General features: G+C 34.5%; 3 protein-coding genes across 5 annotated transcripts in view; 1 reads left to right on the top strand and 2 right to left on the bottom strand.

The window, feature by feature from the left end:
* Positions 1-7202, bottom strand: part of LOC144438413 (tripartite motif-containing protein 2-like) — a 64272-nt gene extending 57070 nt beyond the window's left edge. For 2 of the 3 annotated variants that reach the window (XR_013481059.1, XM_078127429.1), the window contains exon 1: positions 6838-7202. The gene's annotated coding sequence lies outside the window, so the exon portion shown is untranslated. The remainder of the gene's footprint in view (positions 1-6837) is intronic. The other variant, XM_078127430.1, reaches the window with a different exon arrangement.
* Positions 7203-13848: 6646 nt separating this feature from the next.
* Positions 13849-54778, top strand: LOC144439291 (inverted formin-2-like). Its single transcript, XM_078128570.1, has 15 exons — positions 13849-14306; positions 30254-30369; positions 31963-32156; positions 35250-35394; positions 36248-37659; positions 37920-38064; positions 41450-41614; positions 44979-45064; positions 46117-46217; positions 47056-47126; positions 48096-48277; positions 48970-49090; positions 49712-49876; positions 52647-52820; positions 53255-54778. The coding sequence occupies exons 1-15, from the start codon at positions 13913-13915 to the stop codon at positions 53540-53542; spliced, it is 3759 nt and encodes a 1252-aa protein (XP_077984696.1). The 5' UTR covers positions 13849-13912; the 3' UTR covers positions 53543-54778.
* An 8998-nt stretch (positions 54779-63776) lies between these two features.
* Positions 63777-71321, bottom strand: part of LOC144439290 (sialin-like) — a 7577-nt gene continuing 32 nt past the window's right edge. Inside the window, exons 2-10 of the mRNA XM_078128569.1 lie at positions 69670-69861; positions 69126-69359; positions 68277-68364; positions 67648-67734; positions 67298-67428; positions 66644-66793; positions 65096-65228; positions 64642-64886; positions 63777-64016 (exon numbers count right to left, since the gene is read on the bottom strand). Coding sequence (XP_077984695.1) covers positions 63777-64016; positions 64642-64886; positions 65096-65228; positions 66644-66793; positions 67298-67428; positions 67648-67734; positions 68277-68364; positions 69126-69359; positions 69670-69861 — 1500 coding nt within the window. The remainder of the gene's footprint in view (positions 64017-64641; positions 64887-65095; positions 65229-66643; positions 66794-67297; positions 67429-67647; positions 67735-68276; positions 68365-69125; positions 69360-69669; positions 69862-71321) is intronic.

The raw sequence follows: 71321 nt of genomic DNA, 5'->3' as shown, positions 1-71321 counted from the left end.
TCTGTTGTATTAGGGACAAGCCCACAATGTCGCACAACCTCCACAAATGAATATCGTTCATTGAGGTCAATACCCCCTATCCCCTCCCCTACATGAATTTTCACAAGTGCGATACTAAACGTTCATATATGCAAAGTATGATGAAAACTGTAGTGGTCACACCACTAGGATTGATGTAATGTAAAAACATGATTGTAAACACATTAAAATACTACCAGAAACCCAGCACCGTATCTCACATTTGAAATAAATTGTTATCAACTTATCAACATCTCAGTAGTAAATACAAAAACTGTAATTATTGAAGGAATGAAAATTTTCTATCAAATTTTGGTTAGAAGTGCGAAAATGAAGTTCAGCAATCGCATTGATGCCAGGACCCCCCCCCCCCCCCCCACACACACACACACTAAATGTATGGTCGTCCCTTAAGTTACTTCAGGAATTGAACTTTAATAAGTATTTTTTGAGTGTAGCCAGAAGCACTCCAATGATATATTTCATATCACTTTGTGAACTGAGTATAATTTGCCTTCCCTGGCAGGTGTAGACATGCAGCCAATTTTAATATAAGGATATGCCACGTATCAAAATTAATACTGACATTTAATAGTTAGAAAGATGCTGGTACTTTCCATATCATACTATTTTTATGCTTTAATTATTCTATGTTGTGGAGGTAATAAATTCATTTTGACCTGAGTTGGTTCATTTCATGACAAGATTATATGTGCTGTTGTTATCAATTTGGCTGCTTTTTAATACCATGGGAATTTTATTTTTTGTCTATTTTTGCCTCAATCGGACTGGGAATTCAATACTAGAGAATTGGATAGGAGGGAAGCCATATTATATTGACAGTCTAATACCACTCAGTGACAAGTGAGAAAAAAAAAGAAACCTGCTAAAAAATGTACCGTCACAAATATTTTGTGAATGGAATATGTTTGCAAAATCTACATGTCTAAGTCTAGACTGTTTGTATTAGTAGTTGGTATACTTGCACAATAGTCACCTTTCCTAGATAGTTGGGGAAAAGGAGACTTGGCCAAACATATGACAACTTGGTCTAGACTAGATGGTGCACTGCTACCAAGCCTGTCAACAGTGCTGTAGACAACAAACAAAGCCAAGTACATGCACTTTGTACAATTGAGTACAACAGACAAATAAAGAAATCTCAACAGAGCAAATAATAGTCCAACCTGTAAACAACTTATCCCTGTATATAGTCATCCAAATCTCAACTGTTTATAAAAACACGTCAACATGACCAAGTCTGAGTTTTACATGTTGACATTGCAGATTCACAAGTTGATTTGTTGATGGGAAAACATGAAATGTTTTTTTTTTTGTGACGGATTTATTTTTAATCATATAATAATACTAAATAACAGGCATTTTAATATCTCAAGTCTACTTGTTTATTTCCTGGTTTCTAAACTTTATCACTGAAATCAAATTGAATTTTTCATAGTTACTGTAGTCGTGTATTTAAGTCTAAGTTTTAAAAAGTGCTCTCCAGCAGTTGTATACTAATGGCAAGGATGTGTTTAGATTTCAGATATTTTGTGTTCAAAAAGTTTGTTCAAGTACATTTAGTACAATTTAAGAAACTTTGTTTTTAAAAAAAAGTTTTGAGAGTGTTGTAAATAATAGGTAAAATCTACTTTAATAGCGCAGAGATTTGGCTACCTGACTCCACATAACGACATTGTCAAGCCAGATATAGCCAAGCCCCTTTAACTAAATCTACTTGAGTTCACAAGATTAAGCTTTTTAGTTACCGGGATTTTGCTGAAACCGGTGAAATAATCAATATATAGAAATGAAGTGTAATACTGAATTTCTTCTGTGTTCATTAGTGTTATCTTTCCTCTATGGACAGTACCACATCTGTAAATTCCTTGGGCCAGAGAAATAATTGTCGTCGGTTTTCAAATCTATCCTGCATTAAGTTGGAATTTATGATCATTAGATTTGAAAACCAATGATGAATTCATACAAAATCTCAGAATATATTATCATGAAATCTCAGAATATATTATCATGAAATCTCAGAATATATTATCATTTAGTTGTTTGTTGTCAGCTACAAACCCTATGTCAATATTCAAGATATGACAAGTACAGGGACAAATAAAATGTATTCTCTAATCTGTACATTTTTGAATAATCTAAATGAGCTTACAACCGAAATCCATGCTGTCCCATCTTACAGTATGGGTTCCTGGCTTTCTATCTGAACTTATGGGTTTTGACAAAACATACCCTATATTACCTGAACTTTACAGACATCTATATTTGCTTCACACACCAAATGCACTTGTACGGAGAATGAAGAAATGTAGTTTTCTTAGTGTATACAATAAAAGATTCTATTCTATTCTATTCTATTCCTAGTGTGGGTTCTAGGCTAACTAGCTGAACTTTACAGATACTGGGCTTGTACATGTATGCATTCAAAGTAGCTTGGAGAGGGGGACTTATAATTACAACAAAAGACTGCAATAAATTGACAATAGACAGTGGAGGGGACCCCTCCAATATCTATGCCTTGACTCTCTTTTCAAAATTACAGTTTACAATACAAATCTATACAAGAAAAGGCACAGTCAAGTAATAGTCAACAGTCTTGTGTTGTCCATGCAGTCTCAGCAAATCAGCTCAACTCATTAGTTAGCCAAGAGACTTGCATGTCCAATTACACTTCAAGACAATATTAGACAATACATAGAATGGCATATAGCATGTATGATAGACTAGTGAAAACAGCAAGTCTCGACGACACTCATTAGATAGTCTGGGACCACACTATTTTAAGACAGTCCTTTCAAAGGAAAGGCTGACCACAAAACATGGTCCCCCATTAGTTTGGGGATGAGAGAATGCATGATTCATTACCTTCAGACAAACAAGCAAGGTTTTACAAATAGATAGATAGATGTCTTGACATAAAACTTACTTGTCACAGAGTAAAATAGTTGAATGATGGACTATACAGAGTCACCAATTTTATATACAGTGGAGTGAAGTCTTATAGTTATAATAGTCTGCCTTTCAGTGTTTCACAAAGGATGGTAATTGGTACCTGTATGGTTGGTGGATTCCATTTCCTGAATACATCGGATTCGTATGACTTCACAGCAAATGAAACACTGGTATGATTACAGAGTATAGATTCAATGAAGCATACAGGAAATGAGGCTGGATATCATCAACTGTCTGACAACTACCTGTTGCATATGATACTATCAGTTGAATGTCAACAATGAGTCAGATATCACCAATGTTAAAAACAAATTTAATGTGGATTGTTAGATAATACACAGTTTGTAGCAGATAGACTCTAAGCTATTAAAGTATTTGCTGTTGTTTACACCCCTTTTACCACTCTAATAGATTCCAATTAAAAGAGACAACATTTTATGAACTTTTAAGCTATAATGATATCAAACCTGTAGAACTGTGAAAAGTGTCATGATATAATGTATATCATGACATAGGAATTATGAATTCATATTGTATAAGCCATTATACTGATAAGACTTCAGCAGCAAGGAGTTGGTTTTCAATATCAACTCTTGTAGAGGGTTGAATCCCGTACATGTCAAACACTGTGTCAACATTTTGATAGTCTACAGAATCGTTACGATTTTCACCTCCACTCACCATGTTGGCATCCAGAATAGCATTTTGAAAGCTAAAGGATATAACTAAATAACCTAAGAGTCCCTGCTTTTATATGTGGTAGAAATTATGATTTGATTTGTTTTTCGTCGAACATATCATGTGTTGTTTGTAAAGAGAATGTTTGTACAGTGTACCCATACCAATGTTTAATAGACTAGAGTCTATATAGTAAGGCATTGGTTTTTTTGAATCGGATCATTTTCAATGACTAGGCTGATCTCATTTTTAGCAAAATTTTCTGTGCTGAATTTTAAATTACCATCAAAAACTGGATTTAATTCCATTCGTGCAATTAGAGCATTAATATAAACTGATGATGTAATCCTGTCTGCAAAATAATTGGTGAGAACATATAGTACTGCTCCTATAAAGAGATATGGTAATTTTATGGCAATGATACCTATCAGCTATGCATTCAAATGAAATATGAATATTTCATACTGATGAAAATCAAATAATTTATTTTCAATTTTTTTGCATATTATGAACATAACTTGTTTTGATATTTTAATTTTCATATATGAGAATATATTCCACAACATTTTTTTATCGACTTGTAGTAACAAAGGCTTCTTAGGTCACTCATATTTTCCTTGCCAGAACGAAGAAAAATATCTGGGAATGACATCAAATTATGACCTACAGTGACCGCAAAATAAACTCTATATTTTCAAAAGCATGCAACTTAATAATTTAACTTGATCATGGTATAATATTATGCAACACCCAATTTACCTAATATATAATTCATGTATAATTAATATTAATGTGTCTATATTTTCATAAATATTAAATTGTATGATTCATTCTAACATGATCTGTATGTATTCCATGCCATGATCTGTTTACAAAAAGTCTCAGTGTACATCCATGGTTATTTTTAGTCTCTGGATATCCAATATTTCATTGACTTGATATCCCTTACATTTATTATATACTTACATTGCATCCTTAAGTATGATAATAACTGAATTGAATAATTTTCAAAAATTTTATCATTTTATTTCAGAATTTTCAATCCTCCCTTATACCTTTTGCATACTTTACTATGATAACTGAATATTAATAATTTTCAAAATTTGATTTTAAACTTTGTAATTGTAGTCAATTATATTCAGTACTTCTAAACTTTCACATAATGCCTCACAGTACTAGTAATACCTGAATTACATGCTTAATGTGTACCTTAATTTATAATATTTTTTTATTTTATCATATAACTTGTGATTCTAGAACAAAACGTAAACAATATTGTTCAGGATGTATTGTTCAACAATAGCCCAGAATCCATGCTTTAATTCCGAGATATTTCAATTTCTCACATCTACACTGTAGAACGGAAATTTCAGAAAAAGCATGAATTCCAAACTTAGCCACCAGTAAATACTGTTTTTAACAGTACCACAATCCTAACGGTATACTCTCTATTTGTTTGTTACGTCCACTCAGGATTATTTACATCTATTTTTAGTCACTGGTGAATGGTTTTGTTTGCCAGTTGACTTCATAATGAATTCCCAACGGCTGGATTACTGTCATGAATAAATCGTCAATATTTTATTCACTTTGTCAACATTAATGGGTTTATCTGCACCTGTGCTTTCAAACACACTAAATGACAAGTAAGTCGTTTTATGCAATATTTCAAAAGTTCCGAATACTGTCTTAATTTGAATCACAGCTAATTTTAATTCTCTTAATTTTACTGTTGATAATTGCCTGCATCAACTGTTGTGCTGGTGTAACCTTCAGAGATATACAGAATTTTATGGAAATGTCAAAAGTCTATAAATAGATATAAATAATACATGTCAGATATTACCAATTATATTTTCATAAAAGTATTTGGAAATAACGTATTCTACTGTAATTTCACTGAGGAAAGACAATATGTAAAATTTTAATTGATGTCTTAGTAATTCTCAGAATATTTTTTATTATAATTTGAGGTATAGCATCCTTAAATTGTACAAGATTTTAAATTTGCTTATACCTGTTCTGTGTTCTCCTATTTTTTGCATCACTTATTGCAGACTTTTTAAATTTGCTTTTAAAAAAAAAAAATTTTTTTTATCCAACACTACTAAATTCTGACCAATATTTCAGTGATGTGAGATCTATAGTGTTATGATCCAAAAATATCATAATTCAAAATTTTGATTTATTTCTACAAAAGTATAGCCACAGAGTTTAATATTTGGTTTTTAGTAAGCTATAAAATGAACTATAGTCAGACACAATGTTGTTTGGATTGTAATTATGATAACTGATACTTGGTATTTTTAATTTCAGTTCAGTTTGATACTATAATTGTCATGTAATGTCCTCTGTCCTGTTTTGATATGATCAACCTTTTGTCACCTTTCATCATATGATGTCCTCAAATGTTCATCAGCTAGGTAGATGATATGACTTTAATACACAGGTTACAAAAAATTAACTTTAAACCCACAAGCAGTTTAAAATTTTTTAGCATTGTGTTTTCAGTCTGTCTTGGTCGATGGTCCTCATCAGAATGACAAATTCCATAATATTCTATATGAATCCATGATGATGTCCTAATATCGGAGCACTAAGAGGATACATTACGTTAATTTCACTGATCCAACATATTTTTATTACATAATTTGTAAATACTGCCTTTTTAAATCTGAAAAGAACTCTATGCTGTGTTAAGTATGAATGACATTAAATCTATATTTGTGACTTCAACCATTAAACCTGACATGACATGATGCTTGAAACGCGTTAAAAACACCTACAACAGAATTTCTAGTTCAGAAACCATAAAGTGGCAACGTTTATTATATGCATGCATAACAGTAATGCAGGAAATTAGAAATCTAATTTCCAACAAATTAGTCAATTATTTCAATAACTGCTATCCATACAGTAAACATGGCATGAATACCTTATTAGACTGTGTAAATGTAAGGTTTAAGAATGATAATAAATTGGAATGATCTTTTTTAAATACCCTGGTAGTATTCTTTACAGTGAGAGAATAACACATTGCATCATTCTCAATGTATAAAAGCACACCCAATATCATGATATCAAGAACTGTCTTTTCATCACTCTTCAGAATGACATATACAGGTACACAACAAGTATAAGTCATAAATAAAAAAACAACTTATTTACCTGTAAAGGCCTGAGGTTGCCCTTAATAGGGCCATCTTTTTGGGCTGCTTTACCAGGAAAAGGAGGATGCTTTAGACGTTTTCCTTATATGGCTGTGTGCGGGAACTATACTGGAAACAAACTTGGAGAGAAATATAAAAGAAGAGAGGATGTGTTTGTAAGTAGGAAGGAGGAGGAGGTAAATCAAGTACAAAGCTTAGTGTAACAGCAAATAAGATTAATTGAGATATTGTATACTTAACACGGTAGATTATCCCATTAGTCATGGACAGGTCCATTGGATAATGCTGCACTGTGTGTGCGATACCTTGTCATGTACTATATTAGCCGTTATAGGGCTGACAACCAGTACAACAACCACTCTCACTGTGTTGACAGGATAAATGGTACAAACTGCCACCTGGTCAGCAATCAGGGAGAACTACATTTGCATAACAATAAGACACGGAACACATCAGACTGGCTGCGTAATATGCTGACATATACAACAACCACTTACCTATATCAATATTTCACTGACAGATCCCAGGAAGTTGCACACTTAACCTTGTTAATATATATTATATAGAAAATGCAATCTAGGACACTGTATTAATTATATATAGAAGCAAAAGTTATTTTCCATTAGTAGCAGCTATAGGCAGACAGACAGGCAGACTGCGTGGATGTAAAGTCTAATCTTAGACTATGACATTTACTCCTTGACTATTGCACCAACAAAGATTGGCTATAGAGATGAGATAATAGTCACATGTACATCTGGACTTTGGTTCTTAGTGCCAAAATTAGCATTGATGTTGATTAATGTTAAACCATGTCAAAAGTCAAGGCTTGAATAGGGCTCTCCGTATCTTAGCAACCGTAGTTTCCTCCTTCAGCAGTTTCACTAAATGCAAAGAATTGAAATATTGAATTTAAAAGGCAGCGATAGGGGTGGGGCAAAAGATATGTAGTGAGACATTATAAATTAAAATGCTTTAATTTGATTCATGAAAATTAGAGAATCATTTAATCGATGCACATAGCATAAATTGATAAGTTGAGAGTTTCCAACTGTCACCCATCAGTATTGTTCATTCTATGATAGACTACGATAGATAGAGCTGTTTATTTTGATCACACTAGTTTGTTATTATATTTCATATGATTTTGCAGTCAATCTTCACTTTGCTGTAGAGTATGCCTTGGAAAGACGGTCTTTAAATGTTTTCAGTTACTTTTTTGTTCAAGAAAATGCCAACCTATTCTCAGTTAAAATCAGTGAAAAACTTAAGAGTCACTACTGTACAAAGTTTTGAAACGGAACAAAGTCAAAGTGATATCAACATTTAGTCATTGTATAATCCATCATGGTCACTGAATACTGTGTCAACTTTATTAGCAATAAGAGATTGACACATGACAACCCCCCCCCCCAAAAAAAAAAAAAAAAAAAAAAAAAAATATTTAAAAAAATTTAAAAAAAAAAAATTAAAATTAAAAAAAAATTAAATTTTAAAAAATTCTCCAAAAGGACCAGAGACAATTATCCCCAAGGCACATTCTACCTTAACAAAGTTTAGGACAACATTTGCTCAGATATCAGATATCATAGCGAAGGTGTCACTCCCACTACATTACAGCGAACATGTTATTGTTTGATTGAACAATGGAAGGTATTGTATTGTTGATGTGCTTAGCATGGTGTTTTATTACCAGCCATTGAAACTATGTACAAATAATATTTCACTTATTAAGAGAATACTATAAATTAGTTTATCATGATGTTTTTTTTAAGTATTGAAACTGTAAAATTTAGTTAAGTTGACCCAGATTTTAGATTAAATATTAAAATGTCAGTTATAGTTCAAATGGGTTATCTAAATGTGGTTGCACAAACTTAATCATTGCAACTTATTTATTTACATCAAAATCATACCTGAAATAAAAGGTCATATCAAAAATTTATCAGTTACTCATAACCTTCATTGATGCAAGTTTTTGATAATTGCAAAAAAACCAGACTTGATACAATATGAAATGAGTTCATGCCATGAGTTTTAATTTGATATAAGCAAAGGCAATGTGTCTTTATCTAATAGTAATGTGCTTTTAATTGATCTGTCCAAGATAAAGTTCTTTTTATAAACTGCTATTTCCATCAGGAAGTCTGTTTGGTATTTTACGACATTGTGGAGTTTACCATTGATCAGAGCTGTATGTATCCAGTCCTTTGACACACACATCCAGATAAGTTAGAAAACAAGTCCTTTAATGGAAAGAAAATAATACTAAGCAATAATAAAAAACACAAATAACAAAGGCAAAGGTAACTACATGTCAAATGACATTGTGGAGTTTACCATTGATTGGAGCTGTATGTATCCAGTCCTTATATTACAATGTGTTTTAATGTAATGTAATGTAATGTAATATGGCTGTTCTTCTGAAAGCTCCAAGCACTAACAGTTATCATGACTTTCAGCGAACTTCAGCCCTCGATATCATTATGCGATTATAGTAGTATTGCGCCGGATCGGAGTACGGCAACGACTTAACTTAAGTTTAGATAAAACGTAGGGAAAAAAGGCGTGAGCGACTGTCGACAGTCTAACTCAGTTACAGCTAGTTCAGTTTTCAGCACAGATCAGTGATCAGAGGGACTGTGCATTGTCTGACAAAACATATACAACTCCTGAGTTTCACATTGCATATTAGCTAGTTGTCCCCCTCCCCCCACCACCTGGTGACCACCCACCCCTCAATTTGTAACCTTGTGCTGTTTATATCCAACAACCTGTTTGAATGAAAAGAGTCATTCAGTGTATGAGGGCGCTGTTTATAGATGTACAGTTTGCATCCAATGTGACTATATCATTAAAAGCAAGTATGGATAAAAACTGAATTACTTTAGTCTGGTGGTAAGGATGGAGTGTTTCAAGAGATAAAAAACATGTTAAATCCACAAATCCAAATTGTTCATGAATATACTTGTTTTCATATATATATTATATGAGGTACCGGGCAACATAAAAAAAAAGTAAAATAGGGGGGGGGGGAATCTAACACCATGACAATGTCAGTAATCATTGTTGAAGTAGGTATACATTTGTAGCCTGTTTATGGTACTTAAGGTATATTCCGTTTTATGAGCATGATGAGAGATTGAACGGACTATACCATAAGTGCTGTAATACATTAGTTAAGAAATTCAGTCTCACAGAAAGTGTCCTGAATGTAAATGATATCAAATTGAATTAACTTAAGAAGCAGCAAACCAAACTGTAATCATTGTGTATTGAGGTTAACACATGCAGTATTACCTGAGATCAACCAGATGACATAATTATGATATAAGGGTGTACATAACAAGTTGTTCCTTTCTGGTGATTTTTCAAAATTTAACACCTACCTATAAGTACCTTTTCTTTATGATCCCACTGATATTCACAATACGAACAGGAACTCTACTCAGTGGTCAACATATAGCTTGTAAAAGCAGCTAAAAGATAAACTGTCCTGTATGTAGCTAGCCAACTTTTAGAGCCTTGAGATTCCATGGACTATGTTAAACTTGATGCAAGTAAACATTCAACACATTAAAAAACAAAAGGAGTATGCAATCACTATCATCTGAGACTGCAGTGGCACAAATTAGAAATGAAAAGTTCCTTTATAAACAATATCCTTCTGTCAAGTTCAACTTTTGTCTGCTACATCATTCCAAAAATTTTCTTCAACAAGTTTAAGCTCCAAAGTCAACTGACCTTGCATTGAAATGGGAATCTCAATGCTAAATAATTTGTTTATTTGAAGAGACTGAAGACAGTCACAGGAATGTGGCTATAAAGTACATTTCATTTCTTGTTGACTTTGTAAATGTCAGTGACATTGGTGTAAGATAAGTCACTTGAACCCCCAGGGCAAGGAAAGATATTCTATGACTAGAAAGCACAGGAAGTTCAGATTTTTGTGTTTTTATTAGCATTTATTTCAGTACAAGGACACTGACTTGATTGATATAATCTTGTAAGGTAGACATATGGATAAAGAACTCATCATTGCTGTCCTTGATGTCGCCGCCGACATTGTTGTCGTCATCATCATTGTCATCATCACTACCACCAACACCATCATCATCATCATTATCTTTGTCAGCACTGCTGCTTGTATATATTGTTGGTTGTCTATGGCAGTTAGTTGTCATGTGAAATGTGTGTATATATATATAATATATATATATGTGTTTGTTAGACTTCAGTTTGTGGGTACAGACTTCAATTTGTGTTTGTAAAATTTCAATTTATGTTTGTAAAACTATAATTTTTGTGCGTAAACATTAATAAGTCATGTTCGATATACATGTACAACTTGCAATTTCTCGATGTAAATCACATGGTGACCGTGATCATAGTCAGATTGTCGTCACTGGATTGTAAGTATAGTCCTGCTTGCAGACGGAATAAGTTGAAACTTGATCGTGAATGAGATAGTGTCATGCATAATCTATTCCTGACTTCCTCCGTCCACAACTTGAACAGGACTAGATTGTAAGCTAACACAAAATTACGCACACTCTGAGTGGTTTTTAGAAAATTATGTTATCATTAATTTTTTAACTTTATGTTTTTCATAGTATATCTGTATCTGTATAAATACTGGAAACTAGCTCACTACTGAGCAAAATTTTTAAAGGGTATATAACTCTCGACCAAAAATGTTCATCAGCTTGGTAGATCAAATGACTTACATGGGTTGTAACACACATGCAATTCAAATTCATTTAACGTGAGATTTCCATATGTCTTGGTTGACAATTCTCATCAGAATGACAAATTCCATAATTACATCTGACCACTGGGTGGCAGTATGACATAACTCTTTGAAAATGATGGGAGACATAAAGAAAAGTGTTTGTGTGTAAATGTTGGTGATTTTCTTAATTATAATCATGCATAAAGGCAGAAGAATACTTATAAACAATTTGATTATGGTTGTTAAATTTCAGTGGTCATTTTCAATCGGAGACATGCTTAGATGATGTCACCAGCAGTGATGTTGTATGTGTTTTTCTGTCATAGAGAGCATTATTATTTTATTTTATTGGTTCAGGTTCAAGGAAAATAGGAACAGTCAAGTCCTGAGAAACAGAAATTTATTCAAGGGCCTCGCCCAAAACAGAGGATGGTAAATGTAGAGCGCCCTCAGTAGTGTAGCTTAAAGTACTTTTGTTTTCAGAGATTGATGCATATATTTGTGTAAAACTTCAGTTAAAAGCTGTTTGCTTCAAGAGAATGCAACATTGTTCCTAGCTGATGTTACCACAACAGCTTTAACAGATTAAAAAAAATTAAATTTGTACCAGTGTTTTCATTTTTAACTATTAATATTGAATAAAAAGATATCTATATTACACAAATTCAAGTCTTATAAAACCTTATTGAGAGAGATAATTCTGTCAAAAGGAGAGAGCCTGATAGATGTCTGACCAAACTGGAAAGTCTGTTATTCACACAATTTGAATCATGTAACTAGGCTTTATGGCTAAGTTTTAGAAAGGTTTGAAGTTCAGCCGTCAATAAAAGTCAGAGATTTTAGTCAACATTCATTATGCCATGTATTTGTTTTGATAGTAGCTTTATTGTGTATGTTGCTGTTTTGGGAATGAAAAACTCTTCATTCATATTTACATCCTACATAATACATGTTAATTTGTGCAGTATCAGTTATATGTATAAATGTGTGTGTATGTATATGTGTGTGTATGTGTATGTATATGTGTGTGTGTGTGCTTATATATCTATGTGCATGTATCTGTATATGTGCATGTATATATATGTGTGTGTGTGTGTGTGTGTGTGTGTGTGTGTGTGCAAGTGTGTGTGTGTGTGTTTACATGTGTTTATGTCTGTGTGTTCATTTCAAATATCTGACAGATATAGCAAGCTGTCCTATGAAGCGTCATTACATTAATATTCTGATATCAACTGTACCTATTTTAATACTTTTATACACAACAAAAGTTACTGGCTATTAATTCCAATGTATGAAATTTTATAGAATTTAAAACATTACATTTACAAGTGATTTTTAAACCCACTACATTCAACAAATTTATTCAGGAAATGATTCAAAATACTTCATAACACAGAATTTGACTTTGGTCCAATATTCCACCCACTGTCAACATATTTCACGGGGTGACTTTATTCCACCCACTGTCAACATATTTCATGGGGTGACTCTTCACTAATACATTCACATTCTCATCAGGGAAAGCTATGCCATACTATGCATATAATCTATTTTAGGCTATTGAATACCAGTATATTGAACACAGAATGACTAATTGTAATACGGTAATATGTTGAACCATAGTATCTTTTAATACTGTATGCAGGCTAGAAGCAGGACACTCTTAAAATATATACTCATCATTTGGTATAGCTTCCTGGGGAAACATTCAAATCACTTTGTTTGTTATTCATGACATTCACACTTTATTACCCAGATCAATTATCGTTTCTTTAAACAATACCCGTTTTGTCTTTTTTTTCAGACCTAAATTCCATGACTACATAACATCAATGAATTGCAAATGAAGCATCCTTTGTAATGCATACACCCCTGTCTCAGTGAATGGTACAACCTTCAGGCATCTAAATATAAACGTGTGTGCTAGAGAGTACAGGTAGCGTGTGTGGTACTATAACAATGTTTGATATTTGGTCAGTTTAAAGTGGAGAATTCAATATTGATTTCTCTTGGAGCAGATATTTTTGCGTTCTGCTGAAGTGGATGACTATAACTCTGATGCAGTGATCCATAGACACTTATTTGTTGACATCCAATTACAATGTATAGGTGAATGAATGTAAAGTCAATTGACTTTTACAACCACTCCTGTTTAACTATGTATGGGCATGTGAGATTTGAATTGCAAATGAGATAGATCACATTACCAGTGTACATCTCTTTAAAGTTTGGTGGGCTCACTTTTCATGAGTCAGTAACCTGAGTGCGTTGACAGTGCATCGTGTGTACAGTGTATCAATGTTTTAGCTTGTAGATATATACAAACCACTCTTTCTTCCCAATGGCTGCAGCCAAGCTTTGGACCAAAGCAAAACAGAAAACAGTCGGAACGACTGAAAAGGATGATGGGTCCGGGAATAACTTGGAAAACTGTGAACCGGAGCTATGTATCCAGCTTCTCCGCATACCCTCAGTCCATAATTATGCCGGGCTTAAGAAGAGAATTTCCAAGAGTGACAAGGAATGGATGACAGAATTCTTAGAGTTAGATGGACTGGAAGTACTGGTAGAATGTCTGGAAAGACTATCAGATAAGGGATTCTCCAGCTTTGCCGATGCCTACCTACAGATTGAATGTGTTTCCTGTATCAAGGCTGTGCTCAACTCTAAAACTGGTCTCAACCATATTATAGAGACGAGTGAAAGCAAACAATACACCAGAAAACTGTCCTCAGGTAAGGCAAAATTATATACCTGTCCTGAAATCGCATACAAAGAAACTCCCTAAAGCAAATTCTCTAAATCTTTGTTCAGTACTTTCGCTAAGATTTGGAAACCTCGGTAACCATAAGTGAGAAATTAGGTAAACCTGGCATAGTTACGTATTGCACTATAATATTGTTTATGAACCCTGGGGAAGTCAATTAAAGACGGGATATAGTTTTTACCTGTTTACTGCTACAAAAACACTGACTAAAAACACGGCTAAGGTGTTCCAAATCTACGACATTCATCTCTGGTAAACTCTCAGATGCGATATTAAATTTAAACATACCAGAAAACTGTCCCTACTTACGTCAAAATTGTATTCTTCAGTAGAAATACTCCATAACATGCATAACACAAATATTGTAATCAGCACACATTCATTTACATTTGTATGGAGTGTTTGATCATTACATACATTACCTACATAAAGTAAGTTAAGCGTTATCTTCTAATCTCCACTGTATATTGATATAATCTAATCTTTTGTTTTCTAAGGTACTTCATAACCAGCTAAATAGGCTATCGATGACAGTTATCAGTTGTTACCTAGCCCACTCTCAGATTAACAAGAATTCCTCTCATACTTTGAAAAGTCCTCATGTTCTAAATTTCAGCAGGTTGGAATCTAAAGGTTGTAAAGGAATTCTAAAATTTAGTGAAAATTTGATTTTGAGTTAGTGTCTGATCACACAGGTGATAATGAACTGACACAGTGACAATGTAATGATACAGAGTTAGGTTATTTAACTTGTAATTGAAGCTGATACCCTATGGTGTGTGGTATTTAGTAAATGACTATTTGCCCAAGGTAGAGGAAGTCAGTTAAACTGCCCACTTCCTAATACGAAGCTCAGATACCCCTATTGTAAATGCTATTTCATGTATTTTATATCAAATTGGGCCAAATAAAAAAAATTGTGTGTTTCCGGATTTTCCGATAACCCGACCACCCCTAGTTTAAGCCTTCGACCCATAACATTTAAAACAAAAAGATAAGAAATTCTTTGTCTTCTTGACCTTCATGCAAGTCTGTTTTCTTTCCCCAGTGATGACAGTACAGATTTCATCAAACTATCACAGAAGGGGTATTCCAACCCAAATTTTGTTTGTTTTTAGTTTGAAACAATATTTAAAAAAAAAAAAAAAAAAAAAAAAAACAGTTGAAAAGATCAAACAAAATCAAATAAATCCTGACCTACTAACCCTATTTTCTGAGGCCATGTTTAACACACAATTTGTTGTGTTTTTTTGCCTCATTTGTCAAGATAAGTTAATCGTCTGTTTCGAAATTGACACTTTTCACCCCTATGGTGTAATGATATTTAGCAAATAATTATATTAAGAGGTAGTTAAACTAACAGCTTCCCATGAATTCAAGCTAATATATATCATATACCCTATTGTGTCTGTTATTTTAGTGATTTAGTAAAGAATTATTTGAAGAGTTTGGGTAAGACAGTTTATCTTAGTTTGTGTCCACTCAGCATGACACTAGACAGGAAAACACTCCTTAGGCAGATATAGGAGTGTCTATTTACTTAATAAACAGTAACATTTTATTTTTTATATACGACTTTCCTGTCTAGAGCTCATCCATGCTCTCCTGTGTCAAGTTCAAATTGGGCGACATTTCAGACTGAATAAAAGAATAAATGTGAGTCTTTGTGAGGGTACTAATAAAAGTGTGGAGTGTCATAAGTTGTAACACTTAAATAGTTTTGGATTTCAAGAACCTTTTGAACTTTACTAGTGGGTGATCGACATCTACAAATATTCACACCCTGATGGTGTACACACAGCATGGTACAACTGATCATTTTAGTGTGGGAAACTGAAGCAGTGAAGGCTTATCAAACCCTGATTTGAACTATACATATTAACATATGTTGGTACATACTTGGAGTAGAATATTATACATACGTTAATGCAAAACTTTGTGATATAATCATGGTAACATTCAAAAATAGACATGTTAGCATTTAGACGTAATGGAAACCACAATCTTGTTGGTAACAGCTGTATTACTGTCTACATAATTAAAAGCTGATGTCCTTCAGTTTTGAACAATCAAATGAACATATTGTTGATAATAAACAGACAGACTGAACTGCATTAAAATGTTGTTTAAGTTTAAAGTCCAGTTCAGTTTAATACGATTAAAATTTAGGTGTAAAAATCAGTCGTCCGACAGTGCTATGGAAATAGTTGGCACAGAACAGAACAATTATCCTAGGTAAAGCCTTGCAGTCCTAATATCCACTGATAAGATAACAGTAATACAAGAACTTAGGATTGAAACCATGGCCTTTAAGATAAAGTTCTTGCATTGTTACAAGGGTATGACAAGTCTGAATACCCTCGGGAGAAATCTATAGTTTTACATGTTAGTACATGTATTCCATTGCTTTTTCCTCATTAAGCAGTAGGGCATTAAAGTCCACTTCTTCAGTTGGTCTTGAATAGTAAATCTCAATGAAAAAAGAGGGGTAGGGGTTCATTTCAGATAGAATTTTTATTATAATGCTCATAGCTTTTGAGTACAGCATTTGTCAGGATATTTATAACAAAATTAAAAGAACGTGATCAGAGTACAGAAAGTTGTTATATCCCCACTTTTGTATTTGTTTTATACTTGTGACCCTGACATTTAATTACACCTCATGAGGTCAGTTTGTTTTATAAATGGTAGCTGTCAAACAGGTGGCTCAGGTATTTCAAGTTCTTATATCCACACATAGCAAAGGTATAGAGAGTGCAAATCAACTTGAAATAGTTGATGTGCTTAGCTATTTAAAGTGGACCAATAGCTCGAGACCAGAGACTTGTCTTGGTGTTACTATCTCAAGAAGTTCTGTTCTTGAGATTAACAAATGAGATATCTCAAGAACCTTCTTGAGATAGTGACCACCAAGACAAATGTCTGGATTACAATGGCTATTTATGTACTAGTATATTAAATTATTATTTATTGTTTTGTTAATGTCCAGTTCTAATAATTTAGTACATGAATAAACGTCTACAGTATTATAGGAAAAGAAATAATCAAATGAATAATCAATGTGGAGTCCATGTGGTTGTCTTCCACCATACATTGCAGTGCAGTACAGTGCAATAAAGTAAAGTAAAGTAGGGTGTAGTGTAGTATATTAAAGTATAGTAAAGCAAAGCATAGTAAAGCAAAGCAACACAACGCAACATAAAGTAACGTAAAGTAAAGTGTAGTAAAGTAACATAAACTAAAGTAAAGTAACGTAAAGTGTAGTAAAGTAACATAAAGTGAAGTAAAGTACGCAACGTAAAGTAGACTTAAGTAACGTAACGTAAAGTGTAGTAAAGTAACGTAAAGTAACGTAAAGTACGCAACATATAGTATTAAGTAAACTAAAGTAATGTAACGTAACGTAACTTAAAGTGTAGTAAAGTAAAGTAAAGTAACATCAAGTAAAGTACAAAATGTAAAGTAATGTAAAGTAAAGTGCAAAATGTAAAGTAATGTAAAGCAAACTAAAGTAACGTAACATAAAGTGTAGTAAAGTGACATAAAGTAATTTAAGTAAAGTAAAGTACATGGAATGGAATGGAATAAAAGGAAATGAAATAACCTGTAGTGGTAGCCTGGAACCATGATATCCTGTTCTACAGAACAATGTATAAAATCAAAATGAAATGTCTGATACTAAAGATGAAATTAAATACCTGTGATGATCAGCGTGAATGTTATTTCAATAAACCCCGAATATTATGTGTACGTCAACTTTCCATAGACTTGTCACTTTATCAATTTAACCCTCCAATAAATTCCTATCCTGCCTTCTAACCTGAAGGGGAGTATGGCCCTCTACATGTAGTGTCTTGGGTTCATGGCAATAGTCCAGACACAGCTTCCATTTTTAAGGTTTTTTTTACATTCTGATGTTGAAATTCTGTAAGACTTTGCATTGTAAAATGTTTGTAGACAAAAGGTCATTTTCTTCTTGACCAGTAAAAGTTATCCATTAGATTGTATACACTAAGAATACATTGTCAATGGTGAGTTATTTTACACCTAAAAAGGTCTTTGTGTCCTGATATCTCAGAACTTTTTCTCAATTTTATGTCATTTTTGTGACATTATACAGATCATTGTGACTGTATGCAAAGAGTTCCACAATAGTAACTTTATTGAGTTTAACACCTGAGGTGAATGAACTGTCTAGGAACGTTCTGAATTTTATGATAGACACAGTGTGTCCTTCTCGGGTATGTGGTTAGCATTTAACATTTTGTAGTTTAAAACTAGGTTCATGTAGACTATACATGCATGAAAAGTTCCACATGAATGACCTAAGTTTTAACACCTACTGATCAAGGTGAATAGATTGGCCCCATAAATCAATGTCTCCTTCTCTTATCGATGCATTCTCTAGAATGATGTTTATGCTTTTGAAACCTTGGTGGTAAAATGTCTTTGACAGGACCGAAATATCATGGCCTTGGAGGTTTGCCTCTGTTGTATTGAAGACAGACAATTCCATTATTATTTTGAAATAGGATAAGAAAGTTAGAGGTCTAATGCATTTTGTATACCTCTATCCATATCCTAATGTGTTGTACACAGAAAAGGCTGAGGCTCATGTAGATCAATGCATAGAGATCATTGGTTTGATGGCCATTACCCTCCCTCATAAAGAGACCTACCGTCTTCAAATGGATGTGGCAGTGACGTACATCCCATCTTATCACTGGGATCATTCATAGGAAGTATATACTAAAATTGATCATAAATGCAAAGATTTGGTTGCAAAACTTTTCAACAGCATAGTCACAAGAGACAGTGTTTAGTCAGAGACTAACAACTTGTAAAAAGTAAAATACAGAATCAAATATCAAATTGATAGATTAATAATATTTGCACCCTCAAACTTTTGCTGTATGAAATAGCTGTAATGATTAGACACTATCATTAATAGTACAAGATGTACCATTTCCTTTCATTTCATGTTTCAATGCATAGTAAGTAATACCCTAAATGTTTAGGCACCAAGTCTAGTTGAATGTAAAATAAGAATGATTAAACTGTTAATATTCAATTCAAACTCCTCTAAGATGACAGTTGAGGTGCAAAATCTCTTCTCATGAAGTGAGGAGAGGTGTTAGGATTTGAGGCCATGGATAGCCACGAGACTACGAAACCACTGGAAAGTTCAAATCATTTTTGTACTTTATTTACTAACTAAAAGAATGATTGACATGTTGAAATAATTGAAAGTATACACACCAAACATAACTAAGGGTTACTGATATTATTGGGGCAAGATCAATAGTTCAGTGAAAGATAAGAAAACTAAATTCTTTTAGTTAGACCTCAGACCCCCCACCCCCTTCTAACTTAATTGGCCAAAATTGAAAATTGTTTCAAACCACACACTCAATTTCAAATGAGTATGTAGTACTATGTAGTGGTATGAATATAAAGCCAGTATTTAGTGAGGAAAATTATATATTAGTGCCATGCATTTACCATTATAGTGAAAATTCTTTCATTTCTCAAGTTTTCGACATATTTTAGAAACACTTGTATTTATAGGTACAATCTACAAAACAAATTCCTTTAAAAGTAAAATCGTTTTTGCAGGATGAGAACTAAAATGGTTAAACCCCCCCCCCCCCCCCATCTAAAAGAATTTAGTTTTTTATCCTACATTGATCTATTGATCTCACCACTTACCAAGATTGATATCAGTAGCTGTAACTATGCAGTTTCAAATCATGAACATAAATTTTTTTTTAATTTTTTTATTTATTTATTTATTTATTTATTTATTTATTTATTTATTTATTTATTTATTTATTCATTCATTTATCCAGGCCCATACAAAAAGGGAAAAATATAGATATACCAACACAAAAACTGTCACAGACCAAAGTTAGAAATGGATCAGAAGAATAGAAAACTAATATAAGATATCTCTCCATTGCTTGTATTGGAGAGAATTGTACATGCATGAATGAAATACACTTAACATAGGCATTTTGACTGCTTTCGACTCTCTTAACAAAGTTATAAATATGATTTATGCATAAGTTCACTAAAAGATAGAACTGAATATAAATTATACAATATACAAACTAATTCTTCTTAATTTTCTAAAACAACTGCTTTAATATGTGACATGGACTTTGCTATATACATATTTTATCTAAAATTTAGATAAATAGCTAGAGTACAAAGAGACTTTGATAATTCAACCTTTACATCACTAGAACACAAAAGAAAATATCCTGAAAAGAAAATTTGCCACTGATGTACAGCAGACACATATTTGTCTAGTCATGAATATTTATATCTCTGTATGCTATGATAATTTTTTGTCTGTACTTCATGCGACATGCAAGTGATGTCACACTCTAAGAATTAGACAGTTTTGGCTCCTATAGCCAATACTGTAGAATATTAACAGCATTTTAAGTAACAAACAACCATGCAATACGATCGTGTGGTATTAACTGTGAAAATGGACAGCAAAAATTCCAGGTTAAAGCTGCTCAATTGCTTGATGTATTAAGTAGAACCAGATAACTGGCATCTATCCAGGGCAACACAAACAGTGTGCATCTGTTTGTTGAGTTGTGTAACTGATAAAAAGGATTGTTTTTTAAGTTTAGTCTCAACTATACAGCCCTGTCCCCACTTGAATCAATTCAGTTGCTTTGAAAGCAGTTTCTATCACCAGGAAACAACTCAGCAATAGATGTGAATCAATTTGCTGTCACATCGGTTTCAAACTGATTTACTTTAAATCGGTTCGAAACCACCGCTGAGGTAATGTTGAACCAATTCAACTAAATCAGTTCAAATCGGTTTTAGTTGATCTGGCTGGGGACAGGAGAAATGACTTTGATTTGATTCAAACTGATTCAAAATTCCATGTTGGGACAGAGCTATCGTTTGTTTTATTCTACCACTTCAAATGTCCTTAGTTTGCTCATACCTCATTAGCTTACTATACCCATGAAATGGTAGATTATATGCTAAAAGTGAATCTCATATCTCTGTCTACACATACTACATAATCAGGTTATCAACTGCAACTGCCAAGAATTTTGGACAGTAGTTGTCTGAAGTCACACATGCATGTGTGGTGACATTGACAAAGCCATGGTGGATACCTTGTGAAAGCTAAATGTTAATTATAAGCTACTAGTATTTCTTGGTGCAAAATGAAGTTAAGTTTATAAACTTAGACTGAATGTTTGCAGAGATGAGCTTCTGTCATAACGTTGACATATCAAGTATAGCAAATTAAAGTACAAAATAACAGTAGCAAAATCAAAATATGGTTACAAAAGCAGGATATAAATATGGTACTGCAAACTATAAAATGTTCTGAAAACACAAGTCAGGTAACCAATTGGTATCTTAGCAATGAAGAAAGAATGCAAAAAAGTAAACAGATCGTGGTAAAAAGAAAATTTGGACTGCTTTTACTAGTTTTAGTTTCGATCAATCATCCTCCTCAAATTTGGGATCGTGATAATTCTCTCAATTAAGTCATAAATAAACATGCATGTGTTCAAAAGTGTTTGTTAACTGTCTGGGAGCTTTCTGGAGAGCCAACTCTTATATAGTAGTGGTGCTTACACACTACTCTTTACAAATCACTATTCTTTTGCATTACAAGGTTTCGCAATATGGCACAATACAGCCTTTTTCAAACTTATGTAAAGAAATTCTCTTCCCTACAAAAAATAAAGAAATGTACCACACTCTTTGAATGTATATAAAGAAATACCACACTCTTCAAATGTATGTAAAGAAATACCACCCTTTCTGCAAAGAAATGATAAATAAACAGTGACCCGTGCATGACAAACCATTGTCTATGTTACCATCCTTTATCAGTCTGGTCATAGACCCTCCTCCATCCTTGGGTCGATGGTCTGGTTCTACCTATGTCTCAACTCTACACAGCAGAAGGTCTCCTTCAGGGCCTACAAACAATAACATGAACAAATAGAATGAGTGTAATAAGTCAAGCAATTGGTATTACAATTCAAAATGTTCTAAAAGCAACATAGTGACACTGATAGAATGAAAGCAAAAGGTACTATTATATATTGAAAATGGTATGGTGGAAATGGTAAATTTCATTTCATTTCATTCACCATTTCCACCAAATGTCGATAAACTTTTTAGTGTAGACTAAAAGGACCTTGTCAACTTCTTTATCAAATCCAATTTTATGAATCTCAAGCCCAATTGGTTCATCCTTGTAGTTGGACTTACTTACAGTTCTCACAACAATATTCACTATTGTTTCACAGCTTTCTTTGTGGAGGGGTCAGTGAAAGAGAAACAACATAATGCCATTGTAAATCTTTTACACAAAAGAGAAAATTAACTTTAATTATTGAATCAATAGCTCAGACATTTTGAATTAGGTGTTACAAACGCATCAAGTCTACTGAGAATAATTAATATGCACAAAGTATAAATAAATCTGGTAAGCTTTGTTATGTGCAGTGTAGTTTTTTATTATGCACCTGTATTGTTCTAAACTAATTGAAGCTAAGCTTTGTTTGGAAAATCCCAATTAACTTTTGTGATTCCTGGATCTACTAGGTCAATTAAAACCCTATGAGGTCTACCTGGCAGTGGGTAGTGTAAAGTAGTCTTGATAAAACAAACATGTAATTGTCATTATTACATAATAAGTACTTGTTTAGAGAGTAAGCATACTTGGGCTATACCATTGCCATGGCGCTGACAGCTGTCAAATTATGCTTGTGGTATGTTCAAACTGACATCAGTCTAAAGCACTGAAACCACACAGTGTTTTTACCTTACTCACAATGTAATGCTAATTGTTGTTTATTTTTTACAATTTGTATATTGTTTATCTAAGATAACCTTTTATCATCACAGAATCCCATGACTTGAAGTATCTGGAAAAAATTAACATGTATGACAACCTGTTGTTTATTTTTACTTTTGAAGAGTTTCAGCAGTTTTAGTTCTGTATTCTGTTTTGTGTTTTTATCTGTATGAACTGTCATTTTAATTTCCCTATAGTGGAGTGCATAAAGTAATTCTGATTATAATTCTAATCTGAACATCTTTTTGAAGTGTGTTGATTATAACATTTCAAAGTGTCAAAACTATTTTGTGTCAAAAATGACATTTGACATATATGATGTCATGACATCCTATTGGGCTAATTACATTGGAATGTGCTTAGTATATAACTACAGACTCAGTAGATATAAAAAAAAGACCTAGACAGTAAGAAATAATGACTTGTTATTAAAAAAAAAAAATTGTCTATCTTTGTCCCTTAGGCTTCCTTACTTTGCCAGAAAAATAAGTTGATAATGATATGCATATCCCAGTGCTAAGCTGTCAAATATAATATTAAGTAGATACTACAGAAAGAAAAAAATTAAAAATTTAGACTGGGTCAGTATTTTGAATCTCAAGAATAAACTATGAAGGTAGAAAGACTGTGATACTACCTCTGTGAATAAACCAGCAACAAGAAGATGGGTAAATATTTAGTGGTGTAATTATCAGTAAGATATTTATGTCATGGCATGCAGCCACACCCTGCAGTCACCACTTGAAAAATGTATGGCAGGTTGCTGAGGGTGCCTGAACATGATTTAATGTCTTACACACTACCTAACTACGAATTCCAAATTGAACCAAAGTTGATTTACCTATCTCAAATTTGAAGAAAAAGTAAAAATAAGGTCATATGAATATAAAATACTTTATTTAATATTCCACAGGAAAATTGTACATATGAATGAAACTCTCAGTTTCTGTAAAAAAAATAAAAATAAAAAATAAAAAATTGCATAAACCAATTTCTTTTAGCCATGAATCAGAAAAGCAATGTTTGATTACTGTTTGGTTTAAGAATTAATTTTCAAGGTGTTTTAATTACAAAAAAGTCTTACAAATTGGTTTGTGTGATTCATTCAAATATGTGGTGCATTGATAGGATAAGCATATTATTATAGTTACAGTAAATTGTGATTGTCTGGTGTTACATGCACTCAGTATCCAAACCACAGGAATCTGTAGTATGCTGTGAAGTATTCTGTTCAAATAACTTTCAAAAGATCTCATTTCATTCAATATGAGCATCTGTGAGCAGGTCCGTTTACCTTGATCATTGTGGATTAAGAAAAACACCTTTAGAAATTCTAAAGCTTCACAGTTATACTACATTTCAAACATTTGCCTTGAGTGTTACCTGTACCTACTTGTATTGTACAAAACTATTCACTATGTAATTTCACTGTAGGCTATATATATCAAAGGGAATTAACTACTCACTGGCTTTTGGAAAACATCTATTTTTTTTTTTACATTTCAAGGCAAAGCAAGCATTATAAACACAGAAAGCGTATGTCGGACCTAATATTACTTAATCTTTACATTCAGTATATTTTCATACCTCAACATTGTGAGAAGAGCCTTTGGCTCAACTGTCTATCAAGTTTAAATGAAGTCTAATAATTAAGTAATAATATAGAAATAATGATACCCTCATCACCATTCCATCTGTTAAAGTCATAGGAAAGAGATAATGAAGTATTGTCCTCTCTCTAGTCATTAGCACAAGTTGTCTGAGACGAGATGAAATGAATAATGCATACAAAATGTCTTTGATGTCCCAATTCACATTCCATACTAATATGTACTTTATGTAATACATTATTGTCATATATACTGTGTGTCCTGTTAGTGTTCACTGTACTAACTCTGTTTGATATAACCATACAGAAATAGTGCACATTGTACACTTTGAGATATAACAAGATTGTGGTTTCTTGCTACAGTTTGTCTTAGTGAAATAAACTGCTAAACTGCAACCAGTCGACACATACACTTGGGCACCAATGTTTTGATGTGTGCATTTGATATCTGCTGGTGGCTCGTATTTGTTCATTTAATTTAGACAAAATGTAGCAAGAAACTTTAATTCACTCAATCTTGTACAGTTAACGCATGGTTGAGTCAAACTGAGTTTGTGAACACTAACAATGAACCGAACCAGTTAGTAAATGATAAAAGAAATATAATCAAATTGGCATTTTTAAAGCTGCTAGATCTCTGTACACTTTTCATAGCATTATGATACAGTGAGCGGCTTGTTAGTGATAGTGATCATTCTCGCAAACCAGAGCTGTTATTTCTTTCGCGACACTGCAAGGCGTCGTAAAAGACGCTGTTGTTTGCAACGATGAATTAGTGATATATTGTAATTTACTGCTAAAGTGAAATCAATGTGTTTATAGTGCTGGTTTTCAATCAACTGACTAATTGCACAGTAATGTCTGATCAGAATAACATGTAGTGGCCACTGTACTGTGAAAGACTTAGCATATATCAAATAAACTATCCTGAAGTGTATTTGAATTGATAGACAATAATATAATTGCAAATCTGTCAGAATCTAGAATACTGTAAATAAAATAAATTATTATTTAAAAATTATGCCTGGAATGTTGCATGGGAGTTGTGTTACTTTTGATGAAGTCATGTTTGTGTGACCTAGAGTATAAATTTAATGTCATACAAGTCAGCCCATCTTATTCAGTGTCAACTGTTCAAACCTTTTTTCAACAGTTGAATACAGAAATGTGATGACCTGAAAGTGGGTTAGCAGGACTTATTTCCACAGAAACAACCTTTTGTACATATCAGAATTAAACTGAAATAAATCCGGTGCCAAAAAATATACAACTACAGTAGGCCACTTGCATTGTTGTAAAAACCACACGCCTCTTTTTTGGTAGCGCTAATATTAACAGATGCCCCCTTCGGCCTCGTATTTTATATTACATCAGTAGGACAATATACTGACTCTGTGGCCAATGTAATAAAGTATGTACCAAGAGTAATTCCAATTACCCAACTCTTACCAAGGAGTTTTTCCCCGCTGACCCCAAAGGAAAATGCTGTGATGTGATGAAAAAATCAGAAACAACAGAAAACAATAAATAAATATTAAGATGTTATATGACCCTTCATAAATATGACACTATCTCTTTTTGAAAGGTGCTGCAGTAGCTGCAACTTGAATGTTTTTTGAAACTGTTTTGTTAGATATTATGACTTAATCATAATATTGTACATCCTGAATTGTACTGAATCACCTGTGGATAAACATATTTGTATAGCTCTACACATAGTATGGTGCAATTATATCCAATGAAATTGATTTTTTGGTCCGCACCTAAAAATCAGTGCTCCAATGGAACACGATATACTATACTATTTATACAGAGAAAGATTGCCAAGGGACAAAATTCTACTTATAGATAAACTAAACCTCTAATTGACACGTACAATATCTAATTATTGATATTTTAACAATTTTCACTCAATATATTTTGGTTGTCTGATTGAAAAAAATAATATTCCAGTTACAACTAGTGCAGGTTAAAAGGACCATAATTTTTTTATTTGTCCTTTAATATAATTTTATTATTATTATATTACTTTATTATCCCTCATGGGGAAATTTGTCTTGCAACAACACAGAAAAACATACATTTATAAGCTTACACATTTAAATACCAAAAAAAAAAACATTAAACAAAAGTACGAAGATGTTGAAAACTGAGTAAAAGACTACATAAAAACAGACCCATGCACACACTTCCTTTATTTCTTACATTCTCTGGTTCAGTATTCTGATGTAATATGCAGAAGACTTTTAATAACTTTACCATAAATCATGGAAAATGATATGCTAAACTAAATATTACATACATGTAGTTTCAGTGAGATATTAATATATTGTTGCAACACAAAATATTTGATAAAAGTCCCACTGCTTTTCACATGATGTAAAGGAATGCAGTTAAACACATAACACAAAGAATCAAATCATGCATACAAAATTACTACATGTGTAAGTCAAAACTTAGATATAAGAGTTGAAAGGTACAACTAACTAGATTGAAAAGAGTGATAAACTGAAGTCAGTTAGCGTTAACAAAACTTAGATATAAGAGTTGAAAGGTACAACTAAATAGATTGAAAAGAGTGATAAACTGAAGTCAGTTACCGTTAACAAAACTTAGATATAACTAATAAGAGTTGAAAAATACAACTAATAGATTGCAATGAGTGATAAACTGAAGTCACTTACCATTAACAAAACTTAGATATAACTAATAAGAGTTGAAAAATACAACTAATAGATTGCAATGAGTGATAAACTGAAGTCACTTACCATTAACAAAACTTAGATATAAGAGTTGGAAAGTACAACTAATAGATTGAAAAGAGTGATAAACTGAAGTCACGTACCGTTAACAAAACTTAGATATAAGAGTTGAAAGGTACAACTAATAGATTGAAAAGAGTGATAAACTGAAGTCACGTACCGTTAACAAAACTTAGATATAAGAGTTGGAAAGTACAACTAATAGATTGCAATGAGTGATAAATTGAAGTCACTTACCATTAAGAAAATTTAGATATAAGAGTTGAAAGGTACAACTAATAGATTGCAATGAGTGATAAACTGAAGCCACTTACCGTTAACAAAACTTATGTATAAAATTGGAAAGTACAACTAATAGATTGCAATGAGTGATAAACTGAAGTCAGTTATCGTTACCAAAACTTAGATATAACTAATAAGAGTTGAAAAGTACAACTAATAGTCTAAAAAGAGTGATAAACTGAAGTCAATTACTGCTTAAAATTAACATTCTAGTCAAACCTTATTGTTAATCGCTTTTTGCACACTTGATTGATTACTCTAATTATAAAAGAGTTTGTGATAATTAACTAATTTATAATACTTTGTCTGGAGGCAGTACAGGCATTTTACAGAGTAGAGGTATGAATATTGTTGGGTTGTATTTCTGTTTCATGTGAAATATTACTAAACTTAAGCATTTATTCCCCTGTCAAATTTGATACTGGATGGATTCAGTTTAATGTTTGAAACCAGTTTCTGTCCCCATGAGGAAACAGATGCATTTGAATCTGTTTCACACTTTGAATTATTTCAAAACCACCCCTTAGATGGTTTGGAACCAATTCAAACATAAATCAGTGCCAACGAATTTAAAGTATGTGGGGACAGGAGAAATAGATTTTGATTAAATTTCCAAACTGATTTTACTATTCCATGTAGGGATAGAGTTTTATTTATTCATCATCTGCTGTAGCTGATAGAACTAGGTGCACTATTCAATGATATGATGTTTAGGTTGTGAAAGTTAGTGAAGAGCTATTCCAAAAAAAAATAAGTTTTAAGTTCAGATCTTAAACTTGACATGTTTATGATATACCCACTTCAAGGCACAAATCCACATAATTATGAATCCAGATGAGTTTTGAATTTTGATGTAGATTTATTTCAATGAAAGCCGTGGTGACTTTAGTCAGGCTATGTATAAATTTAAAACAGTGTAATAATGAACTACTGATGAAGAATAATGTTGTAACTTAATTTCCGTGTTTCACCTTAATAATATTGATCCATTATTATTGTCACTTTTCACTCACATTTGTCAGTATTTAATGATTATTTTATGATTATGAAAAGTCTCCAATGACATCAGTGATCTATAGGTACTATTAAAATCCTTATGTGTATTTATAAAATCGTATATTTTGATAAGATCTGTCATTGTTTTAAATTCTCAACATCGAAGTCACTTTGTATTCCAAATGATGATGGAAAGTAAAGAGTATTCCAGATTTTTTAATGTTTTTTTTACAAGCTTCAGTTTAATTATGTGTGCAGAGCTGCACTTTTACTGCCACCCTTGAGGCCATGTTGTGGGCATTTTAATTCTGGTTACCTTTATGACTTGCATGTACAAGTGGTGTAGTTTCCAATCTTTATGATGCAATATATCACCTTTTTTTTCTTAGTCTAGAGACTAGCCGTTGGATTTGAATCTGAAGGTGTCTCTCTCCCATGTCTAACTCAATAAGGGGCCTAGGTGAAATTTCAAATTTATGCAAAGCCACCCACAGTCATTAATGTCCTAATCAATCACAGAATTCTGGCTCATGATTTCTTATTGAGCTGCAGACAGTGGTAAAGAGATTTTTATAAGATGTAAAACCCAATGGCCAGTCTGTAGTCTAGTGTTTTCCTAATCAGTAATTTGGAATACATTTTGAAGTCAGATCTTGTGAATGCTGTTTGGTGATTGTTGTCAAACTTTGGTGTTACAGAAAAAAATGCATTCAGAAGATTTTTACAATTGCTGCTGACTTAGAGAATGGATTTCTTATTTTTGTTTAATTGAATATTTCCATGTTTTGTTCACATTTTGTTATCACTTTTTATATTTTGTTATACATAATTACAACTATGTGCAAATGAAACTCCACAAAACATAAGCAGGAACAAATGAAATGATACCAGATATGTAAATGAAGCACCAACTGATACCAAATATGTAAACGAAGCACCAACTGATACCAAATATGCAAATGAACCACCAACTGATACCAAATATGTAATTGAAGCACCACCTGATACCAGATATGTAAATGAAGCACCAACTGATACCAGATTTGTAAAAGAAGCACCAACTGGAACTAAATATGTAAATAAGGCACCAACTGATACCAAATATGTAAATGAAGCACCAACTGGAACTAAATATGTAAATGAAGCACCAAGATAGGCTCCATTGAATGGAATGTCTACCACCAAAAAAATTCCCTTCTCTGTTTTTACAAATGACAGTTGTCACAAAAAGGATAACAAAAATGATCCCAGGGTTTAAAATAATTCTTTAAATTCATTCATGACCTTTTATAAGTTCAAAATCGTAGATTGTGTTAATAGTCAATTGTGTGTATTTCAAAAAGACAGTGGTCACTTATTTCATATAGCCAATTTCATTAATAAAGTGTATTTTTATTAATCTATTACAGCTCTAGACACATCCAACGTGCTGACAAAAAAGATGGTGTTTGAGATTCTATCAGCATTATCAGTTTATTCCCCTGATGGCTGTAATATAGCTATGGATGCATTGGAGTTTTATAAGGTAATTGAACTTAAATGCTTGAGGGTTTTTATAGTGTTTTTTACCTATCAACCCTTTTTTTTTTTACCAATTTTGTTTCAGGAGTACTCTCAAATTCCATATTTACATTCACAAAAGTGACATGTCATCATGATATATTTTTCTTATTTTGCAAAAGTATTGAAAAAACTTGAGAGATCTTGAATATAACACAATGATATTACATGTAAACAATCAAAGTTTTGTCTATAGTCACCCAACCTAAGTTTTGTCTTGTAATCCCCTGTATATACACTCTGTGGGTTTTTGGGTTTTTTTTGCAGTGCAGCATGCAATGACTTTACATTATTGCAGTCACTGACCCAATAGTTCATGTAGGTGTAGCTCCCGCCCACTGTCTGTGTTTTGAGGTTAGCTTACAACAAAACAAAACAAGCTCACATGTTGGTATGTTATACTAAGTATTCCAGAATGGATGAATTGTATTGTGAAGGATTTTTTCATGTGGCAACATGTTTTAATTTTTTTTGTCTGTTATATAAAAAGGAAAAACTTATGATAAAGAATAATACACAAAGGGTAATGGCAGGGATGGGTATTGCTTCCTGTTACCGAGGGTTTCTGCCTCAATAGGTTTGCTTTTAAAGTCTCAGATGACATTTTTGTACTAAAAATATTTTCTTTATTCAAGTATACTTTAGGTCAGATTGTTTCATTCACCTATTCACCCTAAACAGGGCTTGGTAAATTTTTTTCTCCTGGATTTACCGTTGTTGTGACCATCACAAGCCAAATTTTTGACCTACATTTTGTAACCCCATAAAGTGAGTATTAAGTGTATTTCCTGTTGTCAAATTCAATTGAATGTGCCTGCAATCTGACATAAATTGAAGGAGTGGCCGTTATAATAATAAACACCCAGAGGTGAATTGCTAGCAGCTTTGGTAGGGATGGGTTTTGTTTGTATATTGCCCACACACTAGTATCAAAACCCAATGTTCAATTAAAATCTTTGTGTGGAAAACAGTTGTTTGACTAGCCGCTATCCGTGGCATCAAATCTCAACATCTCTCATTTGCCTTCCACAAAAAACAGATATCAACTATTATTATATAAGTCTTGTCCATTTCTATAACGGTAGTCTAGAAACAAATGACATATTGACTATAATTTTTAACTTGTCTTCTACTTTTTCTATATAGTCTACAAAAGTGAGATATTGCCTATAATTCTCAAGTTGTCTATTTCTTTCTCTATATAGTCTACAAAAATTACATATTGACTATAATTTTCAAGTTGTCTATTTCTTTCTCTATATAGTCTACAAAAATTACATATTGACTATAATTTTCAAGTTGTCTATTTCTTTCTCTATATAGTCTACAAAAATTACATATTGACTATAATTTTCAAGTTGTCTATTTCTTTCTCTATTGGTCCAAAAAATGAGATATTGAGAATAATCTTGTCCAATTCTGTCAATTTCTTTCTTTGTAGGTCCAGAAAAAAGTGAAATAGTAACAATAATCTTGTCCATTTCTGTCGATTTCTTTCTTTATAGGTCTACAAAAAAACCAGATATAATTTTCAACTTGTTGACTTCTTTCTCTGTAGATCCACAAAAACCAGAGGTATCGACTTAGCCTAATTATAAATGAACTGAAATGCAGTGAGTTGGTACCCTACAAGGTGACCATTGTGAGTTTCATCAACAGTCTTATATTTGGAACTGACGACATCGAAGACAGACGTAGATTGCGAAATGAATTCATTGGGCTTGGACTGTTAGACATCATAACATCACTCAGGTGAGTCAGTCTACACCCAAAAATTTGCATTTCACCCTGAGGAAAATAACTTGAACAAAGTGCATTATTTGTTGTGGTGAAAGAATGTGAGACATGTCTAGTAACAAATAACAATGTCCTTAGCATGAAGAGTTATAATACTTACAGGCTTATAGGAACCCCAATTTAAAAGTTTTCAAATGATTTTTTTTTAATATCTCTATTTCAGGAACAAGTCCATATAATGACAATACAATACCAAAACATTACACACAGTACAAAGACAGAAAAACTAAATAAAAATAAAATGTATACATTCAAACAACTATTTAAATTTAATGAAATAATTTCGCCGAAAAAAAAAAGGTTAAAACATTTAGTTTTACTTTTTTTAGCCGTGATCAGAGATATTGAAATACAGACAATGTCTTATGGTTTTTGTTTAGTCTCATGTAGAATAGCTGAAAAGATTGATGAAAACTGTTGTTTAGCGTGACTGCCCTTCCATGCTCTTAAATTATTACTGTCTGTGAGGCATTGTATATACTGTACCTTTTGTCACAAATAGACAATGATAAAAATAGTCTTCTAAATATAAATCATGGAAATGTTTTGTAAGAGGTTGAGGCTACGCTTTGAATTGTTTAATAGGACAAGATAATTCTATTTAAAATAGATAGTATTCTCACGGTAATAGGAATCTAGGTCAGAGATATTCTACTCTTTGCATACAAATTATTGCTATGGTAACATAAAACCCCCTGACAGTAGAATTTCTTTAAACATATGCATGTGTAATCTTTTCCCTAAATTTCGCTTTATAATTGCAAAATCTATGACCTTGAAAAACATTTCAAATATTTCTGCAAAGAATACGAACATGTGCCTTTTCAAGTGATTAAATATTCACTTTTTTAAATTGTTTTAAAAATATTCTGGGTATTTCATTATAATGCAATAACAACAACAACGTTAATGATACTTTATCACAAATATTATTTTTGAAAAGAGCATAAATAAACTAAAACTAGTTAAAATATTTGATATAATAATAAATATTGTAATGTGTTTTGAATGGGGGGAGGGGGGGGGGGTAAAAGCAAGAGCTTGTAGAGACATGATTCTGTTTTATTTCAAGTAACTATACAGGTTAATTTTGATTTATGGTAACATCAAGTTCATTATCAAATTATAGAATTTTGATTTGGTCAGTGTATACTTGTAAGTAGGTTATTAACTTTCCATGACTGTTAGTGATTTAGGGGACAAAGATAATGTTGATCACATTAGTACACATGAAGTCATGCCTCGGAAATAAACTGTTTCAAGATTCTTCTTGCATTGTACATGAAGTCAGGGCTTCAACAGAAACATTAAACCAGGATGTACATTTAGTATTTTCAGATTTTTTTTTTAAACTGAGTATAGTATTAAGTTTCTACAGTAAGAAACTCTTGCTATCACCACAATAATCATTGACAAACATTCTATATACATCAAGGTTTGTCATATCAGAATTATAGAGTTTTGACTGAACTTGTTGATAAAAAATATAGTGAAATGAAGGAATTTGATATTTAATGCTAGAGTACAGAAATGATAGACTTTTACAAAAATACCACAGAACACTTACAAGTGTTTGAATCATTGTGATCAGCAAGTGAAATAGGTGTTAATTATGGTTTATTGTGTGTTAATGTGTGCTGCACAGCAAGTGGTCATCCCTTGTCTAGCTAACTCACTTCCCTTTCTAACTCACTTCCCTTTCTACCTTTCCCTTTCTAGCACTATAGCAGTAAATATTTCAATTACTGGTAAAAAATAGCACACACGTACAGACTCACAGACACACACACACACATACATACACTCGAGCACATACATATGTACGTACGTACGTACATACATACATACGTACGTACGTATGTATGTACGTACGTACGTACGTACGTACGTACGTACATACATACATACATACATACATACATACATACATACATACATACATACATATGTAGACATATACATACTTATACATACTTATACACACACACACACACACACACACACTTTTCCACTTTTAATAGTTATTCATTCCACACTGTTTGTGTTTTAACCGAGCTACGTATAACCAAAGCGAATTCCATTGTATAATTTTATACTTATACTTATGGCAATAAAGTTAATAATAATACACACACACACACACACACACACACATTGTGTGTGATACTTTTTACCAGTAATTTCTTCTTCACTTTACTAGCAGGCACCATCACTATTTTCAGTTGATTCAAACTTATTGTAGACATGTATGTAAGGAACTTTTAACACGGCCAAGATTTGTATTTTTTCACACCAAAGGAAAAGTCTTTCTTCTAAGACAGATAGGTATGTATATCATATACTGTTGTTTGCATGGTTAAAATATGCAACTTCAGCATGGTGGAAATTGGTTGTGATGCTATGGAATCGCATGTATTGATGAGGATAGGTGGGGAACCTGTTCAAAAATCATTGGCTTTCTTTATCATCTAAATCTTGTATGTTTAGGGTTTTTGATGTTTTTATTAACAATGGAGGTTTATGTTTTGATATATGATTCCGTAAAACTGTAGATATAGCTCTTAAACCATTGTATATTTCTTCATCAGATAACAAACAATACAATCACTGAAAATTGTTTATTGACAATTACTTATAAAAAAAAAAGTTGGTGCGTCTGTGACTGTGATTATCTGATTGATTAAAAGTATTAAGTGCAGTAGAAGGTGAAGCGCTTGCTTGAAAAGCTTGCTTTTCAATTTTCTGTGCCGACCCATATTATTTTTTATCTTGTTTGCATAATGTGTATTCCGTAATGTGTGCAACGCAAGTGTTACTCTACAGGTAGAGCGTTCTATATCACGCAGTAAAAAAAAATCAAAAAATGCTCAAAAAAGGCTCCACTTACAACTATTGCAGCTATATAGCCTTGCAGTTTAATGTGTCTTCAAAGGGAACTTATATTGTTGCATTATGTTCCTGATTGGTAAAGAGGCAATTATCCATCTGGGGAATCTTGTAGGCCATCCAGGAGTAATGACAAGTTTTACATATGTTATGTTCTGTCAGATATGAAGAAGACGGCGATCTTTGCATTCAATTCGATGTCTTTGATGAACAGAAGCAAGCTGATGATGAAGAATTTATGGAAAACTGTTCTGAGGATATTGACCTTGATGATCCAGTGGATATGTTTCATGCTGTATTCAACAAGGTAGTTAAGAGTAGATCTATTGTAGATGAAGTTTAGGTCTACTGTAGATGAAGTTTAGATCTACTGTAGATGAAGTTTAGATCTAGTGTAGATGAAGTTTAGGTCTACTGTAGATGAAGTTTAGATGTACTGTAGATGAACTTTAGATCTACTGTAGATGAAGTTTAGGTCTACTGTAGATGTTTAGATCTACTGTAGATGAAGTTTAGGTCTACTGTAGATGAAGAGTAGATCTACTGTAGATGAAGAGTAGGTCTACTGTAGATGAGGAGAAGATCTACTGTAGATGAAGTTTAGGTCTACTGACGATGAAGTTTAGATCTACTGTAGATGAAGAGTAGATCTACTGTAGATGAAGTTTAGATCTAGTGTAGATGAAGAGTAGATCTACTGTAGATGAAGTTTAGATCTACTGTAGATGAAGTTTAGATCTACTGTAGATGAAGTTTAGATCTACAGTAGATGAAGTTTAGATCTACTGTAGATGAAGTTTAGATCTACTGTAGATGAAGAGTAGATCTAGTGTAGATGAAGAGTAGATCTACTGTAGATGAAGTTTAGATCTACAGTAGATGAAGAGTAGATCTACTGTAGATGAAGTTTAGATCTACTGTAGATGAAGTTTAGATCTACTGTAGATGAAGTTTAGGTCTACTGTAGTTGAAGTTTAGATCTACTGTAGATGAAGTTTAGATCTGCAGTAGATGAAGAGTAGATCTACTATTAGACAAATAACTATAGTAGAGGAAGATAAAGTAGATGTATTCATTTTGATAAGGATTCATATATTGTAAATCTTATCATGAATTGTCACTCTCTACTGAATTCCTTATTTCTCTCTCTTCGTTTAAAGGTTAGTGACTCTCCCCAAGCATCAGTGTTGCTATCAATCCTACAATGTATGTTACAACTAGAACCCAGCAATCCTGTCTCTGATACCATATGGGAAGCCACAGACAAATTTCTACGGCATGCTGCTGTGCTGGATAACAGAAAACAGATAGAAGAACTTCTAGACTTTGATATCAACCGACAGTCATTGCCAGTAACTGTTGAAAGTAAAGAGTCAGATGACGACTTGTTGGCTAGAAGAACAGATGACAAAATGATACAGTGTGTGTTAGACAATTCTCAACAAGATAATTTACAGAATTCAGTTGTTCAAAAAGTTGGTGAATCTGAAATTATGGTTAAACGTGAACCAGTAATGAGGACATCGGCTCCAAGAAGAACGTCTCTGGAGTTTGAAGCATCTTCGTTTATGTCTCTGTCATCACCACCATTTTCATCGATGGGTGCACCTGAATCACCAAGTCTCAGTCCAACATCTGACTTGCCAATTAGCAAAAAACTGTCGTCACCAACATTACTGTCATCAACACCAATGCCATCCTTACCAGAGCAATCATTACTTGTGACATCACATGAAACACCTACGATAACACCAACACCCCAGTTGACATCACCTAAAATAGTTGCCAGAATTCCAGCTTCACCACCTTCAATACCAGGTTCCAGAATACCAGCTCCACCACCACCACCACCCTTGCCAGGTGCCGAAATACCAGCACCATCACTTTTACCAGGATCTGGAATGCCAGTTCCACCACCACCACCACCACCACCGCCATTCCCAGTTGCCGGAATACCAGCCCCACCACCACCACCGCCATTCCCAGGTGCCGGAATACCAGCCCCACCACCACCACCACCATTACCAGGTTCCGGAATACCAGCCCCACCACCACCACCATTACCAGGTTCCGGAATACCAGCCCCACCACCACCACCACCATTACCAGGTTCCGGAATACCAGCCCCACCACCACCACCACCATTACCAGGTTCCGGAATACCAGCCCCACCACCACCACCACCATTACCAGGTTCCGGAATACCAGCCCCACCACCACCACCACCATTACCAGGTTCCGGAATACCAGCCCCACCACCCCTGCCAGGTTCCGGAATACCTGCTCCACCGCCCTTACCAGGTTCTGGAATACCTCCACCACCACCACTACCTGGTTTCGGAATACCTCCCCCACCACCACCACCACCACCACTAGGTGCAGGAGTACCACCTCCTCCTCCTCCCCCAGGTGGCATTCGAGCTCCACCTCCTCCAGGTTTACCTGGCATGTCCCTTTACTCATTGGCTGGGATAAGCAACACCGTAACAGGCACTCCTAGACCCAAAGTTAAATTGAAGACCTTAAACTGGACCAAGATACCACCCAACAAGATTACAGTGGCAGGTAAGAAATCAGACAGCAGACTTACAATAGATATAAACTTATGTCATTGTTTCTGTAATTAAGAGCCATGAGATGTCACACATTCTGCAGTGCGTCTTTCCAGTTTCTAGAAAATCTGGTCAATTAAGATTGAGAGCTAGTGGTTTCTTTTCTATGTTAACATCCATAAACTATGGAGTATAAATTCCATATTTTTTGTTGAACCAGACTCGTGTGTGGTATAATAGTATTGTTCTCTGTTCTCATTTGCATGATAGGTTCAAGGACCATCTGGCGTTCCATATCCATCGAAGGAACAACTCCTGATGTAGTCCCAGAGTATGAAAAGTTGGAAGAACTGTTCAGTCAGAAGAAACCGGCCAGTTTGAAAGGCACAACACAGTCAAGTAGTAAAGCTAAAGAACCATCCGAGGTAGGAAAAAATGTGTTATTGATATTCCTTCATTAGATTCCATTGATTAGTATAGGAAGATTAAAGTTGTTTACTTTTACCTGAAACTAAGAACTGCAATGTGAAAAAAAGGTGAGATCTGTTAAATTTCTTGTAGTTTTATGGCATATTAAATCATATATATGGCCTATAGGTGTTTCACAGATGCTTTACATGAGAATGATGTAGTATTGTCACAGTACTGACTTATGTATTACTTTGTGAGGACATTTTAAACTTGTACAGTAATGGCCAACAGTAACCCAAATGAGAATGTGGGGATCCTGTATGTGTCATAGTGCTGTCAAATTGTGTTACTTTGTGAGTAACTTGTTGTTGTGGCTCATGTGCGTCACAATAGCTCAAGAATGGAGAGGGATTGAGCTGTCATGACAAATGTACACTTTTGTGAGAACATTTCTGTTTATGGTGAGACTAGTTATTTTGCAGTAGCCCAAAGAGAGAATGGAAGGGTGTGTCATAGCCCAAAGAGAGAATGAAAGGATGTCAAAATGCGGACAATACTGTCACTTAAATTTGTGAGAACTCTGAGTAGATTTAACCTAATCAATCTTTCTTCCCCTGATTTATAACACTGGTATAATGTATAGTATAGTTGTATGTTTTTTGACCTATGTTGTATAATAGTATTATAGTAGTGTGGATGATATGGCTCAATAGAGGTGAAAAAGTCATATAAATGCATCAAGTCACTCCACAAAGTTGAAAAAGTCATGATATATCATGTCACAAGTGACCAGGTCAAATATCGAGACAAATCAATTTGACAGATTTTAAACTGAGAGACCATTCCCTGTATGACTGAAGAGAATATTGGCACCATGCACGTATACAAGATCATTTTTGCGATTTCAAGTGACTTGAATTGTTTGTTGACTGCAAATTGATTTCTAAAAATTGTAAACTTTATTGATTTGCATTTATTTATATTCTTATATTTTTTCTTGTTTGAGTATGTACATTGAATTATATCATTTTAAATTATATGAATGGAATATAACTGTTTTTATCCTATTACATACCTGTCAAACAAAACTTCAGTTCTTATGTAGTAGAAATAGAACTCCTCTGTTTTAAATGTGCCATAAAATCTTGTGAAAATAAAATGTTCACAGTCCAACAAAGTTATAAATAGCTGATGATTTGGGAATAACCCTTCCAAGAGCTAAATCCTCACTCTACTGAATGTGTAGAAAATCTAGGATTGATCTTTAAAGTTAATCTATAAATGTACAAATTTGTTCACTGTTCAATAAAGCTATAAATAATTCGGGAGTAACCATTCCAAGAACTATAATTTGTCACACTATACTGAAAATGAAAATCTATGATGATATTTAATCTATAAATGGTACCCACTGGATTATTTGTATAATTTTTAGTTCTCAACTAATGGTCTTGTTTCCTGACTGCACTGAATCATAGACAACAGAGGTTCTTCCCATCCATTCTATATATTAAATGAATCTATTCAATTTTAAATAATAGTGTGGAAGCAGGTGGTATGTAAATTGTCTCTCTAAGTTTCCTGAATATAAAAAAATACTACTCATCATTGTGGTAATTAATTAATTCTCAACTTCGTTTACTCCTCTATCTTAGAAAATTGAACAATGTTTCCATTAAATCTGAAGTAAAATCTCTTTCCCCCATGATCGTATAATTGATAACCACCTCAGAATAGTAAGGGGTCTTTAAAAGCCTGGTTTCCTACCCCATCTCCGTTTCGTGGTAAAGGATGTTTAACCTAATCTGTTGTGCAATGCCATTAGTGTAAGGAAGATGTGTAGAAAGTTTCATTAGAATTGATACAGTAGGATTTGAGATATTCTTTCCACAGACAGACAGACAGACAGACAGACAGACAGGCAGACAGACAGACACAGACAGACAGACAGACAGATTGTGACAGACAGACTGAGACACACACATACATTAACAGACAGACAGACAGACAGACAGACAGACAGACAGACAGACAGACAGACAGACAGACAAAACAAATTCATGACCATTCCATACAGAAGGTAAAAATTTAGTTTCTGAACTAGTACCAGCAGTCAGTCATATAACTTCCAGAAGAAAGACTGTGTATATTGACCAGGCTGTTTTGTAGAAGTTTGTCAATGTATATTTATATAGATTATCATATTCATTATTATTATACCTATTATTATTATAGTGTTTGTTTTGTTGTATTCCTAATCTTGGCCATGAATTTTGTATTCTCGATATGTAGTTTGTGCCAAATAAAATATGTTGTAATACTATTTTGTACATTTGAACTCTTATACATTATGACAAGAGGATAAAGTTCATTTCAGTATGGGATATGGAGTTGGTATTTGAGATGTTAACTCATATATATGCTCAATCCTTTCTCAGATACAGGCCATGGAAGTGAATGTCATTGATTATCCTATGTACTTCAGATACAGAATTTTAATCCTGGCTAATTCGCCTTCCTCTGCAGCTTAGCTTGTAGCTGTGAGTTCCACAATGTGGTCTCTCATCAGTGTGACTGTGCAGCAGTGTGGAATGAAAGAATCCACTGTGAAACGTACTTTAAGTTTTAGGTTAAAGTTGCATTTGCTGTAACTAGTCTAAGAGTCAGTCAACCAACAATACATTCACTGAATATGATTTAAATACTAATATTGTACGTGATAATAAGGGGTCTATTGTATCCAAAAATAGAACAGCAACAGTTTTGAATCGCCATGATCACATTGGGGTGCTGATTGTTAAGTGTTGACCCAATAGTCAATTGTTTGATTTGTTGTACCATATTATATATAGTATACTATAGTATATTTTATTGACGTGAAATAATGTAAGAAATACATTATCTATAGTCAAAAACAACACACAGCGACAACAAAAACAACAATAAAAATTATGTATACTGTCCAGTTTTCAAAAAATGTTCCAGTAGAATTGAAGCTAGTGCACTTTAAGGTCATATCTGTTTATACTTCCACTGCAGGAAAACCTAGCAATGAGAAAGTGTCTGTGTATGAAAGTCTTTGTAACTAGTTAAATATATGGTTGCTAAAGATGGTAGACAACATGATTGATTTCTTTGAAGTAAACACAGGAAGCCACAATCCTACAAATACTGTCACTTAGGCATGAAAAATTATAGGCTTTCCCTTGCTATTGACAAGACAGAATGGAAGTTATCACATTTTATTTTTGTTTTTCTTCCGGATAAACTTGTCAAATGTCGAAATATTGACAAATCTGAATATGAGATAAACCATTTTGAATATTTCTTCCAGGTAAAAAATTATAAGAAAGCAAAAATTTAAACTAAATATTTGATTTTTGATTTTTTTTTTTTCAGATAAACTTACTGGATGGTAAACGTACACTAAATGTCAACATTTACTTAAAGCAGTTCAAGATGCCAAGCAAAGAAATTGTAAACTTGATAGACAAAGGTGATAGTCAAGCATATGGGGATGAACGAATACGTGGGCTACTGAAGTTACTTCCAGAACCAGGAGAGGTAAGGATGTATCATGTTTTGGAGTTTTTTGTTTGGTTGTTTTTATGGGGGGTGGGGGGGTGGGGGGGGGGTTTCCAGCGCTTTATTTGTTTCGTACAAGATTAACGATGCACTAGATGTAACTGGAGTATGATATTTTCAATCAGACAACCTACAATATGTCCACTCAGTGGAAATTGTCTAAATATCAATGATTGGACATGTACTAACATACTGGGGGTCGTTTTATCTACTGTCATCACATTGTGTGTGTTTAACTTTAGGGTGCAAACTCGGTTATTTGACTATAGATTTATTCAATATCGTATTATGTGTACTGCTACACAGATACATTTACCCACAGTTGATTCAGTACTTTGCATGGTGTACAATATTACCAGTAAGTTATTATATATACAAAACAGTTTAAACATACAGTTGCAACTTTGCTATGACCATAAATTTGAGTTCATCTAGCTTATTGAACCTTTTGTTTATAAACACATCATAATTGTTACTTGTCAGCTGGCGTTGCATTGTGTTATGTTGTTGTCCTTTTACTAGTGTGAAAGACACTGTGATAACGTTACTACACATTCCTATAAAATATATGGATGTGAAATTAATATGTTAAATGTCAGTCGGGGGTAAATTCTTACTGACTCACTATTGGTATCATGTGTCATAAATTGCCTAGCTTTGTGTTGTCATAACATTTGACAAAGTCAAGATGAGAACAGTTCAGTAAATATAGATGTACCGTTACAAATAGTGGTAAAGTCTGCCTCTATAATGTAATCTAGAGGTTTATCCATGACTTTGAATCTCAAGAACTCTCCACCAATGTGATTAGAAGTCATGGATAGCTTCTAGACTATTAATAGTCGGGTTTTTCTTACTTTGAAATTAAGAATGTAAGACAATCAATGTGTACAGTTTGCTCATTCTCACAAGCTAAATCACATTTTTCTGCTGATGCAACGGAAAATGAGCTCTGACTTAACCCACTGAGAAATCACAGATGTGGAATATGGTTATTATTTATTCGTGGTATCCGTGCGGCGGGGCGTTTGTTACATATTGCCATAAAGAAGGTAATATGGTTCACAACAATGAGTTTCTAGTCAGTGTTTTTTTACTTCTCTCATACTTGTGGTCTTAAATTTTTGCAAAAAACACTTCCAGTGTTTACAAACTCTGGCTTTCACCAAGCCACTAGGTTTTGGAAATTGATGTGTTTATTTCTGTAGGATGACGTCTGTAATTTATAAGAATATAACTATTGAAAATCTCATTAAAAATTAAAGAGACATGTATCCATGATTTATGATCAACCAAATTGTATTTATTGTGTATATCATAATGAGTACAACTGACTATGATAGACACATTGTATTTATTGTGTATATCATAATGAATACAACTGACTATGATAGACACATTGTATTTATTGTGTATATCATAATGAATACAACTGACTATGATAGACACATTGTATTTATTGTGTATATCATAATGAATACAACTGATTATGATAGACACATTGTATTTATTGTGTATATCATAATGAATACAACTGACTATGATAGACACATTGTATTTATTGTGTATATCATAATGAATACAACTGACTATGATAGACACATTGTATTTATTGTGTATATCATAATGAATACAACTGACTATGATAGACACATTGTATTTATTGTGTATATCATAATGAATACAACTGACTATGATAGACACATTGTATTTATTGTGTATATCATAATGAATACAACTGATTATGATAGATACATTGTATTTATTGTGTATATCATAATGAGTACAACTGACTATGATAGACACATTGTATTTATTGTGTATATCATAATGAATACAACTGATTATGATAGATACATTGTATTTATTGTGTATATCATAATGAGTACAACTGACTATGATAGACACATTGTATTTATTGTGTATATCATAATGAATACAACTGACTATGATAGACACATTGTATTTATTGTGTATATCATAATGAGTACAACTGACTATGATAGATACATTGTATTTATTGTGTATATCATAATGAATACAACTGATTATGATAGACACATTGTCATCTCATATGATTCATAATTGTGAACTTGTATCATTTAACAGTTTTAGATAGCTTGATTGTATGACCTCTCAGTGTGAGGAGAAGGTCATATTATATACCATACAAGTTTGATATTGACTCTCAACCAAGCTCTTTAGACATCAACATGCACTCAGTGCATTTCATTGTACAAATACCCTAATCTCTTTCTTATGACACTCTTTGTAGTTACATTAAATAAATTACTTCACACCAGTGCTTGACAATGTCAAATTCAAGCTACTAGGGGGGCAGTTCAAAATGGGCAATATGGTGATATACATGAACTTAAAATTTAGTTAAAAGTTATCCAAATGACAACTAAATACAATAAGTGGTATAAATCAATAGTTAAACATCCCATCAATAAATCATTACAAGTTAACTTCTTCTTTGGGTGAACTTCCCCTTTGACTGGAGCATTATATTTTCAATCAGACAACCAGCGATATATTCATTGAAAATTGTTAATTTACCAAATAATTAGACACTACATGTTAATAAGAGGTTGATAATATCTAAAAGTAATATGGTGACAGGTTGAAATCATGATTTTGGGGGGACTAAAAGTTTAGAATACGGACCCAAAAATCGATTTGATTGGATTTACTAGTATAGTATCGTACATCTACTCAAATATGTTTACCTACAGTTGATTCAATACTGTTCAGGGTGTACAATATCATAAGTATAAAATCATTAGATCTAACAAATTAGTTCCAAAAAAAAATCATTCTAGCTGTGGCTAGTGCAGCTTTAAAATAGATGGTGAATATGAGAACATGATGTAAACTGAAAGTAAGAACATGAGAGTAGTTTAATAGCTAATATGAATTGGTATGACTGTACACTAGACTTCTCTACAGTGTTGAGTCAGGAGCATTGCTAGCATAAAAAGCTGTTGTATATGTACCGATATCTACCAGGTCCACGTACTGCAATTGTTCTCGAATATCCTTGTACTGTAGGGCTAACCATTCATTGATGTCTTCCTGAGGGACCGTCGAAATAAGACGTTAACAAAATTTATGGTTAGCCCTATGTAGTCAATGAGGGCATACAGTACATGGATATTTGAGTACAATTATGTAGTAGATATCGGTACATACAAAACAGCCCTTTCTGCTAGCGACACTCTCAAGACTAGAGAAGTCTAGACTGTGCACATACCATCTAAAAGTATGAGATAGCCAATTAATATGCTCAAAGAGAAATGTGAGTAACAGTGTTGTTGTTATTTCTTCCTGTATTTGACAGATTGATATGTTGATGTCATTTAGTGGTGATGTAAACAAGTTGGGTACTGCAGAAACATTCTATTTAAAACTGATCAAGCTGAAAAAGTAAGTGTATACTAAAGTATTTATGAGTTTGTTTTGCTCTGTCTACTAGTGAGGTGTAACCATACATGTGTGACGTATTGTTATAAAGTATGCCTTTTTATAACATAAACTTTTTCAAAACATTCATTTGAGATTGATATGCAAAATATATATTAAAAGTTGGTTCAATAAACACTTATGTGGATTATGTCACTGTTTGACATTTAATCTGATTCAAAAGGGAACAAAGGTGAGAGTGAGTTCATCGTGGCTGCATTAGTTGATGTCCCTTGAGTCATGAAAATTTAAGTCACGATTACCCTCGAGCTTTCCCTACATTGCACGACTTCTCTAAAAATAACAAAAATAGAATTATTCATATTAGCCATGAACCAACCTCTGTACACTAGGGTAAGAAGTTCTGGGATTGGAACCCACATATTACCTATGTCGATGTCAAAACTAGCATTAGTGTCTGTATGTGTTGTTTCTACCTTCCAAGTTGGTAGAAACAGTAGGCACACTGATAGATAATTGCACACTGGTGACATCAGCATAGGTAATTGAGCACCATACCCAGAATTCCTTACCCCAGTGTACAGAGGTCAGTTCATGGCCAATTTTCAATAATTTCATTTCCCTTATTGTAGAGAAATTGTGTACTGTAGATTGATGACAGTAACTTTTCATGACTCACAAGGCATCAATTAAATTATGCTATGTGGTATTATACGATAAATCTGCCTCACTTTTATTCGCTTTAACATTGAACAACACATTCTGAAAGAGTTGAATTGTATTTTCTGATTTGAAAATTATGCATTTAATGATTTATTATCCCTTTGTGAGTTACAGTGGAAAGAGTGAAAATAACAGTCATGTTTAATATTTTACAACACTGCCACAAATATTGACTGTACTGCCTGTGAGGGCGCTCTAACCTTTTCTGACCTAGGCTATCTATCATCCAATGTTTTTCTGGCAACTGTGAATTTTTTCCAATGAAGCCAAGTTAATCTTTTATGTATTTTCACAAGATTGGTAAATTTATATGACCAACTTTTTCCTTGCAGTTATGAACTAAGATTAGATTGTATGTTGTTAAAGGAAGAATTTTCATCCAGTGTTGGTATTTTAAAACCTGCTTTGGAATCCATCATCAAAGGTTGCAATTGTAAGTAGAATACATCCTTACTAAGTAGTTGTCAGTGATGAGGGCTTTATATATGAATATATATATTTATAATTGTCTATAATTTTTGTTTTTGTTTTTTCTGTATGTTGTTTTTGACTCTAGATAATCTATTTTTTACATTATTTCATGTCAAATAAAATATACTATACTATACTATGAACATCCATGATATGTGGAATCATGATGGTTGAATGGTTAGAATGGCCAGCTTAGAATCTGCAGGTTGTAGAGCCGAGCCTTACCACAACATAATATGTTTCTGAGTGGCTAAAGTCCTTGGGCAAGATTTGAACCACGACTGTGCCTCAGTCAACCCAGCTGTATAATTGGGGACCAGGTAGGATAGAGGCTGCAATGCGAATGATGTAATCCTATGCACTTTAATATAAAGGCTGCAATGGATTGTATGCTCCCCAGGGAGTTGAGGAAGTATAGAGGGCTGATGTGCCACTATAGGTCCATGCCAGGGGTAATAATTGTAGCACCTGGAGCTCTCAGGAGACCAGGTGAATTATAAATACACAATATTAGTCAGCAAACAGCTGTTTTTATGTGTCACTTTCCATCACATCAATGCTGTAACTCTGATAAAAATACTGTAATATGAGCTGACGTAATAATCCAATAGCATCCTTGTTATAAACATCAAAATTACCAATAGTGTTTGTTTCATTTTTAATATCGAGGCAATAAATTTAAAAAATCACAAATGTTATGGGAGGAGGATAATTACTTTCTTTGATTCAGTTTGATCATAATTTCCCATGAGTCAGAGAAATTTTGAATATAATATGTGGTTTGATCATTTTGTTATCAGGTTTTTTCGAGAGCACATCTCTAGAAGAATTTCTGAAACTAGTACTGATAACTGGTAACTATATGAATGCTGTAAGTATAAATAAGATCTGTGCATCGTTAAGAACTTAGATAAATGAAAGAAAGCAGGTAACCAGTGGTTGATTCTTGAAATATTCCACACATAAAGATATTTAAAATTCCACTACCTGTCATCCAGACACTTTCCATGGCATTAAAATGAGATAGTACTCTATGAATAGTCTAGAGACTATCTGTGGCTTCAAATCTCAAGATCTCTCTTTACCTTGTCTAACGCAATGAGAAATCATGAACCAAATGTTGTCAGTGCAAATGAGTAAAACCCCAACTGTTTGAATGATGTAAATAATTTATAAATAGTGTCCTGATCTGACAAATATACCATATTTTGACATTATGCAAATGAGTAAACCCCAACTGTTATAATGATGTAAACAATGTATAAGTAGTGTCCTGATGTGACAAATATACCATATTTGGACATTATGCAAATGAGTAAAACCCCAACTGTTTGAATGATGTAAATAATGTATAAATAGTGTCCTGATCTGACAAATATACCATATTTGGACATTATGCAAATGAGTAAACCCCAACTGTTATAATGATGTAAACAATGTATACGTAGTGTCTTGATCTGACAAATGTACCATATTTGGACATTAACTCTAACTTACTATTCGGCAGAATTCTGTGATTCATTAACAAAGACATGATGTTAATGACTGGGTGCCTGACTTCATTTCAGTTTGAAATTTCATCTCAGTACCTCATTGAGCTAGACATGAGAAGGGACTCAAAGTTACGGATAGCATTTAGACTATATATATTGATATGATTTACTTCAAAATGACATGGTAGTTGGTTATAAAAAAAGTCTCGCAAAATAACTTGAATCGCCTACATTTTTTGATGACTTATCAAAACTCTATGGACCAAAATTCTTGTATATTAAAACTTGTTTACAAATGATGTTGATTTTAAATTTAATGTATAATTGTTTTTTTATTTTCATTGAAGGGTGGTTATGCTGGTAATGCTGTTGGTTTCAAACTGTCGTCACTCATGAAACTAAGTGATACACGAGCCAACAAACCACGAATTAATTTACTCCATTACTTAGTGGAAGTCTTTGGTGCAAAAGCTCATCACAATTTCTCTGAAATGTTGATAGATTTCAAACCAGTATCAGTTGCTTGCAAGTAAGTGCAATAGTTGTTGTTTTGTTTTCATATACAATCTGTGGCAGTGCTGCAGTCAAACTGGGAGCACGAGGTTCACACTCTGACAGACAGTCAGTGATGCACTGCAGTATGAGGATATGTAGAGTAGAGCGCCACCAACGGTCAGAATGTGTGTATGTTTGTATTTTGTTTTTTTAGCCTGACGAAAGATCTAAGTGTTCCTTCCGCTTGTATAATAAGCTCTCTAAATGTGGGAAGCAAGTGGTTTACATGAGCAGATCAACGGCTGGACCTTTCAGATTAATGTTTTTCTAGTCTAGAAAGAATAACATGCCATATATGATGCATGTTCATGGTGCTACTTTTCTACCCTCAGAAAACCACCACTGAATTCACTTCCTGTAGATTTTCCCCAAAGTTAGAGATTTCTGCAAAAACTATATTATAGTTAGCCTAGAAGCTAAGTATATTGACGTCAAGCCAATATTCTAGAAGAAGGAAAAGATTGAAGTCAATGTTATTTATTTATTATTATTATTATTATTATTATTAGACTTGATAGATTGTTGAGTTAAATGCTCTTCTCACACAGTGTCGAGATGAAAAATATACAATAATTGATGCTTATTTTTCAAAAGTATGCCAGTGCTTTACATGATAATTAATATTCAGATATTACTAAAACATGAATTGTACATTTCTTTGGTCAGATATTCTCTAGAAGTACTGATGACTGATGTGACGGACTTGTCTAAAAGGCTAGATAAATTATACAACCAAGTGAAAAATGCAGAAGATGATATCCAGGAACAAATGATGAGTTTTCTAAATGTAAGTGTAGATGTTAAAACAGAGTATGCTTGTATAAATCTACTTTTATCATGTATGGAGCAGGTGAGGGGGGGGGGAATTCTGTGGTTTAAGGCTCAGTTTTACATGACATCGTTTTCATACATAAGTATGTTATTGATTGCGTCAGTGTTTTTGAATTACAATGTATTCCATTTCTGGTTAGTTTATACACGATTCATTTTTTTCGAATCTCTCCCTTTTGGAATGAAAACGAATAATTTTGAAAACAATCCATTTTTGGCAGCATTTTCAAATCGTTGGGTATTAATGTGCAGTTTTGATATCCATACAAAATCGGTAGACGTAAATGCAACAAAGTGTTTATTTTCATTTTTAAATGACATCTTGTAAAAACAGGGCCTTAGAACATTCTTGCTATTTCAAATGGGAATGCAAATCAAACATAAATATTCACTCTAGATTAAAGTATTTGAAACTGGTAGTTATGTCTTATAATTTGTAAAGGCATAATTAATAAAATCGAATGAAAATATATTTTTGCAACAAACAAAATAATTATTTCTCCAACGAATTTGTAATAATCACAGCAAAATAACAATCTATTAAGTTGAATATCACATTTTTATTTTGTCATTTCAGGATGCTTTAAAAGACATAGAGCAACTAAATGAATCTTTGCAAGAGATTGAAGAGTTGACAATTGAGTTAGCAGACTTCTTCTGTGAAGATGTGAAATCCTTTAAACTTGAAGAATTTTTTCAAACCATTAATACGTTTACACAGGCTATCAAACAGTGTCAAGAGGTAAGATCACAAATCATTAACTTGGTTACTGTAACTCTATGTAATTACACCCTAAATATAGGGTGTCAGGCTTTAACAACTTGGTTTCTGTAACTCTATGTAATTACACCCTAAATATAGGGTATCAGGCTTTAATGACTTGGTTTCTGTAACTCTATGTAATTACACCCTAAATATAGGGTGTCAGGCTTTAACAACTTGGTTTCTGTAACTCTATGTAATTACACCCTAAATATAGGGTGTCAGGCTTTAACAACTTGGTTTCTGTAACTCTATGTAATTACACCCTAAATATAGGGTATCAGGCTTTAATGACTTGGTTTCTATAACTCTATGTAATTACACCCTAAATATAGGGTGTCAGGCTTTAATGACTTGGTTTCTATAACTCTATGTAATTACACCCTAAATATAGGGTGTCAGGCTTTAATGACTTGGTTTCTATAACTCTATGTAATTACACCCTAAATATAGGGTGTCAGGCTTTAATGACTTGGTTTCTATAACTCTATGTAATTACACCCTAAATATAGGGTGTCAGGCTTTAATGACTTGGTTTCTATAACTCTATGTAATTACACCCTATATTATGGCTTTAATGACTTGGTTACTGTAACTATATGTAATCACACCCTATATTATGGCTTTAATGACTTGGTTACTGTATCTCTATGTAATCACACGCTATAATATGGCTATAATGACTTGGTTACTGTATCTCTATGTAATCACACCCTATAATATGGCTTTAATGACTTGGTTACTGTAACTATATGTAATCACACCCTATATTATGGCTTTAATGACTTGGTTACTGTAACTATATGTAATCACACCCTATATTATGGCTTTAATGACTTGGTTACTGTAACTATATGTAATCACACCCTATATTATGGCTTTAATGACTTGGTTACTGTAACTATATGTAATCACACCCTATATTATGGCTTTAATGACTTGGTTTCTATATCTCTATGTAATCACACCCTATATTATGGCTTTAATGACTTGGTTACTGTAACTATATGTAATCACACCCTATATTATGGCTTTAATGACTTGGTTACTGTAACTATATGTAATCACACCCTATATTATGGCTTTAATGACTTGGTTACTGTAACTATATGTAGTCACACCCTATATTATGGCTTTAATGACTTGGTTACTGTAACTATATGTAATCACACCCTATAATATGGCTTTAATGACTTGGTTACTCTAACTCTATGTAATCACACTCTATAATATGGCTTTAATGACTTGGTTTCTGTAACTCTATGTAATTACACCCTAAATATAGGGTATCAGGCTTTAATGACTTGGTTACTGTAACTCTATGTAATTACACCCTAAATATAGGGTGTCAGGCTTTAATGACTTGGTTTCTGTAACTCTATGTAATTACATCCTAAATATAGGGTGTCAGGCTTTAATGACTTGGTTTCTGTATCTCTATGTAATCACACCCTAAATATAGGGTGTCAGGCTTTAATGACTTGGTTACTGTATCTCTATGTAATCACACCCTATAATATAATGGTGTCAGGCTTTAATGACTTGGTTTCTGTAACTCTGTGTAATCACACCCAATAATATAACGGTGTCAGGCTTTAATGACTTGGTTTCTGTAACTCTGTGTAATCACACCCAATAATATAGGGTGTCAGGCTTTAATGACTTGGTTTCTGTAACTCTATGTAATCACACCCTATAATATAATATAAGGGTCTGTAGCTCTAGGAAATTACACCCTAAATATAGGGTGTCAGGCTTTAATGACTTGGTTTCTGTAACTCTATGTAATCACACCCTATAATATAACGGTGTCAGGCTTTAATGACTTGGTTTCTGTAACTCTGTGTAATCACACCCAATAATATAGGGTGTCAGGCTTTAATGACTTGGTTTCTGTAACTCTATGTAATCACAACCTATAATATAGGGTGTCAGGCTTTAATGACTTGGTTACTGTAACTCTATGTAATTACACCCTAAATATAGGGTGTCAGGCTTTAATGACTTGGTTTCTGTAACTCTATGTAATTACATCCTAAATATAGGGTGTTAGGCTTTAATGACTTGGTTTCTATAACTCTATGTAATTACACCCTAAATATAGGGTATCAGGCTTTAATAACTTGGTTACTGTATCTCTATGTAATCACACCCTATAATATAGGGTGTCAGGCTTTAATGACTTGGTTTCTATAACTCTATGTAATTACACCCTAAATATAGGGTGTCAGGCTTTAATGACCTGGTTTCTATAACTCTATGTAATCACACCCTATAATATAGGGTGTCAGGCTTTAATGACTTGGTTTCTGTAAGTGTATGTAATTACACCCTAAATATTGGGTGTCAGACTTCAAAGGGTTAATACTTGTACACAGCCTAACAGAGTCAAGATCACTCTCACTACTACAAACCATTAATACTTATATACAGGCTATAACATTACAAAATGGTTATTTTGGACTAGGGACACTTCAGTTGTGCTAAACCTTAAAAATCCTCAGCTGAACTTTTTTTACCTATTCAATTTTATTGTCCATGCCCATGTCTGTTTTTCATTCATTCATTCATTCATTCATTAATTCATTCATTCATCCTTCCTGCCATCCATCTATCAATCAATCCATCCATTATTACAGCCAGTTAGCCAGCCAGCCATTTCATGTGTCCATAATTTGATCTAACGATGTAGCCAGTACAAACCAAAATCATTCTCCTGTAATTCAAATTATCTTTTTTTTTTTGCCAGGAAAATGAACTGAGAAAGGTACAAGAAAAGAAAGCCATTGAAAGAGAGAAACAACAAAAACTGAAAGAAGAACAGAAGAAAGAAGAGAAGGCTAAGAAGAAAGCAGCAGCTGAAAGGACCTTATCTGATGATGAATCTAATATCATTGATTTATTATTGAATGACATTGCCACGGTAATATACCATTATTGTAAACTTTAAAAAATTGTCATCATTATCTTCAACCTGGATGTTGCCATGGTAATATATGATTATTGTAAATCTGGAAGTTGAATGTTCGTGTGTATTTATATCTGACGGTAATAAGCACTTAGGAGTCATGAATATTCTATGTTCATCTAATACATATGTATATCTGCTAAGTCCCATGATGCAACAGTTGATGAGTGTGAGAACAATGAAGGTGAAAAAAAGGTTCGATTTGTGTTCCTTGGTAATTTGTGAAATTTAGGTGATGTGAAATCATGAAATGACTCCAGAACCCAAAGTTTATGACAATACCTGTATTTCCTGTAGTGGCATTACCCTTAATTTTTTCAATTTTCTTTTCCGTATGATGAATTGCACATGCTTATACTTTCCAACTTCTATTGTTTCTATGGTTACAGGGATTCCAAGATAGTAAGAGAAGACGACGTACTCTTAAGAAAAAGCTTAAAGTTGAACCATTAGAAGAAGGAAACCAAGAAGAGACTCTCAGTGATTTGTTACTTGATAATAACAAAGTGAACTCGCAGAAATCGTCTGGAGATGATGTCTTTGGTGGGCCTTTCATGGCCAGCAGCAAGAGGAGGGTACGAGCCAAGAACTCAAACAGAACTACAAGACTCAAATCATTTGGAAATAACCGTGAACGCATTGTACCTGCATCTAACGGGGACTCTAACAATAACTGATTGTGTGAAATCACACCATGGCTTGTGAGTGGATCTAGTGATTGCAGTCAAAGAACTGACCATCAAGGAGGACAACATGGTGCCAGATTGATAATTAGATGTAGTCCATGGTGGCCATGGTGCAGGCAGTACTGTGTGTGTGCCCAGAAATGGAGAAAATAAACTTTAACAGTATTTGATTTCTCAAAATTATTTACAAATCCTCATAAAGTTTTAGAGCAATAAGATGAATAGATACATTTTGGATTAAGTCATCCAGTAAACTGTAACCAACAAGAGACTTTTAGTTTTAGATATATCCATGAATAAATATAATCATAGACCCTACACGAAAGGGTCTATGATATTTTAGTTTTGGAAATGTCATAAACAGTGCCCTCTAGTGTAGTAGCTCATAGTTCTTTTGTCTTCCAGTGAATAATGAGATTATTATACACTTATTGCTGGGCTATGAGGGCACTAGTAGACATCTATCACCCTGAGGGTTTTTATGCGGGAACTATTTCCCTGAGGCTGAAAACCGCAGGAAATAACTGCTACATTAAAGCATAAGGGCTAATATGACATCTACTATAACCCAAATAAGGCCAGGCAATAAATGTTTTTATAGCACATCATTTTCTCGAGATCTCGGGCATGTATCCTTTCCATTGTTATACAAATCACTGAAAAGACTCCCATATCTTTTTAAGAACTTTGTCGATATCATATCGTAAAACATTCCATTTAAAAAATGTCGAAAATGTTTTGGAAAGAAGGACAAAGTTATTTATCATGAATGTTGGATGTGATGCACTTGGCTCTCGTCTTCTCCAGGGTACACAAACTGCATTCAGTTTGTACATGGCCTGAGGAACCCTAAATGATGTTACTGCATAGATTTGATGATGTTGCTGGGGAGGATAATAAAAAAATCCGGAATAGATCCATGAGAAGTTTAGGTCTTTATCAGTAAATAGCGCCCTCTTGTGACGGTTACAAAGTCAAGTGCCAATTGAAAAATGTGGTCTAGTAATTTTCATCTTTGCCTTTGAGCCATTCAGTGCTACAATGACTTCATTGTTTCTACCAAATATAATCATTTTCACACACTAGAGTCCACTATTGATATAATACATGTATTATAGGGATACATGGTTGTAGGGATACAGAAATCTCTACTTTTCTGAAGACATTGTAATTTCATCAAACTAAAAACATAATAAAATTTGCTTCAATTAGGACTTGTAGATTATTCATACATCATTTAAATTGTTTCCCATTTTTTAGATGTGTAAAAATTATTCTATGCATTTTTAATCTCAGATAAATTTTCTCTGTATTTACCTTAATATTATGTGCAGAGAAATTTGCGATCTTTTATTTTTGTAAATCTGTTTATAAGCCATGTGGTGCTATTTTGCCTGCAAGAAAACGAAGTCCAGTGTTGCTCAAAGCAGCCATTGTCATTTATAGAAAACACATAATGTTCGCTGTAACTTTAGCAATACAAGTGTTTAACACCTGCACTAGCTGCAACATGAGTATTATATTTTCAATCACACAACCTACAATATATTCACTTAAAAATTTTAACATGGAAGAAGCGTTCATATGGCAAAGCTTGGAGAAATTTTAAGAACTTTGACATTTAGGAAAATTGTCCCTGAGGTGCATTCTACCTTAACTTACAAGTTACATTATCACGTCTAAAACATGCCACTAAATTATTTGCATACTAGTTATTTGCATATGTGTACTATGAGTTACACATTATTTGCTTATCATTTGCATAATCTTTGGTTTTATAATGTTATAATTGCTCTGTGGTTCTGGACACATGTTGAGAACTATGAATTTTAGTCTACAAGGAGAACATGTTAAAGTAAGGAAATTTCTAAGCCTGTTTAAAATGAGCGGTTCCTATACTATTATCAAATCAATCATATTAAATACACTTAAAATAATACATTTGATATCCTTGAAAATGTGCAATACATACAAATTATGATAACTTTACACATTAATGTTCTTTTGAGATAGAGTATGTATGGGCTAGACAAGGTATTTCAATCATTTTAGTAACCCAAAACTCTAACCCTGTAAACTCTCCTCATCTAGGAAACTAAACACACTTACAGAATAGCTGACCTTTACATGGGCTTAAAAGTTGCATCGGCCCTAAACTAGCTATATTGTCTGGACATGATACTGAACTGATCAGAAAATGAGATCTCATGGTGTGTGTACTTTTCATTTCCAACAGGTGGGGGACTACTGTGCTGGGTTCAGTTTGTGCATGTCAAACTGTATCTCTGAAATGCATGAGCCTGCTTTCAACCAAACCTGGCACAAATGTCAGGTACCTATAGTCCACATATTCAGCTCACTTTGATTGTCAACCTTTGCAATATAAATGTCAAACGGTGGCCATATTTGTCATAAAAATTTTTTTTTTTACTCACCAACAAGCTTAAAAGGTAGAGATCTCATTTGAGTGTCTACACCCATGTTATCTATCCATGATGACCTTTCTAATGAGGCCTTGACCTCTATGTTTAAGGTCAAGTAACCAAAAATGTTTAAACTGTTTATGTGCACCTCCGACATGCCGATTTCAGCCAAACCTGGCACAGATGTCAGGTACTGTAGACTGATATGTTGGGTAGTATGCCTTTCATGAAGCCTTGTCATCTTCTAAATTGGACATGAAAATCACTTTATTTCACTTGACAGTCGTGACTGTACATTTTCATTTGATATATTTTGTATTTTTAATGAAATAAAAACATCACTTTTTAAGAAAGCATTTGTCAGCTTAATTTTATTATCCAAGGTAGAACGCAGTTTTAATGAACAGAACTTGATGAATACATTCATCCTATACAGTAATGCAGTGTTTTGGCTTATGGAATTGCATTTTGAACAAATAAAGGAAAAAATTCAACTGTGAACAAAGGTTGTGTAAAATGTACCGAGTATGTATGTATGTAGTATGTACGTACGTACGTACGTACGTGTGTATGTATGTATGTATGTATGTATGTATGTGTGTGTGTATATATATGTATATATATATATATATATGTGTGTGTGTGTAATAGTGTATGTATGTGTACACAAAAATATCACCAAAATAAATATCTATAGTAATAAAATATTGACAAAAAATAAGCAGAGATGCTAGGTTTGACGTGAACTTTGTGTTTCAAAAAAGATTGAAACTTGAAATACAGAATGCCTGAAAGTGCATATCGTGTTAATGTATACAAAATAAGATAGCCTGTCTACATATGCATTGCATTGCTAATCTGTGCCCTTTATACTTCCTCAACTCCATTGGGAGCATACAATCCATTGCAGCCTTTATAAGCCCATTGGATTAAAAAAAGCATTCACATTGCAATATCCATCCTACCAGGTCCCCAATTATACAGCTGGGTGGACTGAGGCACAGTCGTGGCTCAAATCTTGCCCAAGGACTTAAGCCACTTAGAAACAAATTGCAGTGATGGGGCTCGAACCTGCAACCTGCAGATTCCAAGCCGGCCACTAACCATTTGCTGCCCATCATGGCTCCATAATGGCTTTTAGGGGGTGTAGCTAACTTTTAAAGTTTGAATAGCTAGTATAACAAGCTAAGTTTAGATAATAGCTACCATAGACACAGACCAGTGATGTAGACAAGCTGGAGTAAAGGCAGTATACACACAAACCATGACATAAGACCATACAACTTGTCCTTTGTAAACACATTGCAATATAGATTTTCAAAATAAAAGAATAAAGAACGTCTAAATGGGGAAAAAATATTGCAAGTAAAGCCATTATTTTTCTTTCAGTATATCACAAATTGTTTTCCTCTTGTAAATCACCAAATTTAGGATAATCATATTCTATATTTGTAATAGTTTTTGTACTTGTTTATTACGACAAGACAATAAATAAAATCAAAATATGAAATCAAAATATTCTGACAGAAAGTGTATAAAACGAAATATCAACCCAAAGAAAACATTTATCGTAAGTGCTACATTCCATAACTGAGCTTTGAAATCACAGCAAACATATATATTGTTGAACATTAGCTACATAGTATGGAAGACAAAATAAACACAGGCAGTGGTGGCTAAATATATAGTTGACAACTAATCAGTTTCAACTAGTGTTTACATGTCAATCATCTTCTCTTGTCAATCATATGTATCTACCACTTATCCTGTATTGTATTCCGTCCTGACATTCCGCAGAAGTGTCAGGAGTAACAGGTATCTATTTGGACTGATCTCACGAATCAGTTGTATCTATCACTTTAACTTGTATAGCATTTTTTACAGTGTCGAGAGTAACAGGTACATTTGTACTTATTTTGTTTACATTTACCAGGACTCGCTTTTAATTCGCTACTGTTGCTATGGTTATCAATGACTGGCAGACCATAATCATTTGTTTCTACAGAAGACTGACCGGAGTTAGTAAATACAGAATCGGGTTTTGGAATCTCTGATTCACACGAGTTTCCTGGTTGTTTTGTTGAATTCAAAGACAGACCAAGACTTCGACGTCGAGTCATGTATGGTTCGGTTCTCACAAACTTGACACCTGTTTTTGCTGAAGAAGACCGACGATGTTTACGTTGTGGCTCATCAATATCTCCTCTAGATTTCTTTGGTGAACTTTGACATCTATCTGCATTTGGAGGAGAATGTTCGTTGCTTTCCTGTAAAGGTGGTGTTGTATGTACTGGACTACGTCGTTCTGTCACGTTGACCACAGGTTGGTTAACCCTAGCCGACAATGGACTGCTTTCTTTCTCCTTTCTCTCATCAATTTTGTCAGATCTTTGCATTTTTATTGGACTTGATTCTTCAACTTCTAACACCACTTTAGATTTCACTGGCGAATCGTCTACTTTCATGAGCTCACCTTTAGTGGTCGTCACAGTATCTACCTTTAAACCCAGGTTTGACAATTCCATAGTTAAACGTTCTTGTTTTGGTTGATTAACTTTATTTTCAGTGTTTGATGACTCCGTCTGTCCATTTTCCTTGTTCTTGTTCCCCTCCTCTTTTTCATTCCCTCTTCTCTCTATTCCATGGCCAAGGACTGGGGTTTCTGTCACGTTCAAAGATTTTTCAGAACCAGTAAAATATTCACCAAACAGTCTATCAAAAGCATCTTCGACAAGCTTGTCGTCAGCCCTGTCTAGGGACTCCAGGAGAGTTTCGTTTGCGTCATTATCACTCCGGTTGGAAAAAAGTATATTGTCGGCATCGGTCACGTCACAATCGATTGGCCCAAGCTCATCTAGGAGAGACTGGTAGATCGTCTCGGCAGTTTCCTGATTTTGTCTGTCGGCAAATTTCTTCACGATATCATCATCGTCCAGTATCCAGTTAGGTAACAACCAATCAGGATTTTGATTTTTCACTTCGACCAAGTACCCATTTTCATCGATAACGAAACCATCATATACAAACACAGGATTTGGAGAAATCACAGCCCACAAAAACTTACTGTCAAGAACGCGTTCAATATCGCGTATGGCGATTGGTCGATCATTGCCATAACAACGATCAGATATAACGTCTAAATCACGAGGTGAAATTGATGCTCTTTTCCTATCACTGACAATAGAGGGTGCGCTAACAATATTTCTCCTGGAAGGAGTGAGTTGTCTTTGTTCTTTGACAAGTGCTTCGAGTCGACTTTCGCTCGTATTTTTCCTAGCTCTGTTCTTAGTTGGACGGAAAATCATTGTACGAGAGTCGTTAACCTGGTGCTCATCTCGTAATTTTGCCGCTATTTGAAAAAAAGGAGCTTTCTGTTTCTCAGATAAACCTTTCCAAATATCTCCAAGTTTCTTGCTAATTTCATTGTTATTGCAGTTTGGATATTGCTTGATCAGTGTAGGTCGGACTTCCCTGAAAGATAACAAAAGTTACATAATATTCCGTATTTACACAATATTATATTACAAAATGAGGCTACAAACAACTGCTTAAATTCAAGTGACATGAAAGAAAGTTAAATGTTAAACACAATTTGCATGATTTGCTTCTCGGCAAACGGTACTGAGTAAATGTCCAATCTACTTTGTGTACAAACTCTCCCAGTATTTCAGTATTTCGTATACGGTACTTTTCCAATCCGATTTTTACCTTCTGCAAGGGAAGGTTTGAGTATTGTCATGTCTGTTTTTCTGTCTGTGTTGCGGTCTGTCTGTCTGTCTGTCTGTCTGTCTGTCTGTCTGTCTCCGATTTTTACCTTCTGCAAGGGAAGTTTAGAGTATTGTCATGTCTGTTTTTCTGTCTGTGTTGCGGTCGGTCTGTCTGTCTGTCTGTCTGTCTGTCTGTCTGTGTGTGTGTGTGTGTGTGTGTGTACATGTCATCGTATTATCAAAATAACTGCGAAATTTGGAACACACATGGCTAGAACTGATGGCTGACACTTATACTTTCTGTGCAAACCTCCATCTGTTTGTGTTTACATGTAAGGTTTTATATCATAAAACATATCTACCTCGACCAAACCATGAAAGCGTTCATAGGACGTTTAATCCGTGGAGTTGGCTGTAGAGGGGTGGTTGTGGTTTTGTTACCATGTGAAATCGAGTCTGTGTTGTTACGAGTCTGTAGTGGAATGGTAGGACTAACGGATGTTGGAATGCTTGGAGATGGTGTTTTGATCGACTGTTCACTCTTTTCATTTCCCGATAAAGTTTCTTGGTTTGTTCGTGGTAAAATAATTGTTGAACTGGTCTTTACGCATGCCATACTTGCGGACTTTACCATGTCCGTTTGTACATTGGATGTAGTAGACAGAACGGTGGGACCAGTCTTGTTAATAACGGTGTCTAGTTGTGTACCCCCGGGTTGTGTAGCCGTTCCGCGTTGACCCGTTCCATCGTAAGTCATGGGGTTTACTGAAGCTGTCGGCTGAGTATGTAAAACACTACTGGGCAATTTATTGCTCTGTACCAAACCATTCTGTGATTCAGCGGTCGATGATAAACCAGATCCAGGGGTGGTGGCCTGTCTCCTTTGTACTTCCCCTGATAGTTTTGTATTACTATCAGTATCGTTTCTACGTGATTCAGTACACTCGCTTGATTTACTCGGTGTTGCAATATTCACGACTGTTTTGTTTCTACGTGTCTGTGATATTCCTGTAGTGCTGCCAGTGAATGCTTTGTCTACCGAAGCGTTTATTAATGCCCCTGAAGACGATAACGTAACAGTTATGATAGGCCTACTTGTCGATGTCACTCTGGGTGTTCGACAGCTTGTATACGTGGGCGACATCATCGCCACTGCACTGGTTGAAACTGTCGAAGGCAGCGTACAAGTGGATGGGATGCTTTTCATAATGATAGGAGTTTGTGATTTTTCAATTCTTTCAAGTCCATCCAACTTGACTGCGGCTTCCTGTGCATCATTCTCCCCAGACAAGACATGTGATGTGATCGGATGCACATTCTCTTGTTGTGGATGAGGAGAACTTGGACTTGTTACCTGGTGTGTGTCTTGCATCGTTTTGTTTTCACAAGTTTTCCTTTCCAGTGTAACGTTCGGAATGCAAGATTCCACGCTGACTGGCGTTCCAACAGGAGCGTTGTCAGTCTTCGACACGGTAGTCAAAATTGATGACCCGGTAGGACGCTGACTCTTATTGTCTACTGATGTATCAATTCGCGTTCTCATGTCTCCGTTGGTAATAATATCTGGATTCGGTACCATGGCAACATTTCCGTTACGTGTAACTAGATTATTTTTAGTAATGATTGCACACATTTCGCCGGTGTCAACAACATGGGGTGACGAAATACCATCAGCAACCCGACTCTCGCTTATCTTGCCCGGGCTGATTTTAAGATTTTCGGCGAACATTGTTTCTAGACTAGCTACCCGTCGTCTTCCATCTGACGGAGTGGTAGCCGATGCTTTACATTGTATTGGTGAAGGTTTACCATCGGAGTTTAAGCCTAATTCCATGTTCTCATCTGACGACACTTCCTTCAAATTCGTACAGGTATTGATTAAAGTATTTTCCCCGGTATCCATGTTCTCATCCATATTTGCTATCTAACATTGATCATTTGTATGTTGAACAACTGCCTGTCGAACATCGGAATAAGAATATGTAAACAATTCCACGTGTTTCCAAGTGCGCACTTTCTACATCGAACGTTACGTCATCGTGTTGACAACGTGATGTGCCTGCATCGCACTGTGTTCCAAATGAGTTATAAAAATTCCAACAAACTGGACATTTGTTTAAACTAGTAATGTAATGAATTGTTCAATTCAAATTTGCTCTTTCTTTTGGGATAAATATATGATATATTACACCACTTCACCATTCTCGAAAACCAGAGCTGTTATTTCTTCCGCTACACTTCGAAATGAAATATTACCTGTTCTTACGGCAAGTTTCGACGGTGCCGTAAAAGAGGCGACGGTGCACTTCACGTGTGTAAACCCTGTTTCACGAGTACTAGTACATTATATATACGATTGTATCGACGTCGTTGTGTTTAATACTGCAATGTTTCGGGTGCAATATCCAGATATTTGCACTGGTACGATGGGCTACACTACACTACAAAAATATGCATTTGCTTCGAACATCTAATCAAAAATTGCATAGAAAACAGAATGTGTATATGTTACTTTTAAGTATATTTCGGACAAAGATGCAATATTTGTAGCATTAGTGTTTCGATTTTGACCTGCAGGTTCAGTAGTGCTATAGGCGTGACAAAGAGTCTGCGTGTGTCTGTCAGTCTGTGTGGGTGCGCGCGCGTGTGTGCGTGTGTGTTAACAACTTAAAGTCAAATACCACTGGACCGATTGCCATGTTTGGTGGGTGTATTATTTGAGAAATTGTTCAAATCAAAATGATCTTTATACCACCGGTGAGTGATTTTGGTGAAAATGTGATTTTTGGTCAAAAAAATGAAACTCCAAAACTACTCAGCAGATCGGTCTGAAATTGCTTAGAACGTTCTTAGAGGTGTTCAGATTAAGAAGTATTCATGACATGCTTGTGTTTTGAACTTGCATGGTGAATGGGCTGAAACTTGATTGGGATGTTTCTGGAGGTGTTGATCACACCCTTATACAACAGTGAAATGATGTTTCATATTACAAAGACAACAACAGGGGTGGGTTTGTAAGTGAACACAGATTCCAAAAATGTATGCAAAAATGCCTAGCAACAAGACCACGCTAAATACAGTTGTGCTACAGTGTCATTCTCGCTATTTTTCATTATTGAGCTGCTTTTTATTCTTCAGGGGATTGCACACAAAAGTAACTTTACTGCAAACCTAGGAACAATAAAAAGCTCAAAAACAAACAAAAAAACGAAAGCTTGTGTTCGATGTCCAATTCATTAACAAAATTGATACGTGTTTCATGCACTAAAGTGTTTTTTTTTAAAAGTAAAACTGTTCTACATTAAATTTTGATTTTAACTACAAATTTGCATCTGTCGCAAACCAAAGTCAAAGTGACGTGAAGTAGCCCCTTAGGATGTCAGGTTGAAAAAAACTCGGACGTAGCATGTCAAAAATATGGTTGTGTACGGAACCAATTTAACCTATTATAACCGTGGTAGCCCCCTGGGGCACCGCTCCAAGAGGGTGGGAGGGGGCTAAAATGTGGAGGAACGAGGCAGGCAACTAACAAAAAGAAATCACGGAAAGAAAAGTAATTAAAACAATTTTTAGCGTGGTCTGGCAGATTGTAAATCTTGGCAATACAGATACAATTGTCGATAAAGCTTAAAATAAGTGTAATTTATTTAAGTTGAACATTACTGACATCATGGACTTGTAAAATTTATCTAAAGAAATTATAACATATATCAGGACGTGCTCAAATGATAAACCAACGTGTAACAGTGTCATATGCAAAAGACTGTAGTGGTATAGTTGTACTATAATATGATCATTTTAAATTTACTGTAGAATATGCCTTTGTCCGTAACTTGGTTCTTACCAGACTTGCTGTACATGTTTCTGACTATGGTCGTAAATGCAAGAATACTTCCAAGCGGTAGTAAACAGAGAGTTTGACAAAGCCTGTCGGCCTGAACAGGCGACATTTTACTCGTAAGTTATTTAGACCCATTTGTGGGGATAAAAGAACCAATTAATTATTACTTTTCTGATTATATTTCATTTTCCCATATTCTGTTTTTTGCAAACACTGTGCCAGAAAATAACAGTCACGAAATGACTCGTTTTGAGTTATTTTTTGCTCGTGTTATCGTTCCCGTCAGAATCGACAATTCCTTGTATTTTTCCATTGGTAACCAGCTCGACTTCATCTGGAATTTCAACTTGGAGTTCTTTATCTGCATAAGTCTTAATTTTCGATTTAGCCCAGTCCTGTTCGTCCACTTTTAGAGTCAAAAGAACAGCAGTTCCACCAATGAAATACAGTACTGCACATATTGCGAAGACAATTAACCACTCTGAACGAGTATTCTGTTAACGAAGGGGATAAAAAGTAGACAATTGGAAGTATTTGCGTTGACCATAGACAAGCTAGAACATTTTTATGGTGGACAAACTTGGTGGGGAAGGCAAGCAATCATGTAAATTATAAAGGTCAAAGGTCGCCTTTTCAGAATCAGAATCAGCAATGCGTGCACGTCTCTGAAGCAAAATTATTACCAAAATTTACGTGCGTGCAGTGTTCACTACAGTTTTACAAAAGCTACCATCATTTAAAACACTGCTACCATTATGTTTCTACTCGAAGAAAGAATCTATGAGAAAGCGGTCAGTTTAATCCTAGCTAGTTAGTGAACTGTACGAAAACATTCTCCTTCTGGCCAAGTATCTATGACAACCTTCACCCTAAACCCCACTTCGAATAAGAAACAACACTTCATTATTTGCAATAGACAGTTATACGGAGGCTTCGTCATTTGACACGGCGTGTCTTTGACATGAAAGATTTATACATACATACATACATACATACATACATACATACATACACACACGCACACACACAGACAGACAGACAGACATATAGATAGATAGATAGATAGATAGATAGACGAATGCACATCATTTTAAAGAAAAACAAAGGTAACCGACTTACTGCTTCATTTGTAAGTGACCCTACTACATATGGGGCAGCAAAACCTGGGATAGACGCAATCATGTTTGTGAATCCATAAATAATTCCACCAAATCGTGGAGCAAGTTCAACGTGATTGACTTTAAATCCTGGGAAACCTGCTCCGCCAAAGAACGTTGCGATAGATATAAGTGCTATGGCCAATCCCTCCTTTCCACATCCAACAAACCCAGCACCGAGAAGGAATGCAGCCGGTAGGTACATACCTTGAAAGATGAAAATGATAATTTAATATTGAGTGCGTTTTGTTTTATTTTTGTTTGTTTTGTTGTACATTCTTAGGCCAAGGGAAATAATCACTGCGTAATTTCATTTTTAAAACAACTGTCATGTCACCATACTCCGCCACAATCAATAGATGATGTCATAATGAACCGACAATTATTACTGGTTTGATAAAAAACAATGTACCAACCAACGGCAGATAACGTTCTTCTGACGGATAGCGTCGACATGATCTTCCTTCTCCGTAATACGTCCGCCAATAAGCCACAGCAAACAACAGATATCCACTGTAGTAGTTGTGGTAAAGCAGAAATTACGCCATTCTAGAAAATGAACAGAGATGAGAAGTTAAATATGGGTTCAAATGCTGTCAGATTTGAAAGGGGACACGAGTGTCAGTACAGAATCAATGTATGGATTCGATGCTATCGCTGACAGCGATTTCATGATTTTAAAGACATTGGTTATTTCCCACCACCACTACTACTACTACTACTACCACCACCACCACCACCACCACCACCACCACCACCACCACAGTGAGTTTGTGTAAAGGTACTGTACGTACTACATGTAATTACGGTAATTCCCGCGTTTGATCTAATTGCCAGAACTAAAGACCTACAATAGACTACATGGGCACACTATCGACATTGTTGAGACCGAGGCCAACATCACCATTCCATCACATTATCCACAATATGTTAGTACTATAGTACCACACTGTTCCCCCTCCACTCCAGTGTGACCCACTCCTCAGTCTCACCTCAAATAACAATTGAATCGCTGTATGGTTGTCAGAAGCGATTTGACTGATATGATCTGATCTAAGGACACAGACATAAATGGTGGCTGTGGTGGAATAGTGTGGCCGCAGAAGGGTGTGGAACCGGTGGCAGCAGCGGCCAAAATAAAAAATAATGCCAGTTAGATAAGGCAGCCTTCAGTATTTACAGGAGGCGGAGGAAATCACACGTGACCCTTTCCCCATTCTCCATTCGTAAAAAGTGACCCTCCTCTTTGCCCCATTTTGTAAAACATGACCCTCGACTCCCCATGACAGTTGCATATAGTGAACGTTAATCAATATTCCCATTATATGTATACATACAAAATAAATGATGTATTGAAAAGCAATATTTGTATAGATAAAGTGACAAACAGTAAAAGACTGGCTAGTTACCTTTCTCTTATAATCATACACAATCTAGTTAGTATCTAAAACGTGCTTTCCATGTTGTGAATACTCTGCCTGATCTGGTCACTTTTATAAGTTCCCTGATATCATTGTCATCATCATCATCATCATCATCATCATCATCATCATCACGTTTCCGTTTTCTAAAATAAGGCCCTCCCGAGAATCGATTTGTAAAATATGATCCCTTCCACACCCCTCGTAATTACTGAACTACAGAAGGCCAAAACATTAGATCACTGAAAATGTTTTAAATTACACGAGGTGCTTTTTATCAATCAACCAACCAACCAACCAACCAACCAACCAACCAACCGATCAATCAATCAAGACATTGATGAAGTACATCAATCCAGTAATGTGGAGTTGAAAAGGAAACACCCCAATAGATGAGTGAAAATATAATTGCAAAGAATTGTCTCAATGTCTTTCCTGAATTAATCAAGAGTAAATAACTGATGTATAACAGATAGACTGTTCCATATCAGTGGGAAACAGATCGGGTAGACTGTTCCGTATCAAAATACACACACAACTTACAGCGCTGATATCGAATCCAAGAACTTGATCCAAGTAAGTAGGAAATGACGTCAGGAGAGTATAGAATCCCCAGTTACTGCAGAAATGACCAACCGCCAATCCCCATATTTGAATGGAAGTAAATATATTCATCCACGGTACTTTGGGATCCTGAGCAAATATAAACGTATGTATTACACTTGATACAATTTCAGACAGATGGCAACAACTCACTGCCAGAAGAAGAACTTTACATAGCGATGGGGGAGGGTAAGGGACTCAAAATATTATGCTCAACTATTGATTTTATATGTTATCCAACCGAAAGTAGGAAATTGTGATTTACATTACTCACCTATACTACATACTAACCGAATTCTATCAATGAGAGTGAGAGTTATTTGACACTGACCTTCCAACTTCCACACATAGTTTCAGGTGTCATTTCTTTTCGTGTCCCCCCCCCCTACTTTTTCCTGAATAACCAGGTTATGATCGAATTTTTCAGAAGCATACAGTAACCATAGACGTATATGAAGTAACATATACACGAAAGCATAATCTCTCTCTCTCTCTCTCTCTCTCTCTCTCTCTCTCTCTCTCTCTCTCTCTCTCTCTCTCTCTCTCTCTCTCTCTCTCTCTCTCTCTCTCTCTCTCTCTCTCTCTCTCTCTCACCTTGTCTTCAGAACTTGGGCCAATCTCTTCGATTATATAATTCTTTTCGCTGTCACTAATTCTTGGATGTTTTTCCGGTGAATCGTAGGCTAGAAATATCCATCCTATCACCCAAGTCAAACCAAGAGTACCTATAGCATAGCAGTAGAGAGAAATACAACATGCATGTCATCTTTTGTCGTTTGTTTCACGTTCAAGATTATCACTATCGCTTATCGACTGTACCTGTACAGGAACTACCAACTCAGTTGTCCCTGCCAAATTCTGTCCCTTTTATGTGTATATTGTGTATATTGTACGTGTCCTCATTAAATCATTGTATATTTAAATAGTACGTGTGGGGTCCATACCTGTCATGTAAAACACCGAGTCCCAACCAATGTTGGCCGCCATCACACCAGAAACAACACTGACGAAAATTGTACCAGCATTACAACCTAGCAAAAGCATTAAAAACAACCGACAGTATTATAGTGGTAGTCGCCGGAAACACCATCTCATAACATGCTTCACGTAAAATGTACCATACTTTGATATATGATGTGGCGTGGTATGGTGTGGTGTGATATTAATTGTGAGACATAGCATGATATGGCATGATGTGATGTGATGTGATGTGATAGGATAGGATAGGATAGGATAGGATATATGATATAACGATATGATATATGGTAAGATATATGACATGATATAAGATAATGATATACGGGATATGATACGATAGATACGATACGATACGAGTCAAAGCAATATCAAAGGTATCTTCTCCATGAGAAGGGCCCACGTCAAACCAACCCCAATGTATCCAATCGACACCATTGTCCTCTCCATAGAAGGAGCCCATGTGTAGGGTCTGTGGTCATACCAACAAGGATCAAAAGACACCAAGGCTGTCCTCTCCAAGGGAGGAGCCCACGTCAAACTCACTTTATGGACCAATTGATATCCTCTCCAAGGGACTAGCCCACGTCAAACTCACCTGATGGTCCAATTGATATTAAAGCTGTTCTCTCCAAGGGAGGAGCCCATTTACCCCACATCTGATGATGTACCGGAAATATAACTCCCTGCAATATGTGACACAAATCTGTGTATGTTTATCGACAAGCCTTTTTTGTTGTTGCAAACTTACAATAATTTGAATTCACTTGATGTGATTTTTAAAAAAAATACAAGCGACTTATTGACAATATAGCAATTTGTTATTAACAATGCATACAAAACACAACTATTGCTATTTTTATTCCTGTTTTGCTTCCATCTGGAATTTTTTTTACCAGTAGTTGGAAGTTGAAATACTCTCTGGCAATGCCGACAAGGAGAGTAATCAGTCGAGTAGTGATAATTAATCATTGCATTATAATTTTGCGGTGTGTTCGTCGGTATGTGCCGTGTATAATGAATGTATCATCAGCAGTGATTTTGTTGTCTGTCTGTCCGTCTGTCTGTCTGTCTGTCTGTCTGTCTGTCTGTCTCTCTGTCTGTCTCTCTGTCCGTCCCTCCGTCCCTCCCTCCGTCCGTCTGTCTGTCCGCCCGCCCGCCCGCCCGTCTTCCCACCCAGCCATTGCTCCAGCTACTTTCTCTTTGCCCTGTCTGACTCTTCCATCCCTTCACTCTCTCTTCATCCCATCTCCCTCCACGCTGTGTACAAACATATGCGATCAAGACAATACAGGAAAACGAAATAACAAGACCAAAAATACCAACGCAAATGACAAGAGACTTAAAATGCACAAATACACTAAAATGCACGAATAGAAACGAAGCACCATAAAACACTCATTCAATTTTGTGCTTGATTTGAAATTTTATATTCATTTTAAGTTACCTGTGAAAGCCCAATCAATATTCTGACAGCAAAATACACCCAGAAACCTGCCCGTGCAGCTAGGGGCGACAGTAGTGTAAGTATCGATGCAATAGACATACTTCCACCGAAGACAATCTTGCCACCGACGTACTTCTCTAGCCAACCACCGAATATCTGACTCGATGCATAGCCGTAATAGTACGCCCCCAGGAGAAGACCCTGGTGATAGCTGTCCCAGTAAAACTCTCCAAGCTAGAAAAATATCAATATTGATATGGAAAACGTGCAGAATATATTTATATTACATTATAGGGACGTGTGGGCATTTTTTTTCAAATCCTAAACTGAAAGATTGGAATAATAACTATGATAACGAATTGTCACTGAAACGATTGGACGACAGTATTGCCACACAGAAAGTAACTTGTATCTATCCATCCATCCATTCATATACCCATTCATACACACATGTGTATACATACATACATACATACATACATACATACATACATACATACATACATACATAAATAAATAAATAAATAATGTTATTTGAAATTACCTCATCTACAAGATCCACATCACTGTCATTTTGTCCTTGACAATCTCCGCTATATCTGTCAGCTTCTTTCCCTGTTGTGTTCACCATGGCAACGATAGTGACGCTGAGATTATTTCGAAGACAGTACAAAACAAACATTCCTAAAAACATCATGGCGGCCAGCACATGTCGTGCAAGGATCCGAAAACACACCTAGAAGAATACAACAAGAGTTAGTTGTGGCTCTAAATTGTGCATGTTTGTAAATTCAAACACCCGTACTCTACAGAAAGTATTTTGGCAGCCCATAATAGGTTGTGATACAGTCAAGATTCAACAACCTAGTACAAGTTGTAATACATAACTTCACTTACAAGCCAACTATATTAAACTTTTCGCATGATATCGTTTATTTGCACCCGTTGAAAAATACACAAATTACCATCTAACCCTTTCTGGCACTTCTTGAGACTAGTATTATACAATGTGTGTGTTAGTCATTAATGGTTGTGTGTTCACTGTATTGATGTCCGTATATAAACAGTTGCAATTATGAGTCGGGGTACTGACCGACAATTAGACAATTCGTCTATAATGTTTTACAGGTTGACCTATTGATTCAATGTCTATCGATATCCAATCTCATTAAAATCCGATGTATAGTGCACAATATAAGCGTCTTCGGCCCTCGATATCAGTATGCGATTATAATAGTGTTGCGCCGGATCGGAGCGCGGCGACGACTTAATACGTAGGGGAAAAAAGGCGCGAGCGACTGTCGACAGTCTAGACGATCGGCAGCTGTGATAACTGGCGTATGACTGGAATGAGTAAATAAATAACATACTATTATACATCGAGGTCGTAACGATAACATCTGTATTGTAAACATAAACACTTTGTGTACTGAAGATACTATTTTGGAGTAAAATTTATTACGTGACATATGTACTTTAATATTTAATATAATCTTTCATTTTTGACTACCTTGCCAAAACACAAGTTTGAACCAACATCCAATCTGATTCCAATTTGATGTGGGAATGCGGCTAGATTGCTTCATTTACCTCGGTTTTCCATTTCGTATATTGGGAAGAGGTGCTCTCCTGAACAACACATCGAAAGCAAACGACAGTATACTAATGGAATAGAGATAAATAATGCAACCGAGCCATATTCCTATATCAGATTTGAATCAGAGGCGACAACAGTGGTTCACCAACACCTTAAAGACATCGGATTCCTGATTCAGAAGGCGACAAAACACTGCAAGACCTATATACCTACCGATTTAAAGTTTTACTTTGTATAGGCCTAATTTCCTGGGCCACCACGAATGAATCACACCATTTGCATGCTTAATAGATCCATATTTGCATTCACCGTGTACATAAAATAATGCTGTCACAGTTCCATCATTGTCAACAAACGTTTTGTACAACTTTAATCGTAATAAATTAAAATCATACAAATTGATGCAAGTGCCTGTGGATATGCCCTATTATTACGGTAACGCCCATTTTTATTTCAAATCCACCATGGACCTCTAAATTAGTTATAAATCCTAAGATGACGACACAACTGTACAGTTTGCAAAGACATCGTGTACTATATACCAAGTCTTGTACATGTATGAACCAGCGAATCCACTAAAGATAGAAAACTTGAACTAC

This window comes from Glandiceps talaboti, chromosome 8 (assembly GCF_964340395.1).
Source record: "Glandiceps talaboti chromosome 8, keGlaTala1.1, whole genome shotgun sequence".
In the NCBI taxonomy this organism is placed as follows: Eukaryota; Metazoa; Hemichordata; class Enteropneusta; family Spengelidae; genus Glandiceps; species Glandiceps talaboti.
Note: the sequence above shows the minus strand (reverse complement) of the source record. Positions and strands in the feature narration are given on the sequence as shown.

What these genes read in the sequence shown, in the direction of transcription:
- LOC144439291 (XM_078128570.1), top strand. Translation starts at nt 13,913, where the DNA reads ATGGCTGCAGCCAAGCTTTGGACCAAAGCAAAACAGAAAACAGTCGGA. An exon ending in ATGCATTGGAGTTTTATAAG is followed by an intron (nt 30,370 to 31,962) that starts GTAATTGAACTT and finishes CTTTCTCTGTAG; the next exon opens with ATCCACAAAAACCAGAGGTA. An exon ending in CATCATCAAAGGTTGCAATT is followed by an intron (nt 46,218 to 47,055) that starts GTAAGTAGAATA and finishes TTTTGTTATCAG; the next exon opens with GTTTTTTCGAGAGCACATCT.